The sequence below is a fragment of the Melospiza georgiana genome, chromosome 3 (assembly GCF_028018845.1).
Source record: "Melospiza georgiana isolate bMelGeo1 chromosome 3, bMelGeo1.pri, whole genome shotgun sequence".
In the NCBI taxonomy this organism is placed as follows: domain Eukaryota; kingdom Metazoa; phylum Chordata; class Aves; order Passeriformes; family Passerellidae; genus Melospiza; species Melospiza georgiana.
Window position 1 is genome coordinate 64,983,600 of NC_080432.1, and position 65,852 is coordinate 65,049,451.

The 65,852-nt window shown below is 37.0% G+C and overlaps 1 protein-coding gene across 3 annotated transcripts; it reads left to right on the forward strand.

Moving 5' to 3' along the window:
• The first annotated feature begins 2,716 nt into the window (after positions 1–2,716).
• Positions 2,717–41,067, forward strand: VTA1 (vesicle trafficking 1). 3 transcript variants are annotated; one of them, XM_058021017.1, is made up of 8 exons: positions 2,717–2,845; positions 17,057–17,151; positions 20,138–20,265; positions 20,917–20,992; positions 24,345–24,456; positions 30,993–31,166; positions 32,060–32,140; positions 39,931–41,067. In XM_058021017.1, exons 1-8 carry the CDS (start codon positions 2,737–2,739, stop codon positions 40,074–40,076), a joined length of 921 nt encoding a protein of 306 aa, XP_057877000.1. In that variant the 5' UTR covers positions 2,717–2,736; the 3' UTR covers positions 40,077–41,067. The 3 variants fall into 3 exon arrangements, with proteins under 3 accessions (XP_057877000.1, XP_057877002.1, XP_057877003.1); XM_058021019.1 differs by having other exon boundaries at positions 30,996–31,166; XM_058021020.1 differs by lacking the exon at positions 2,717–2,845 and adding an exon at positions 13,518–13,587.
• Positions 41,068–65,852: the final 24,785 nt, after the last annotated feature.

A 65,852-nucleotide genomic window follows, 5' to 3' on the forward strand; every position in this document is an offset into this window, starting at 1 on the left:
GGAATTAAAATTGTCAAATTCCTCAGTCCTTCATTAAAAAAAAAAAGTGCATTATTGCCTTTTAGTGCAAATGTTTTTCTGTGCCTCATTCTGCCATTAGTTTCTGGAACACACTGATGGAGATATTATATCCATGTAAAGAAATCATTTCCCCATGGATGTCAACACTTCTCTTTCCTATATTTGCCATTTGTTTTCCTGGCACTCATTGTATTCTCAAGTGTCTATAAACTTTTCTTTTGCTTAGTCTTCCAAACTCCCACCACTTTCATTCTCATTTACAATGTTTTCTATCAGCTTCCTTCCACCCTTACTCCCTCTGAGATTGATATGCCTTCATGCATTTCTCAGTGTTGAGCTGATTTTTGCTCAAAGGCTTAGCAAGTATTTGAGACGATCATGAAGCCTTTTTTTCTGTTTTTGCCATTAAGAAAGGAATTTATAATACAGCTGGGGATTCTTTGATTCAATTCCATTTCTTTGCATAGTGCACATGAAGTCCTGTCTCCCAGAACACTGAGGAAGCATTTTTGTTGCTTACATCAGGTTCACACTGTAAGTGCTTCTTTGACTTTTTCATTGTTTTCCACCATACTCTAGCCACCTAATTTTCACAGATAGCATTCAATGCAATCCCCAGCTGATGTGTTTGCAGTCAGTTTTGTCTCTAGTCAGACATCATGACCATTTCAGTTCTCACTTAACAAAGAGCCGTAATTGTGACGTGATTGCATTTACATCAAAGGTATAGCTGCTCTGGGCCAGCCAGGCTCTAGTATAACACCACAGCATCCCAGTCCTGTAACCACTCCTTGTTCTCTGCTTTCATGGATTCCTCTCTTCTGTTCAGACATCATTTCCCTTCTGTTCCCTTTCTGGCACACTCCCATGCCAGCAATGAGACAATGCAACCACCTCTCCTACCCTGTGCCTCCCTCCAGCATGCACCCTTCTTCATGCCCTGGAGCACTGACATTCCCTTCCTTTGCAAACACACACTTTGAGATCAAGGTTTGGCAAAATGGCTACCTAAAAGAAGTGTAAAAATAGTTTTAACTATGCCATCAAAATGAAGTATAGAGACACTAAATTTATATTGCAATAACTTGTGAGATTAATTTAAAACAATTTTGCTTCAACAGTTCACATTTGTCAGGCTGTTCTTATCCCCTCTCTGCAAAACTAGAAATCCCTGGCAGTTCTTCTGAGAAAAAGTTATCTGGGAAGTGGCGATCCTCTGAGATGCATGCTCCAGAGCTGACAGACTTTCTGATAGCCACCAAGAAGCAGCCCAGTCCTATTAGCCAGGCCATGGTAGTATTACAAAATGAAGAATATGTTAAATTTTCTTAAGGAGGGATTTTCTTTGATGTTTAATCTTCCAATACTTTCAAGCTTAATCAACAAGGGAGATTTAATCTGTGAAAACAGACAGCAGCTAACAAGCAAGCTCAACTGATGTCCAAGTGTTAGAAAAACAAATCACTTGGTAGTAGAAATGTCTTGTTTACCAGGTTTACATTGTTTGTCAGGTTTAGAGCTTGACATCCTTCATCCATCTCAGACCCTGGGGGAGGTTAACAAAGCTCGGGAAGAAGGATGCCCACTGGTAGTTGACACAAGGAATGCAGAATTTACAAGCCACAGGGCCATTTGGCAGAACTCACAAAATAAAGAAAAACTAATAAGGCCACTCAGCTACTGTGCTGCAATCAGCTCCAACTGGGTAAAAGGCAATTCTGGCAGGGGGAAAACCTCACCACCAGCTCATGGACAAGTGACCCAAGAAACCCAGTGACTCAAACAAGAAAGAATAAACATGGTCATCAATTAGCAGAAGAAGCAAGAGAATCATGAACTAACAGAATACAGAAAACTAAATAAGAGAACTATTGTTCTCTTATTAAAAAACAAAGCAGCCTTTGCTTGCTAAAATGTATAAATAGCAAAGTGCTGATAGTTGGGGCGCTTGATTTATGGAATAGCCCCAAACACCCAGGCTCGTACAACTCTGAAATGAATAATCAATATCTCTCTCGAATGTGTATTTATTGACTTGTTGCATACCGGGTAACTAATGCGATTTTTGCAGACAACAGTTTTTGGGGGTGAAGGGGAGAGGCCCAGAAGAACAGGCACACCGCAGCCCCCAAGGGCCTCACGGACCTTAGCAAGCCTTGGGGCAGCCCAAGGAGGAGAAGTTTCAGTCTGAGAAGGGATTTTGCTTGCAGGTGCACCTGCACAGGCCAGGTGTGCACAGCTCTCTGGGCTGACCTGCCACAGGGAGGGAGGCAGAAGGGACGGGGAGGGCGTCACTGCTCAGCCCTGGGCAGCCGGAGCCAGGCCGGCTGCGCCGGGGAGCAGCCCCGACCGCCCCCAAGTCCCCAGCCCTTCCTCACGGCTGCTGTGGGACGCGTTTCAAGCACCAAGGAGCCACGCAGGGGGCGTTTTACGCTGTAGGGCCCCACAGGCGGAAGGACGGACGAATGAATGGGTGGAGTGGTGGATGAATGGGTGGAGTGGTGGAGTGGGGGACGGACGGACGGACGGACGGATGGATGGATGGACGGACAGACGGACGGACAGCCCCGCCCGCCCCCTCCTGGCCCGCAGGGGGCGCTCTCCGCGCGCCGCCGCCCGCCCGCCCACGGCGCCCGAGCCGGAAGCGGAAGCGGCGCGCGCCAGCCCCGGGAGCGAGAGCCGAGCGCGGCCGCCGCCTCCGCCGCCCCCCGCGCCATGGCGGCCCCGGCGCTGCCCCCGCTGCCGCCGCAGCTCAAGAGCATCCAGCACCATCTGCGGACCGCGCAGGAGCTGGACAAGCGCGAGCCCGTGGTGGCGTACTACTGTGAGTGAGGAGGCGGCCGCGGCGCCGTCCCGCCGGGCCCGGCCCGGCCCGGCCGCCGCTGCACCGGGCGGAGCGCTCCTCCCCTGCCCGGGCGGGCGGGCGGCCCGCGGGATGCGCGGAGACGCGGGCCGGGGGGAAGCCCCACCTCTGGGCGGTGCGGGGTGGTCGCGGCAGCCGCGCCCGCCTCTCCGCCGCTCCGTGCTGGCGGAGCTCCAGCCCCTCGGCGGTCGGCAGCCCCGCCGCCGGCTTGTGCGGCACCGTGTAAAGCGGTCCTGATGGCACAGTCCTATTAAGCACGGCAAAAAATACAATTCAAGAAGTTTTCAGAGTTTTTGTTCTCCTGAAAAGACCTCCCTTCGGTCCTGTGTAACTCTGAATAAGTATTTTGAGTTTGAGAATCTTTAGTGCTGATAGAAGTTTTCATTTTCTCTTCTGTGAGGCTTTGTCGCTTTCTCGGAGTTCTCAAAGGGAGATTTGCTCTTTTTCTGCTTCTTTCACTGAAATGAGCGCAGCAAAACCTTACTGTAAAATTTGCAAATTAATATGTAGATTTTTCAAGCTGATAAGGCTTCTAAGCTAATGGTTGTCAGCATGGACTGTGAGCCTTCCTAAAAGACTTTGTATAGTGAATTAGGAAATACAAGCGTGCTGTTAGTCTTAAATTCCTCTTACAGTTAAGCCACACTGGTAAAGGGCCTAACACTAACAGATCACCAGAAATGAATGTTTATGTTGTTGACAGCCCACCCTTAAAGGGAAGGAAGATGGGTCATCACAGTGTTGGTATTTTTATTGAGATAGGAGGTCATTCCAGGGATTTACTTGGCTTGTCTTCAAGAAAAATGAAATAAAAAATAGATGTAGAACTGGTAGTTTTTCTTTGTAAGGTGATCTTAATTTAGAAGAAGAGTTAGTGAAATTCAGGTTTCAGATAGCTCGTCTGAGTGACAGAAGAATCATTTTGCCTTTTATGTGTTACACAGGAATAGTGTGCTAACATGGAAAAGTGCAGCCAGGAAAGTGAGGCAGCCACCTACTAGAATACTGGATGTTCTCACTAGTACTCACTCTTTATTTGCTGGAAAAACAGAGAACAAGTGACACTGTGTGGCAGGAGGCAGCAGCTAGGTCAGGTTGCACTGGGGGATTTTTTGTTTGTTTTTCTTTATTTCTTTGGATTTTTCTGCCAGATGTAGCACACTGTCTGGCTGTACAAGAAAAAGACGTGCATTAGTGTAGGTGATAAAATACAAGTCTATTTTAAACCAGAAATACTTTAGTGTACAATCTCTATTTTCTTTGTGTTTTGCATTCTGTGTAGAGGGAAAAAAATAAACTGTGTTGGATAATTACTGTTTTCTGTAAATCATTTGCCTTGTCTGTCCTAAGTAGTCTGAAAATTTTATTTTTTTCATCTGAGTACTTCAACACATCTGGTTCATTACTGAATATAGCAAAGACTGTATTCTAGAGGTATCTGTTTCATTGCAGTATTACTTAAAGTAAAAAGCGCTGAGACCTCTTTTTCAAGTTAGGTCTTGCTCAGATCCTTTGTTTTTTTAAATACACGAAGGAGAAGAATGTATTTTCACCAGTGTTCCACTGATGACACTTCCTCCCATGGTAGATGAGTTTGTCTGGATTGCAGAAAAGGCAGTACTCGTGCCCCATAGTTGGGATTTTTTTCTTCATTTAGTTCTGGCTTTGAAGCAAAAGTAAGATTTATGAAACATTAATTTTTAACATCAGGGGTTTGGCATAATTACATGGAATCCCAAAGTTTTAATTATTAATATTGCTACTGTCAAAAACATGTATTGTTTATACTCCTAGCATGCTATGAATAGTAAAAGCCTTGCTAAAAAGATAGATTTTTAGAAGTGTAGAGCAGGGGATACAGAAAGATTTCAGGATTCCTTTCAGATAATGTTTTGAAAGGCATGTGGATTTATGTAGGGTTAAGTTAATGCTTCTCATTAGATGCTTCACTGAAAAAAGCATCTAAAAAAGTGAGCATCTCTGTGGAGCCTTTGAAATGGGTTTCAGAGGAGCTCTATACATTTTATGTAATGTATTGTGTGCAAGGAATACAGTGAGGAAAACTCTGTGTGTGCTAGATGTATGTGGTGTTCTCTCCCCACCAGCCTCATCTGCAGGCACATGCCTGGCACCCTGTGTGTCCCAAGAGCAGGGGGCTGCTGTGGGCTGTGCCTGGCACCCTGTGTGTCCCTGGAGCTGCTGTGGGCTGTGCCTGGCACCCTGTGTGTCCCAGGAGCTGCTGTGGGCTGTGCCTGGCACTCTGTGTGTCCCAGGAGCTGCTGTGGGCTGTGCCTGGCACCCTGTGTGTCCCAGGAGCTGCTGTGGGCTGTGCCTGGCACCCTGTGTGTCCCAGGAGCTGCTGTGGGCTGTGCCTGGCACCCTGTGTGTCCCAGGAGCTGCCGTGGGCTGTGCCTGGCACCCTGTGTGTCCCTGGAGCTGCTGTGGGCTGTGCGGGGCACCCTGTGTGTCCAAGGAGCTGCTGTGGGCTGTGTCTGGCACCCTGCGTGTCCCAGGAGCTGCTGTGGGCTGTGCGGGGCACCCTGTGTGTCCCTGGAGCTGCTGTGGGCTGTGCGGGGCACCCTGTGTGTCCCAGGAGCTGCTGTGGGCTGTGTCTGGCACCCTGCGTGTCCCAGGAGCTGCTGTGGGCTGTGCGGGGCACCCTGTGTGTCCCAGGAGCAGGGTCTGGTGAGGCCCAGCAGAGCGCACCCTGTGCTGTTGAAAGGCCGCGTTCCATCACAAAGCTGCTTAGGCAGCCACTCTGTGAGCGGGATCGTTGCTTAGCTAGTGGGTGTAACCATCAGTCTGAACTGTGATGTGTTTGTAGCTTTGGAATGTTGCCATAAGTGGGTCATACCCAGAAAAAAGCTTCAGTCCCAATATTATTAATCTTTCCATGGCACAGTAGTTTGTAGTATGGGTATATGTATGCTAGGTTTTAATTTATATTAATTTTAGTTAAATTGCATTTTTATATGTCTAATAATAAGAGCTGTGTAATGTGTTATTAACAATAATAATGCAAATTAATTTGAGGATCGGATGCAAGTTTGGGACTCTAGCAAGATGTGTTTGCAACATAAAATACTGCTTTCTATAGCTTAGCAGTAAAAGTTTCCGGGAAACTACTTACTGCTCTTGTTAATGTTTTTGTCTCTCATCATAGGTGCACTCTTAAAGCTGGAAATTTATGTGACAATTACATAATTTATTTGACTTTTTTTTTTTCTCTTGTGTGGTAATGCATTTTGAGCAGTAAGCTAGCATAAATCAGAATGCCACCTAAAGAAAATGCTGCAGTCTTTCTCTAGCTTCTCATTCTGGACTGCTTTAGAAGCAAATGTTGGTGTAATTGTATGATGAAAGACAATAATAAGCTATTTTTCAGCCAGGCCAATTCACTGCTGCCCAAACAGCTGTGTTCCCACACAGACAAAGAAAAAGAACAAGACACACTGGCTGGGGGCAAAGGCAGAACTCCTGCTTTTTTGGTATTGCTGACATATGTTGATTTACAGAAACTGTAATTTAATTAACATTAATCTGTTTTACGCAATATAAATAGCTACAGCAGGGATTATTTGTCTTTTTCAACTGCCACATAATTTTCCACATGAAAAGTAAAATGTTGAACATGGATGTTCTTGTACACTCTAACACAACACTTCTTGTTGTGGTGCTTCCACATTGCAAAAATTTAAAAAATGGTTTGTTGCTGGTAATCCTGTGTAATCCTTACAAAACCTTCATTCTTAATTTTCTTTTTTTAGGTATTCAGATTCAAAGCAGATTATGATCCGTAGCTTTATATGCTGTGTGTATACCGTTACCTTTTAGCCCTATCTATTATTAGTAGATGGATGTAATTGATTGAAGTAATTAAAATATTTTTTCCTGCCAGTGTGCACCATAAATTCACATGGTTGTAACATTTCTTCTACCTAGAACACAGGCTGTAGAGAAATAAAGAAATCAGGTTTATTTTTTAGAAATTTTTAGTAGGACATGATCTCACGAAATAATTCTCCTTTTAAAGAGATTAGACACTTAATGGTTAACGTAAGTGTCCAGCACTCTGGTAATCTACCACCTTATTTTAAAATGGTTTCCTCCACATATGATACTTTTTTCATTTTTGTGTTATTTGTTGATCATTGTCAATAACTATGTAGCTATTTCAGGTTCAGTAAAGGTCAGTTTATTTAGCAGGTATAGTGGAATACCTGAAAAGTATGCTGCATTGGTTGCCTAGCAAAGGGCACATATGTATTTGGTAGTCAATAAAATAACTTTTTATGTTAAAAAAAACTTACTTGAGTCTAACTGTTTGACTACTTTGAGATGTTATTTTGCAGACACAAGGAGGCAGGCTCTGATAAAAAAAAATCTCTGGCCTGTAATAACTGAAAAAATCTTGTCTCCAACTGTGGCATAAGCAGTTGGACTGATGAGTTGTTTTGTCAGGTTTTTTTTACAAATTGCAAGGTTTTAGAGGTAACTGTATCTTCCAAAAACTTAAAGTTTGGAGTTAAAAGCGAGATTTTCATTAATGGCTGTTGTTTCAGCCTTCCAGTTGAATTGTTAATCACTTTGCAGAAATATGTGGTAGTCTGTATTTACTGAACATTAATGTTCTAATTTTAAAGTCTTGAGAGAATGCCAGTGAGTTGCCAGAAAAGGACTGATGTTTCATGAACAGTGTTTGGATAATCAATGAATTCATGTGAGAAATTATGTTTCTAGTTACTTTCAAAAAGCAAAGTGTGGTGATTTTTGCTTTACAGTCTACTAAACATCAGAAAAAAATAATGTAAGGTCAGTAGATATGATCTATATAAAAGAGGCATGAAAAAAAATCTTCAGTTTTTAATTCTTGAGATGGAAAAGCATCAGAGAAATGCTTCCAGACTCTTGTATTAATAATTGTGATTTTGTGAGATCAAGCAAGAGAGAAAAGCAAGAGACAACTTTTATTCCACAACTAGTTGCCAACCTCTTGAACCAAAAGTTATTCAGCTTTTAACAGAAATGTCCATCTGTTAAATGTGACTGACTTGTCACTTTCAAGTGTAGTCAGACACCTGTGAAACAAGCTTCTCTCTGCATACAAATTATAAGAGATTTTTAGTATTACTATTACAAAAAAAGGACTGTGAAGTTCATGGCCAGACTAAGAATTTGGGAAATATAGTTATTGTGCAATTTTGCAACTGAAATACCATTATTTTTTACCAATTCTTATCCTTTACCTATCCAATTAGTCCTTCTTAATAGGAATTACTAATAATGGTCAAATATTTTAATTGAGCTTTTAAATTATTCAACTTTTTATTGTATCTTGGTGCATTCTGAATGATTAATTTAGAAGATGCATGTAATTAGGAAGTCTCAATAAAATTAAAATAAGTGGTATTTGCTGTCTTTGGAGAGATTCAGCACATGCTTAGTAACCTCATTTCTACTGGGACATTGTGGAATTCAAATGCATAAAAAAATGTGCTTGTAGAATTCTGTATCTAATATGATCAAATCCCTGAGCTTTCCAGTTTAAATATTCAGATTTAGTCCATTTGTAAAAGTACATTTTCCATATTCTCATATTGCTGGTGGCAGAGATCTGTTTTGTGGGCTACTAATACAACAAATGTTTTAAAGTCTTTTATTAGAGCTGGCATACAGAAAAATAGATTTAATCTGTTCTTTACTCAGGGTAAGCTAGTATGTGTAAGTCAGATATTTAAGTAAATACCAGTTTCATAGTGTACTGTGAGTCTTGATTCTGCTAGGAGTAGAAGCTAAAATTTTTTCTCAATTTAAACTTTTCCTCTTTAAACTTTTCCTCTTGCTTTCTATGTTGTTTTTTTTCTGTTTTCAGTCTGTTTGTTTGCTCTGATTATTTCAAAGATTTGTAACTGGGGAAGACTGTGCTTTTAAAACTGCTTTGTCTGCGGAGACAGAAAAACTAAAAAAGTGGTGGGAATAACAAAGATAATTGTATAAACTCCACAATCCTTAAAGCAAACTGTGGGTAGTGGCAAAAATTAGGATGATATTAACTGTTGTGTAGTATTTTGGGCTTTGCTTTGATTATGTAGGTAATATGTTAAAACAATCTGTTCTAACAGAGAATGAGAACGTATAGAACAAGTGTGCTTCAGAGATTGAAACCTTTTCTGAGTTACATGTATTTGTGTTAAACTCCTAAACTTCACTTGTATAGTGTAAATATACTAAGCTGCATTTTTCCTTCATATAATTCAATTTTTTTTCTATGTATCTTTTTTTACTTTGCTTCTCTGGAAGCAGAATTAACAACTGTCTTTTCCTGCCTGAGATATGCTGCTGCCTTTGAAGGAGGGGTGCATCAGCATCAACATCAACATTCTGATTTGCAGAATCACAAGACTGTTGAGGTTGAAGGCCTTAGAACATCACCTTGTGCAATGCCTTTCTCAGAGCATAATCACTGGGGCAGGTTGGTCGGGACTCTCTGCAGGCAGTTTTTGAACATCCCCAGGGATGGTGACTCTACTGTTGGGAGCAACCTGTTCCAGTGTGTGATTACCCAGACAGTAGAAGATTTTTCTTATGTTTAAATGGGCTTTCTTGTATTTCATTTTGAGCCCATTGCCTCTCATCCTGTCTATTAGACACCACTGAGAAGGTTCTGACTTTGTCTTCACTCCCCACTGATCCCCTCCTCTTGTCAGATATTTAGACACAGTGCTAAGATATTTAGCCACAGTGCTAAGACCCTCTTTGCTTTTCAAGAGTTAAACAATGTGAGCTCTGCCTCTCCTGGTGTGACACATCCCTAGCCTTGTGGCCCTTCCCATGTCTGGTACTGGGAGCCCAGGGCTGCAGGTGTGGCACACCAGTGCTGAGTAGAGTGGAAAGATCACTCGTCTCAGCCTGCTGGCAACGCTTCTCCTAATTCAGCTGTGGGTGCTGGTAGCCAATAAGGTCGGGAGTGCGCTTTGGAAGCTTATCTCCTGGTCATCTAGGGTGCTTTGGTTCACCTCACAGAGTAGTTTAAACACATGACATAGGCTTCTTCCAGTTTAAACTAAACAAAATGGTGTTTCACATTTGTGCTCTAATCACTAAAAGCTGTTTTATCCTCGTGACTTGACCGCAACTAATCCAGAGTAGCTGCCTTCTACTCTTTTTGCATTCTAGAGATCTCAATTGCTATAAATCCTATGTTTAATGTAGCTTTTCTGTTTTATTTGGAATTGCTTTATTTTCTTTATTTAACTGTAGAGACCAGCTTTTAAAAATATGCGTAGTTTAAATATTGTAAGAAAGCTAAGAAGTTTATGAATTGTACATATAACTCTTACTCAAATTTTACAAGACCAAAATAAGTCCTTAAACCAGACAGAAGTGTGGTAATGTGAAATACAATTATTTCCCGAGATTCCTAGTAGGTATTTCTATGTTATTTGTTTTGTCACCTAACCTTAATAGTTACCAGTCACGTTTGTCTTTGGAAATTTTGTCTTGCCTATTTAGCTTGTCTATAATATTCTATTATTAAAATGAATTGTAAGGGGACTTACTTGAGTCCTTACTTTCAGGAGTTTTAAGAGGCATGTGAGATCATTTTGGCTTAATAAAATTTGTCTGGCATGTAACATACTATACTGTTACCCACTCATTTTCTTCAGTAAGATTTAGAACACTGTGAAAGAATCTGGGAGGCAAGAGGGTCATGATGCGATCTTCTTTTGAGTTTCTTAATTATATTTTTTTTAATCTTCATTTCCTCCACTTTTGCATTATATATATATTTTTTTACAGGTTTCCCTAAGTTAATTTTACTTGAAAATAAGTATTTGAAAGTAATTTGGTTTCTCTGGAATGTTTTAGATTTTCAGTTGATGTTGCTGGTCTAATGTCTTGTCTTTTGCAAGTTTTCTTTGGCATCATGTAATGAAGAGACAGTGTAAGACCTTCCAAGTTTGTTTGTCAGTATGTTAAATCTATTTGTAAAAGTCCTTGAATTCAGGCAGCTTGGACTTAGCCATGTAAAAATATATTTATTATCTGCATGCAGAAATTACATGATTGAAATATGACACACTAATGTTTTTGAGAACAAGAGCATTTTTATGTGAAAATGTTTCCAGTAGTTTTGGATTTGAGTAGAATCCGATTTAATGTCTTTGTGCCCTTTGCTTCCCACATTTGTATTCCAGCTGTTGGATTCCTGTACCACGCATTTAACAAACGTTTTTCTGTCAGTGGTTTGACAAAGGGATGTAGAATATGAATGGGTGATAAATTACGGCCTGTTAAAGCTTTCATCCCTTAATCAGAATCAAAATATCACTAAAATTTATTGCAATGTTATTTGTTACTATTTTATGTCCGTTTCTTACTATCAAATGTCAAAATCACTTCAGTTGTTAATAATTTATTTTCTATGCTAGAGAATTAAATACACACAGGAAAAAAGAAGTACAATCTTTTGATCCTGTTAGGCCAGGATAAAGAAAGATGGGTTGTAGGACAGAATTCAGAAGATAGAGAATAAACCTATTGTGCTTGCTTGCTGGCTGGAACTTTTGTTCTCCAGTATTTTTTACTTGGCACAAATTTAGTTTAAAATGGGAGTGAGGGGAGTTTCAGTTGTTATCCAAACATAAATCTGGAGTAACTTACTGTGTATGAGGAATGAATGTCTGGCACATACTAGAGACAAAATACTTGCTCTGAAATTGTGCTGTGTATTAGTAAAGGAAAAATAACATGGTATTACGTGACATAAATAAAGGCAGAGAAGTTTCTGTAAAGCTCACTGTATAATTCCTGCCAGCACACCCACACTTAGTATTTACTGAACAAAGATTAAGGGCAGCAAATCAAGATGTATATTTTGTAGTTGTCTTGGCAAAACATTTTTGTGAGAATGATTACTTGCCAAGTCTTTATGAATTTGAAGATAAATGTCCTGTCTGCAGACTCTGAGCAACTCTCTTAGTTAATAATTGGCAAAACAGTTGTGTCTTTGTGTGTGAAATTACAAGTGACTTTAGCTCTACTTCTGATGTTATTTAATATTTAAACATTAGTTCTCTCTAGCCTCCTTTACCTCCTTAGTACTTTAATTTCTGCACATACAGTACTACTTTGTTGGCCACATAAAAGTCTTTTTTGCTACTTAGTTTGAATAGAGAGGGGCAGAAAACAGTTGTATCTATTATAAAACTGAGTGCATAAAACAAAAAGGAGGAATAAGTTCATTCATCTGTTTGATCCCAGATATTCCAGATCTTAATCATAAATAGTGAAGAGAGATAAAACATACAGGTCACTTAATTCCAAGATTGTCTACATTCTTCACATACATTTAGGCTTTGAAACTTTAAAATTTTTGCAGCTACATTGTATGGTTTTAGTTTTCATTTACATCAACATTTTTAGAAGCTTTGCTGTTCACAGAGGATTTTCTTTTATTAGAAGTTCCTAAACAAATGCCTCCTCTAAGTCAAGTTCTTTAGTTTTAAGAGTGTGTCACTGGTCATTAGGGACATGAACTTTAAACATTTTGTTCAATTTTTAGAGAAGTTCTGAAGAGAAAACCAAAATGATTTTGATGTAAAATGGCCTTTCAAGTGTCGTATTCTATAAGGTAAAACAATGCATTTGTAACACATAGCACTGTGAGGATTTCTTTTGTGGCATCTGTACTGTTCTGGAGATTACTTTCCACCTATTAGAAATTGAACCACTTCCACTGAAGCAAAAGTTTTGTGACTTAGCAAACATAGTAATAATACTGTCCATTGCTTTTGCAATATTACAGAAATCAGAACAGCTGTATTTAATGGAATGTAAATAATTTGTTTTCTTTTGGATGTGGGGAAAGGGGCAACTGAACTCATGTCACTGTTGACTTTCTTAGTGGAGATCCTGGAGGTGGTGAACTTTTGACCTCTCACTCATGAGTTACTTGCTATTGAGATTACTTGTCAGTGGAAATGTGGAGGAGAGTTCTTTGACCATTAATTGCTAGTTTAAAATTTGTCTGATTATATTAACAAAGGAAAGGTATGTTTTGCTCTTGCTGCTGAAAATTTAGTATTGAGATGCATTTGTCTGTTTGCTGCAAGTTAGGCAGGAGAAGGACATTAATAGATTTACTTCACTAGGTGAAAACATATTTTTCAGTTGTAAAAACATGTGTTTTTACAATAAGTAATACTTGTGTGATCAAGCACACACAAAAGATACGCAAGAGAACACCTTAACTGGCAAAGGTAGTAGTGTCAAAACCAGCACAGTCTTACAGGTAGCCTTCTTGTAAAATACATGGGACATTTCAAAATTGGAGCAGAGAGGACAACAGAAGACACAGATGTGGAAAAACTTGCATTTGGAAATAAATTAATTTCTTTTCCTTATGAATGTGATATAGTAATACTCAAAAATGGAAAAAATATAACTAGTAGATGCTTTTTCCTATTGTCAGCAGTAAGGCAAAGGATTGCTTACTGCTTTCAGATTCACTCCCATATTGCTTTTCATACAGATAATTTCAAAACTAAAATTTTAAAACATTGAAAGGTTATTATATTTATTTCAGTATTGTCTTTCAAGATAAATACAAATTTATTTCTTCCTCTTCCTGTTTTGTTTTTTTTTTCCTAGAAATCTCTAGTTCATTCAGTTTTTCAACTATTTCACCTTCTGTTTGTTCAGTAAGTTATGGTGGAGGTTTTCAATCCCAAAGTTTTCCTTTTGACTAGAGCAGCACTGAGTAAAGCAGTAAGTACCTAAACACACTTATCAACATTCTGTGTGTCACTGATGAGATTCAAACTGGTAGAGTGTACTTTTCTTCTGTTTCTTCAGTTCATCAACTGAAACTGATGTTTGTGGAGATTTTGAGTGGTTGTGTCTGTTTTGCATTTCCTGATGTGAAGGCTGTGTCGTCTTTCATTGCAATCAGGTTTTATCAGTGTTTTATCAATAGCATCAAGCCAAGACTACCTCTTGGCTCTGCATGTTACTAGGTAGTGATGCTCTGCCAATAGTTGTTTTCACAGACATCCTGCTCTTTCTTGATCACCAGTTGCCTGACAAAAAAGGAATAGCTTTTGCCTTTATCTCAACGATGGCCTCATCAGAGGCCTGTCTGTGGACAGGTTAGTCCTTCTTTCAAACGTATAAATCTATGTGAAGAAGTGAGTATGCAAAAATTCCAGACTTCAAAAAGATCACAGTAAACTCTCGTGTTAGGGTAACTTAAGTGTGATTTGACCTTTTGCTAGTTCATGAGATCTTTCAGGAAATCTTAATTTCTATAGGCAGTGGTACAAATTGGGACTTGATGGCTGCATGTGGTAACTTTGTACTGTGGTCAGTTGTGTGGCACAGAAGTGTAATTGCTGTGACAGGTGAACACATTTAATCTTAGCTCAGGTGACATCAATAGTCTGTCTCTAGGATGTCTCTGTTCCTGTCATCTTAGAGGTGCTTCTGCAAGAGCACCTTCACTCTTTCTTGGCAGTCTGTGCTTTGGATAATAGTACTTTGATTTTTAACAACCTAGGAGCCTTGGGTACTTGGTCCTAGAATCTTGTTAGGAGGAAGGTGTTAGGCAAGATTACTTGGTGTCACCCACAGTGTAAATTTATGTATGGACAAGAAAAACGTTTTTCTTGTTTCTCTAACTGTTGTTCTCTGGCATGTTATTTTTGTGTGTTCAAGAGTTGTTCTGCATTTGTTCATTGGAGTGCCTGAAGGAGTCTTAAAGTCTTTCTCAGCTGTTGAAATCCTAAGAGGGGAGAAGGCTGTTTTTTCAGGACTTTATAGAGAGCATACAGATGTCTCAGTCAAGTAAATACAACCCTTGGGATATTAGTGAATATAGTGAAGGAAAAATTATCTGGCTTTCGCAATTTAAATGGGTGTATTTGGAATGAGAGTGGAAAAACCTACATACAGGTAACACAAGAGTAACAGTTACAATGTAGATGATCTTTTAATTTTTAAACTGATGAAGGCTAAAGACGTTTTTAAGATCCCTTTATATGGAAACAAAGTTCTTTTTATGTTCTATTTATGTTATATAAATGAATTATGGACGAGATCTGAAGATGCATACTTCAGCAAGTAGGGTAAATCTATATCCTGTAATGAACAAATATATTTTGAATTTGTCACTCTAATGCATATCAGTCTAAAATTAATTTATTTGCCTCTGAAAATATCTGATCTTGGCATTCATCAAAAAGAAATAACTGATCTAGATGCTTCATAGGTTTAGCAACCTTACGTTAATTCTTAAGTTTTATATTGTTAAATTATACCATGAAATGGGTTCAGGGGAGCTTACAATCAAGTATGTACTTAAAAATCAATTTAATTGAAGACTGCAAATTAGCTCCTTGTCATGTGATGGTGGTATTTTAATTGATGACTGCTTTTAATATTAATTTTAGTGCCTTAGATGCAATTCTGTCTCTCTGTGTTTGACTGTCTTTGAAATCTAATTTCAGCCTTACATGTGCTAGTTTTGTAATGTTTAACATTAACATGTCAGCATCCTGAAGATAAATAAGGTGGATTTAAGAGTACCCTTATCAGTAATTAGCTTAATAGTAATGTTGCCACTTGATGAAACCCACATAGAAATTCTTCCATTTGTTATATTTAAGTATTGTAGTTGTTCTTAAGTTTTTAGTAATTTCTTTAGTTTTGTTCAAGACTTTCACTTGGTTGTTCTTTACTGAAAACTTGAATACGAAGATGCTAGATCGTTCTATACATTGTAATAGTAAAAACAGAGAGGCACTGGAGAGCACAAGTATTTTATTATTCAGGGATGGTGTCTTTAAATGGATAGGCAACCCCAACAGCTTTATCATTGAAAAATAAGTGAGCTTTGCAGTCCCAAATTAGGAATATATGCTTAGTCTGGTTTGAACACTCAGTTGTATATAAAATAGGAAATACTACTTTAAAAATCCAGGAAAACTTAGTTAAATTATGGCACTCACCAGCAGAATCTAAGTTTTGTAAAAAGAGATTGAATTTTATCAGACAAATTGCTAATAGGTGGAAAAGGCAGACAAGCTTGTGAGTATAAAATGTTTTCTTCTGCGGCAAACATCAGGATAAGTGCAATGTGATAGCAATTGTGTTATATTCATGTTTACTGAGGTAATTTGAAGGGAAAAGATTCTCTCTAGTGTATGAAGAGGTGCTTGGGAGGAGCAAGATGCTAAAGCTGTGAGGCAAGTTGGGATTGCTTGCAAGAGGGACATGGGGTATTCCATAATAACTACCTCATGACAATATTTGGTGGAGTTACAGCTTTTGATTCTTAAACTCTGCATTTGAAAGTGTTTTGTAGGACTCCCTTGAGAGTCAGAAGTGAGAGAGGAATATTTTTTTTTTGTGGGAAATGTTCTGCATTTGATTACTGAATGTTTCTGGCTATTTTCCCTTCTCCGTGTGTGTTAATCGTAGCAAATAATGCTTACTCGTGTTAGCTCACAGTTTTATGAAGCCTATAAAGTTCTGCCATGTGCAAATCTAAAACTCTAAAGGTTTTTGGTAGTAAAAAGATAATTATTAATCAGAAGATATTAATCATTCATGTTCAAGATCTTACTAAAACCTGGCAACTCTACTTGGAGGGGAAGATTGATAAAGTCTGTCTTGCCTGATGTAAGGATCAGGTTTGTGTAAAGATCAGTGTTTGATGCTATGTATGCATATACATGGAGTTAGTAGGTGCTTAGTACCATTTGCTCAAGGCTTTTAAGGATAATTGGCTCCTGCTACATGAAGTTCCATTTATATCCTTACACTCTCTCAAATCACTTCAAAGTTCCTGTTTGGGTGAGTTGCAAGTGAGGTTGTGGTAGTTTGTAAAAGCACTTGATATTGCATAACAGTGGTACAAACATCAGTTTAAAATGAGTAGGAATATTCATTGGGGGAAAATAAAGTGTAAATCTCCCCAAACTATCTCCTAGTATCCCTGCAAGGCCTAACCTTACATTTTGCTGTCACTACTCACTCCTTCTGGAGTCAGTATATGGTTAAATGATGAGTTTGACCTTCATGTATGTTGGGGGGCATTGCATTGTTGGCTTAAGAGTTCTGCTTCAGATGATGACTTGCAGTGTTTTTTGTGTGTTTTTGTATCATTTCAAGGTCGTTTGTATGCAATGCAGACAGGGATGAAGATTGACAGTAAAACGCCAGAATGCCGTAAATTTTTATCCAAACTTATGGATCAGTTGGAAGCTGTAAGTAGAATTTATTGCTTTCCTCAAAAATTATCATAATATTAATTAATTTTTATTCAAATTTCTGGAAATACTGTCTCTGCAGCTATTCTGCATGCAAGCATACTGCATGAACTTCAGTTGTGTGTAATAAATTGCAGAAGGATTGGAAGGAGATAAAGCTCTATGTGCGTATGCATGCACTAACGTAATTGGAATTTTGCCATAAGATTTTGTGTAGACAGCATAAATTAAAATGATTTATTTATACATGTTCTTATGACAAATCTTAATTCATTAGGAAGTTAATGCAGGTGTTCTAGAAGACTTTTTAAAATTCATTTACCTTTGATTCCTTGAAGTCTGTACAGTTATTTTCACTGCTGTAGGAGTTTATAGCCTAGTCCTGGGATGCTTTTGAAATCTCTAACCTGAACTGTTGTATCCAGGGAGTTTTTAAAAATACTATTTAAAAGATAACGATACTTCTGATTGTATCCTATGTTAGACATTGGAGATTTTATTTTTTAAAATCTTGTAAACACAAGTCTATTCTGTGTGGGTAAGGGATAGCTATGCCATGCTCTTCTAAGTGGACCTGATACTAATTGAAAGCCTTAAGTAGAAGAGAGTTTAAGAAAGGTAAAGTTGTGGTACAGATGGTCAGTTTAAGTTCCAGGAGTTGTTTATGTTCATACCCCGTAGTTTTCAGTGTTCTCAAAGGAAGAAGTTTGTTGATTCTCAGTGCTCATTTGGAAGCAAAAAGTGGTGTTGAAAAATGAAGCAGCAGTTCTTTTTTTGTTCAGTACTGGTGATTCCATCCAAAGTCCAGCAGTGCCTGAAGAGATTGTGTGGAACTAGACTGAAGGAACAGCCTTCACTTTTGAAAGATCGCTTGCCCACAGAAGTATTCAAGGCCAGGCTGGATAAGTCCTGAGGAACCTCTTCTATTGAATGGCATCCCTGCTCACAGCAGGGGAGTTGGAACTAGATGACCCTTCAGATCCTTTCCAATCCAAACCATTCTGTGATTTTTCAGAAAAAAATTGAAACATGAGCCATTTGTCTTTTTTTTCATAACTTGTACTTTTTGCTTTTTTATCACTGATTTTTTGCAATGGAAAATTCAGTGTACAGTGATTTCTTGGTGTGTCATTTAATCAGATTTTGGCATCTTTAATAGGACTGGGGTTTGTGTTCAAAGGGAGAAAGAGATAGCAGAAGTGAGATTAGGATTAGACTCAAAAGGATTTTGCTGTTCATTTCGTAAGAAATGTTGGGATTTCCTGAGTTACTTGTGGTACTGCAGCAGTTTATCTGCAGCATTCAGTTACCCCTTCTGTTTCAAAATTGAAAAGAGTAAAAAAGCATTAAAAAATCTATAGTTTCAGCTTTTGGTTACTGGTAAGATTGTCTGGGTGACAACTTATGCAAAGGTATTGAATATTCTTCTGTGTATCCAGGCGGGTGAAGGATGGAGAGAGCACTCCTGGTCAAGTCTAATAGAGTAGTTTTGGGGCTAGGAAATTGGGGTTTGTGGGAAAGCTCCTGCTGTAATTTAGGAACTGCTGTTTTGAGTCTGCCCATAACCACCAGGGGGCGCAGAGGGGTGCGGTTTAATTTTTTTTTAAGATTAAGCCTAAATGCATTGAGTTTTAGGTTGAAATTTTGTATCGATGTTTAAAACACCAGTACTGCTATATTGAATCGTAGATTGTGTGAAGCATAATTTCAGAAGTAAACAGCTTGGTTAACTTTAGTACTTTTAGAAGTGTATGTAAGTGTCCGTTGTGTGTTTGAAGTAATTGAACATCAGATCAAGTATAGTAATCAGTTCTTTTCTGAGGGTGAGGTATACAGATAGGTTAGGGAAATATATGTGTATACAAACAGGTTTTTCCTGAATTAGCTTCAGTGTCTTGAATGTTTCATTTGAACACACGAATTTTGGTACTTTTACAAGAAAATTACACTTTGTAAAACAAATATTGTTTGAAAAGTACATAGAGTAGTTTGATTAAAGCATTTAAATTTAAAATTCTATTTGGAAAGCTTATATTTAACTACTGAAATGAAGTAACATGTCTGGCAACATTCTATGTCTTAGAAAGTTGGCAGCAATCTAAAAAATATGGAAATACTGCCTGCATGATTAAAATTTTCTTCGCACGCACAGTGAAAAATAACTTCCATTCAGAGATTGTTTTTAAATCTTTTGGCAAAATAAAGGCTGCAGGTTAGTATCATGCAGTGTTCCTGTTTTTGTTCTCTAAGGATAACCTGAGATTTCCTTATGTGCAAACAGTAAGCCTATTCAGAAGCTGTAAATCCACCTGTTGTAACTGTTAGAGGGTTGTTTGCTTTACTGATTTTTATTAGGAAACCTGAGGATTCTGGTACTCTAACATCTTTGAAAAGAGTTCTTTCAATTGAAATACGGTGCTTACACTGAAAATTCCAGTAAATCCATAGATCACCAGGCAGGTCAAGGTAGGGCTCAGACACTTTGAAAGATGTAATGAACTGCAGTGAAATAACCTCACAAGAGGAGAGATACGTGACGACTCTGATCTACAGCACCTTTATAAAGCATGCATTACTTTACCAGTTGAACTGTGTTGAATCTTGACACAAGCTTCAGTGCTGGGTTTTTAAGATGCTGAGGGGAAAAATATCTGTTGCTGTTCCTTCACAGCATTGTAGCTGTGTTTATTTTTAACCTTGGTGGAGAAGATGTTGGGGTGTTGATGGTTTTTCTAAGCATTTTGTGGCTGAAGATTCAGAGCTACTTATTCATAATATTTCTCTCTCCCCAAGAGTGTGCGTTCTCTTTCACATGCTGCTTTTAGCATTTGTTATGTTAGAAGCTGCAGATTTGTAAAACAAAGTGTAAGTTGTTTCTTTTTAAATTATACTTGACCTTGTGTAAATCGGCAGGTTCTTTTTGTGTTTGCAGAATTGCTACAGTCTAATCAAGTAATTAATGTATTTTTCCAACATTTTTCAGATGAAAAAGCAATTTGGTGATAATGAAGCAATTACTCAGGAAATTGTTGGCTCTGCTCATGTGGAGAATTATGCCTTGAAAATGTTTTTGTATGCAGACAATGAAGACAGAGCTGGGCAATTTCATAAGTAGGTGAAAATCTTTTTTTTCTTATCTGAAGATACTGGTCAGGGAATGTGAATATCCAGACTCTTTAATTTCAGTGGAAACAAGAATTGAGATTTAGTACATTCTTTTCTCTTCTGGAAAACTCACTTTGTTACTATTTATAGGTCTCTAGCATCACACATTAACTGGTATCCTCCTCCTTCTGCTCCTTAAAGAGTTGCTTACCCACTGGCATGCCTTCTAAATCCACAGGCTAATATTGTGCTTTATTTTATCAAGCATGTTATAGTTTCTATTGACCAGTGATAGTAGAATAGTTGTGATGATCCATTATGTGTTTTGGTTTACAGCAATTACTACGGCATGTTCATGTATTTTTCTAAGCTAATACAGGATTTCTGGTGTCCTACAAATTCCAAGCAAGAAACTAAGTTCAGAACACGTAACCAGTTTTAAAAAATGCTGAATATTTTCTGCATAGTAGTTAGGAGACTAATCAGTATTGGTAGATTTAAATGCTGTGAAGCAGCTTCTGTAACATCAGATTAAAAGAGAAAAAAAAAACAATGTTTGACTTGAAATAAGCCAGTATGGTCTAAGATTACAACGTGTAAAATGTGATTCTGAGAGAGTGACATTGCCAAGTTAGCAAAATGCTTTCTTTTTTGCAGAAACATGATAAAGTCCTTTTATACTGCAAGTCTCCTGATAGATGTTCTAACAGTATTTGGGGAGCTCTCTGAAGAGGTAAGTGTCAGGCGTATGAGTGTATTATCTGATTGCTTTTCCAAGCACAGACATTGCTTTTATATGTCGTGAATATGAATTTCAAAGAACAATGCAGCCAAATACTTGTTAGAAATCCATAAAGAATCATGCAAAGTATTTCAAATAAATTGTAGATTTACATAGAAATACTAGACATCTGTTAGAAGATGCTTCATGACAAGTATCAAAGTCTGCTTTTTACATTGAGCAAGTGGGAATGCTTATGGGGGAAAAATGATGCAAGGCTCCTAGCTTTGTCCACCTTCACTTTTTTCCATGTCCTGTTTGAAATTCACAGGCTTTGCATCCTGTATGTAAATCCCCAATCTGGTAAGTGTGCCTAAAGTATAGTTGTACTTGCTCAGTTTAAAATGCAGTTGTTGTGGCTACTTTCATTTGTAAATATTGGAAAGAAGGTAAGGCATGGTCTTGATAGGGATGCACTTCTGGAATACTATAGGATGTAAGTGTAGATACTAAAGATAGGTCTTACCCAAGAGAAATGCTTGGTGAAGAGTTCTTGCGAGATTCTCCATCTTCCGTAGCCTGAGACTCTATCAAAATACTCATCTTATTGAGAGGCACACATAAGTTTGCTTTTGGATGTGTTCTCTTAAAACTGTCTGCCCTGTGCCCTGACATCCTTTACTAGATCCAGTAATAACATTTCCTAGAGCCAGAGAGTGAATGCATATTTGCACATTGAATTGGACTGAAAAAAAACCATCCTAGTCTGTAGGAGTCCAGTGCACAGGACAGTGCACTGATCAGTTGAGTCCTCAGAGTACCTGACGCAATCCTGCTTTGAAGATGAAAGAAATTGTTACAAATGTCAGTGTAGAATGCTAGCAGTGGTACATTTTCTGTTGTGTCTTGGGGTTTTTTGTTGTTGATGCTGAAAGGACAGAAATGCTTCGTAATTGGAAAGAAGCAGAATTCTCTCATTTTGTTTAATTGGTGAATACCGATGGTAAAAGAGAGTGTACAAGAAATATAGAAAATATTTTCTCCTCTGTATAGTATCATTACATTTCAACAGTTTATTTATCCATTCTCATGTAAAGGGATGATGGGAGAAGTATGACTTGACTGTCTTAGACTTTTGCAGAAGTTTTTTTCAGCCTGAGTTAAATTCAGCCTGACACCTGCTTATAGAGCATAACATCTGTATTCAGACCGCTGGCCTGTCTTTTCAATGGATAGTTGAAATTGCCTTCATATGTGGACTATCAACTATTAAAAGGCTTTTAAAGCAATAGCATAAGGCACAGAAAGCAGATATTCAACACCTAGAATCAGAAAATGGGTGTTGAGCATAATATGTATGTTGTTAAATGGAAAGTGATTGATTATGGGATAATATGAATGGATTCTGTCACAGATGAAGAGTGGTTGTTCTGTATCTCCATGTTAGAACTAGGCAGAAGGATTTTCTGGAAGATTTGGTTTTACAAGACACAGCTTAGATCAGAGCAGTAGGAAGCTCTGCAATAGCAGCGTTCTTTTCATTTACCTCAGGAGTAGCGTTCATTCACTAGGGCAGCTTTCTGAAAGGGGACAGCAGTGCGTGTTAAAAACAGACCAAACCAACAGCATTTCACTTCTCAGTTCTGGAACGATAAGCTTTGCAGTCGGGATGCAGGACAGACATCAAACACTTTGTTCCGTTCTCCTCTCTCCATCCATCATCTTGGTGCCAGGGTTGGGGGTGCTTGGGCTGTCCTTCAATATACTCTCCCAAGGGCACCACCAGATGGCCGAGGGCCTCAGCTGTGCCCCGAGGTGGGGGCACTGGGGCTGTTTTGTCCAGCGTGGGGCAGCCCTGGCCTGTCCTCACAGACACCCCGCCTGCCGTGCTGAGTTGCCAGCACCTGGGATGGACACCTGATACAGCTGCATCTTCACACTTTGTCAATAAATAATCACCATATTAGAATAGGGGAGAGATGTACAGGCTCTTAAATATTGCATAATAATCTGTCCTAAAAGTAGCATACTCTGGGTATGTGTTTTCTGTATTTTGTGGCTTCTAGAGTGTTTGTTAAAAATGAAGGAATTTAATCTGTAACACTGACTGACCAGAAATTATTATTAAAACAAACTTTAACAGAAAGCCATGTTTTCCAATTGCAATTTACCTTTTTGAGGTAGCGTGAATGCATTTTAATAAATATGTCATCAGAATAGGCTTTTTTCTGGAGAACATCTTGTTTTCAAAAATGAAGACCAGATCTTTCTCTTGGATTGTGTAAGCATCCTGGGTGATACAATGTATTAAATATGAGCAAGGGAGCTTGCTGGAGATACCTTTTGTATTGTGTCTCTCTACCCTGTTCTAGATGACAGTGCAATAGGCTTTGTGAAGTACAGTATTGCATTTCAGTTTATTGATTTCTTAGAAACTTTGGATTTAATTTTCAAATTAATTTTTAATTTTTTAAAATAAAAATTTAATTTTTAAATTTTTGGGGTTGGTGTGAACTGTGGTTTCCCAGCCTGCATTGTTCATTTGGGCAAATTATTCCATTCATCCTTCCACATTTCTAATGTTTATATTCAGCCTTGATCCTTGATTTATGTTACCTCATAACTGTCAGAACTGGTTGTTTCCCATGCAACTGTTGGCAAAACAGTTGATTTGCATAATCAGTTTAATATTTCTTGCATCAATTGACAGCTCTTCCTGGATTAAACACTATTGTAACTGCCCAGGAGATACAAAGTGGCCAATCTTCCTTTCATGTTTTGACATGCTTAAAGTTGTACTTAGGAACAGTGAAGTATATTTTAAAAAACAAAATGGAAAATCTTAATGTCAGATAATATTGCAAACAAATCACATTAATCTGCAGTTACATCAGCCTTTTTGTGTTAATGCTTTTACATTAAATTTTAAATTTTTAAATAATATAATTAGAAGAAATTCCATATTTCTGATACTCAGTGGTAGCATTTAAAGTTTCAAGTATTTGAATCTAAAGTAAATAATCATCAAAGTTTATGGAGATAGGAAGCTTTCTTCATTATTTCATGTTAGTAATTACTACCCAGTACTATGTCTTTCATACTAGTTTTTCCTGGTATCATTTATTTCTTTTTCCTGATATGCTGCGCTAATTGAAGATCTCCACATTTTCCTTTCATGCTGAGATCTTGTTAGAGCTGTTATTTTAATTATTTTTTGTAATTCCCCTAATAATTTTACATGTTTGTCTTTAAAAGGGTATCAAATGACAGCAGAGAAAGTGGAAAAGATGTTTGTATTTCTGTTTTGAATGCATTAATTCGCAGAAGTGAGTGGTTAAAATGGCTGGCCTTTTCCCTCCCCCAGAACGCCCAGCACAGGAAGTACGCCAGGTGGAAGGCAGCCTACATTCACAACTGCTTAAAGAATGGAGAGACTCCTCAGCCTGGCCCCATTGGAATGGAGGGAGAGAGTTTTGGTACGTGTTTCCCTTTTCTTTTTAAGAGAGAGGAAGGCTGTGCTAAGGTGAACTGGTGGTATGCACAGTTCTTCAGGGAGCACCCCTCAGGAAGCACAGCTTCCCAGCTTGATGTTCCATTCACAATGAGCTGCCTTCTTTTCAGCTTCTCCTGCTGTTATTTTTATTGGACCTTACTGTGTGATTGACTTATTTAATAAAATATTCTTTTCCTTGTTGTGGAGATTATTATTTTGAATACAGCTACTCTCTAAGAAGGTATTGTCAGCTTTGGGCCAGAACCATACATTTCTTTAACATTAACCACAGTTCCTCTTTTAAATCTGTTCTGTAAAGTTGTGATCCCTTTGCCAGTTTATCCCCTCTCAGAAGTTAAGTAGAAGTTATAAGTGGACTGATGGCAAGTGAATTCAACTTCAAAGCAAAGACCTGTTGTGAGACAGGACTTGTGAGGCAACTCCTTCCTCCCTGTGTAATAATGTCAGTTTCAAAACAGGTTTATGGTCTACTCTTACTGAGTTGGATTTCTGCCTCTTTCTCACTCATCCTCCTTTCCTTGCTTCCTGGCTACCTGAGCTCCCTGTACAGGATTCCTTGAGGTTCCCACTTTATCTAACAGTTAAGGAGATGATTTCCAAGGACATCCACTTAACCAAACTGAATGTGTGTCAGAACAAGTTGTTTTGCTTTAGATGGTGATCGGTTTCTTTGGTTTTGGTAGGGACCAGTTTCTTTACTTTTTTCCTCAATGCAGATTGAATACAAATCTCAAAGGGTGATCTTTTATGAGATAAGATGAATTGGAATGGATATTTTCACTATGCAAATTAAAACAGACTAATTCTGCACAATGACAACCTCTGTATATCATTCTTCACATACCTAGTAGAGCAACTGAGACCATCAAATAGTTTGTAATTTTCTTCTGAGCTGGCACTTGAGACGTTATGGCTTGTCAATTAAGTTGATGCTTATTTATCTCTTAAGCTTAGATTTACAAATTTTTCCACATTAAATGAGTCAATAAACAAATCTACAGTGCAAAAGGGAAAGATCTACCTTGTAGAGTATCTATCTGACCTGTAGAGCCACCTTATAGGGGTGGCTACATAAAGTTTTCTGATTGTGTATATAAATATAGATGACCAGTGTACTTATACTTGTGCACACATATGAAGTATAAATTAATATAAAGTAATATAAATATTGCTTTTAATAAGTTATGAGTAAGCTTGTAATTTTCTACTTAGTACTTTGTTTTAAACATGTCAAAACATTAGAAAACTAGTTTCTTCTCTGGTTCTCAATCTTTTCATCATATAATCTCACATTTTGATGCATCTCCACATTGTCATTTATATGTCCCAGACAGTGTTACATTAAAAAAAAAAAAAGGATAGGATCGTGATTTTTTTTTTTAAGGAGAATGTGTACCAAACATCTATTTCAGTTTGTTATTATCTTTATAGTGTCTAAGAGCCTGGGTGCCAAATATAATTTATTTGCAATTTCCTGGATAAAATACTATTTATATATTAGTGCTCCAGGAACACTGCAACATAAGTAAATTCAAATATTTGTGAACAAATACCAAGTATGATAGTTTTATATCCAAGCTACTTGTTTGTTCTTGTTAGTATGTTTTCCTAACCTAAAGGCACCCTACAGACTTAAACACTGGCATGGGTATCTTACCCACTGAAATGTGCTCCAATGTAGGCACAGCTGTATTTGAAGTGAAGCATTAGCAAACTCATTTCTTCTTCAACATACAATATTTTCCAAGGCAGTTTCCTTAGCCGTCCATGCATCTGTAGCCAGAGATACTTATGATGCAACTCCAACTGCAAACATCACTTCATCTTTGTCAAATTACAGCAGAGTAATGATTTACTGGAGAATGCAACATGTGGGAGAAAAATCTCTTGTTATATTAAATGTAATGAATAGTTCAGTTAAATATTTTCACCTTTAAATAAGTGCTCGTTTAGTGGTCTGGCTCATAGTGTGGTAGAGCTGACCTGAGTATGTGAAGTGAACTATGAATTTTAAATAAGTGCAAAAATAGAATTTCTAAGTAAACATTACAAAACTTTTGCTAAAAATCGTGTGTGCAACTTGTAGAAGCTAATTATTTCTCAATAGAGTAACAAATAGGCTCTTTATTAATTTTTATTAATGCACAGAAGTAACTGACTTGCTCAAGGCTACAAAAGAAACTGTTGTAGGAAGGAAATCAGAATTCAGGCTTTCCTCAAATCCTTGGTATATGTTGCAGTTCATTGCAGATGGTAATGGGAATTGGTGAAGACTTTTGCTTTCATTACTAGGTTGTGTCTACATGCATGTTAAAAGGGACACAAATGCTGAGCAAATCAAAATTTTGACATCCTTTTTGACAGGGAGCCTGCAAGATCTGTAACTTGACAATACGGTTTTTGTTTGTTTATTTTGTTGTTGAATTATATTTCATGTAGAGAGATTATTTCTCCCATTCCTAATTTTCTAAGAAATTATATGAAAAATACATATTAGTGTTTATTTTTTATATTTAGCTCCATGATGTAGGTGTCCATAATGTCTCACATAAGACAAAAATTTTATGCAAATTAATTTTTATGAAAAGAATCAGTACAAAAGAGTTTCAGTTCCTCTTTTTGCATCATAAGAAGAAAAGCAGTATTGTTTGAGTGTATGACTGGACCTTCCCCATTCCTTTCTGCTTGCTCATTTTCTTCCTCCCCTCACATGTGGAAAAAGTCTGTTTAAACAGAGTGAAACTAGGTCTCTGTAGTTTGACAAATTACCATTTTTTTCCAAAGTGGGTTTTTTTTTTTGTGATTCTTGAAAACCATACTGTAACTCTTGGAGATGTTTTTACAGTACATAGGCATGCTTTATGCAGTTCTGCTGTTGGATTTATGGATGCTTTTGTCAGGATGCCACCATGGAAACCTTAAAAGACATGCTTAATTTATTAATGCAGTTGGAATACAAGTCCTAGAATACACATAAAGGTTACTTAGCATTACCCCTAGGTCATCCAGCAAGGTTTTACACTAATGGAAAAAAAAAATGGAAATAGAAAAAAGTTCCTAAATAGCCATACTATAGCCATAGTAAATACATTCAATTTAATCACCTTTATTGCAATATAATATGTAGGCTACATTTCCATTTCAGAATTTCAGAAAAGTGTAATAAGAGCAGTGTGGGAAAAGTTGATGGATTTTTGAGTTCTTTTCTCAATGTTGTGGAAAAAAATACATGATTGGTTTGTTTTTTAAAAGCAGTTCAAATAGAACCTTACATTGTGAATCTTTTGGCAACATCTCAAGCAAAAGAGAAACAATTCAACAGAATGAGACAAAGAAAAAAATTTATATTTATTATAATTCTCTGAACTCATGAAAAACAGGAGTCCAGAGAACTGGAGGAATTTGGACTCCTTAAAAAAAAATTTGCTAATTTTATATTTTAGTGCACTGAGCTGCTGAAATTAAGTCATGCTTGATGCTTGCTTACACTAGAAAAAGGAATGCCATTAAACCTTGAGAATTCTCTGTTTATGTAAAAGTATCTTTGGACGGCTCTTGTGGGGCTGCACTGATGATTTCAGAAAATCTTGCCTTCAGTAAATAAATAATTTTAAAAAACACAGACAGGTGGTCTGGGTATACTGTAGCTCTGCAGAAAATTTAAAGAGCTCGTGAATTCTTTATGCTGGGATTCAAGCACAAAAGCTGATGAGGTTCCAAGACAAAAAACTCACCTGGAGCTGAAATGAAATGTAAAACAATTGTGTCACTGTTTCACAGCCTAGTTTCAGCATTTTTAAGGAATTTTTTTAATTGTAAGGAACTTTGAATTCTAGGTTATTACTGCTGCATGAGGAAATAATTTTCTAATTTTGTAGCATTCTTTTTCATTCCCTGGAAAAGATACTTTTTTTCAATTATGTTTTGGACATTCTAACCATAGAATTTAAAACCTCTGTTGACTTAAATGTTCTTTTATAGCAACCTGAAATACTTCTATCTGGCACTACTGTTAAAAACTATTCACAAATACGGAGAGTGGGTATCTTAAAATGTTTCTAATACTTTAGTTTTGATGAAGAATATTTTAAATATTTACTTTGCTGAAAGAATAGTTACAATGCTTTTATGATATTTGGGCACTTTAAAGACTTAGGAGAGTTAACTTAAACAAAACTACTTTTATGTTTAATACAGTTTTAACAGTATCTAGTTGCACAATGAGTAAATCAAACAGTTGAGCTTAATCTTTTGATACATAAACCTGATGAAAAAGTGGATTGCTCATTTGTGAATTTGCCTCTTGAAGGCACTGTTATTACTAGTGGTTAGTACTTCTAACACTTTTTCTGGTTGTTTTTAACATTGCCGGACTTTAACCCTTTGAGTTCATGTGCTCTGTGGCCAGTGTTGGCCACAGCATTGCCCTGTTTCAGGAGTGAGTAGTGACCCTGAACTGTGCAGTGAGGAAGTTGGAAGCTGGAACTGGGAATGGCTTGGAGAGAAAACTGGGGCACTGCAAAAGGGACACAAGTATGTGGCCACGGGCTGCAGATATGGGATATGTAATCCTAGTACAGAGAAGGAAATCAGAATGTGCCTCGAGAACCAGATTAGGGCAACAGGAAGCTGCAAGGGGCAGAATAAAGGAATAAATGCATTTACAGTTTAAATAAGGGCATGAATTTACAGGTAATTTCTCATAGCTGAGATAGTAAGCACAGTGGAAACATGTTTTCTCTCACTGCCTCATGCTCAGCAGTTGCTTAGTAGTTTTTACTACAGCTTTCCCAAAATCCTAGCTTCCAGCAGACACTCAGCTTGGAAACTCCAACTTTATTTACAGCTTGGGCAAATTGTAGCCATAATTGGTAACACTGTTGCAAGTAATGTTTGGCAGCCTCACCTTCAGAAGGCCTGGTGAGTGTTGTGTGTAACTATTTCATTCATTTTATGTAAAGTGAGCCTCTGGTTTTGTTCATTATTTTTTCTGAAACGTTTTGTATTTCTTTAGTTGACACCAAAACCAGTGAAAAATACAGCATTCAAACAATAGTTTCCTATCATTACATTGTTATATAAAAGATAGCATATGCAACGTTTACTCTTGAATCTCATCTTCTTTTCGCCAGTTTCAGACATTTAATTTTATTTCCACACGTTAGGCACAAAATATTGCAGTATGAGTTACTAACAAAAAATATAGCAAAAAAAAAATCTGACACCTTAAGATATTTTTTGTCTTTCAGAAACTTGTCAGGTGTTCATTTACATGTGTTAAAAATTGTGCCATAAACCAGAGTGTATTTATTAAAGTCCACTAAAAATGCTCTAATAACAATACTTTATTTTACTCCGCTCTATAACCTTTTTATTAGTAAATTTTATTGTAAATTAGAAGGTATTTAAACATTTTTCCTAAAGATAGCATGTGAATTTTTTTCTGGGAGGTAGAAGGACTTACATAGGAAACAATTCAGATATGTATAATAGTAATATTTTTAATAGCAGACCATTTAATTATTAAGCAGCAGAAGTGTTTGCATAACTCATAGTCTTGTGTAGCTGAAGATCAATGTGGATCTCTTTTGCTAGCTCTACAGACACACAAGTTTTTCCCTCCCTTATTTCTTTGTTCCCTTTCAAGCACTGGCTGTTAAATAAGCAATTCCCAAAACTGCTTGTTCCATCTGACATAATTGATACAGGTGAATGCATACACAGTAAAATGAAAATCAGGGTTTTTTTAAATTGAACTTAATTCAAATGAAGGAGCAGGAATCAACCATTTATTCTGAATTGACTGGATCCTTACCCTTTAAATCAGTATTAAATAAAGTAGATCAGAACCTTAAGAACATGACTAGATTGAAAAATATGTATGTTCTTTGTACATGCTTTGGGATATATTGAACCTTATTCTTGCAGATCATTATGTACTCTAACTGTTCTAGATGCAATTATGACTTGGCTAAGCTGCATTTAGTTTCTTGTTTGGTATTACTTTCCCAAAGTTCCTTTTGGTTCTTATTTATTTGTGGTTTGATTTGGGTAAAAGAATTGGCACTGTCTAGTCTTTTATGAAGAGTTTGTAAGGCAAATACGTTTTTCCATATTCTGGTTCATGTATATGTTAAAATGTAGATTAATGCCTATTTGTAATAACTTGTTCCACTTCTATGGATGCAGAATACAAAGATATAACAAATTGTTCTAATGAGACAGATAGCTTATATTCAGACAAGTAAGGAAACGATTCTTCGAGTTGAACAGAAGAGATCTTTGAAAGTATGTGAGTGTCTAGATCTTTGTTGTATGGCATGTTGCATTTTACCTCTTCAAATCAACCCAGTGTGGTTTGGGTTGATGTTTTATGTCCCACTCTGTGGTGGCAATTTTTTTAGTAATAAAAATTTGAAAGGAGGTGTTAAGGAAAGCCAAAGATTTAAAGTATTTATACATAGTAGTTGCAGTAATTCCTATTTTGTATCGTTTTAGCAGATGCTGAAAGGGAAGAAGCGGGGTCATCTTCTGTCCATAGTGGAACAGCTCCATCATCATCATCTACATATGAAGCTAACAACATACCAACTAGTAATTACACTGGCATACATATACCACCAGGTGCCCATGCACCTGCCAACACTCCAGCTGAAGTACCTCATAACACAGGTATCTCCAAATCACACCTGAGAAATCCATGCCTTCAGTGGGAGATGAATTTTTCCCCAAATTCTAGTCTATCACATAGAAAGTACAATAATACATTATTATGGGGCAAAAGCATCTTCATAGGCTAAAATCGTAAAAATACTACTGGAAATATTTTTTAATGTTTTCTTGAAATATGTAAATCATAGTTTGGAGCACTTTTACAGAATACATATATGTTCCTAGACAGCAGATGTTGCAGAAATAACTTTATGCTAGTCTGGTATGTTCTGGACATATTGCAAAAATACAGTTTTCGATCAAAACAAATGAGTGTACCTAAAATGGGAACGCAGGTACAAGAACGCTTCACAGCATAAAGTACTGTTTCTTCTTCTAGCACCATTATTTCCCTTTTAAATGTAGCTAGCTTTTTTTATCCTCATTAATTGTTTTCAAAGGAATTAGGAAGGAGATACTGGCAAATGAGAGGTGACTGGCACAGGTCTTTAAAAGTATAATAATATAGACTGCCTCTGGTATTAGAATGTAGAATTTAAGTTTCAAATATAAAAGTTTACTCACACTTTTATTTAGCAGGTTTTCCTCAATACTTCAAGGTAACCACTGTCTCTTGGACTAGTATTTTCTTACTTTTTTAATGCCTGAAATTAAATTTCTGTGAAATCCTGTACTGGCGAAATGGATTACAGTCTGTACATTTTTCTGTTTTATTTTGTAAAACATTAATATTCAAAGTGAAAGCATTTAAATTATTTCTTACAGTTTCAGAATTCGTATGCTATCAGCTGCTTAATTTGAAAATCGTAAGGTATAACCGTTCTGATTTTTTGCTTAGTTTTAAAGTCAATAAGTAAAAATAATCAAAGTCCTTTTTTTGCATTGATTTGCAGGAGTGACAAGTAACACCATTCAGCCTGCTCCACAGAATATTCCTCTGGTTGATCCTTCCCTTTACAGTGCTCAGTCTGCAGGTAAGCTTGTGGCATTTGTATTGTTGTATGTGTCCTCTCTGTCTCCCCTGCACTGAAGAAAGAAGTTTGAGAAATATTGTTACTATTATCTGAACGCTATTCCAGAATTTTAAAAAGAGTGGACAAAGTCTAAGCATTGTGTGCTAAGATTTTAGTAGTTTCTGGAAGCTGTTACAATATAGTGTTGTCTGTCTGACTGCTTTGAATTAAGGAGCTAGCATTGCATAAGGATTTTTATTATTTATGTTGCTTCTCAGGTGAGGTTCTAATGTGCTTTACAAAGCCTATATTTCCAATAGCCTTGCCAAATTGTATTTTTTATAATATACATTCCCTTTACTTAAAAATTATTCTACAGGGTCTACAGCATGTAAGTTACTTATTAATTTCAGAAAATAATTCATAAACATTAAAGTTGCAATTTTGTGCAGAAAAATAGTGTGTGCGTCCTGACTGGAAGTAGCACTTGTGCTAAATGAAACAATCAATTTGTAAGGTACTGCTAATGATGTTATTTTGATGTACCGTTTAATCAAGGCTTTTATCTTCCAGGATGTCATTTGTCTTTGATGTTGAAATCACTGATAACCTATATCATATGTATTTTATGTCTGCTTGCATATCCCATGCTTTGAAGTGTACACATAAGGGCTAACCCTGGGGAAATCATGGCTTGTGGAAGAGTAGTAACTGACAATAAAGCTGGAATCATCCTAGATTTTCAGTTGAACACTCATGTACATATGGTACATGAGTACATATGGACACAGAGTTAACTGTTAAATTCTTTTCTAAGAATTTTTCTGTCCATGGAAAAGAGAAAAGAGTGTAAAAGACCTCCATAAATTGCATCTGTTTGTAATAATCAGATTTTTTTTGGCAATATAATGTGGATGTTGAATGAGGAGGAGGTCTAGGAGGCCTGCAGTTTATCCTCATCAGGATATACTCTCATTAGTATACAATATTATATGTAATTGCTATGTTAAGTTCTAGTACTAACCACAGTAAAACATTGCCTGTTATGACTACAAAGTTTAGATAAGTATATTCTTGTATTTTATAACTTAAGAGATATTTAGTTACTTTATTATGCTATTGAACACTGTGTTAAAATAGCTGTTCAGAAAAAGCATTTTTGCTTCAATCAAATGCTATAGTAGGAATTCATTGTTCAACTTGTTTTTAATCTGCTGGCATAAAAGAGTGCTTAAGGATATTTCCATTCTAATATATTAGAAAGCCATTTTTACAGAAGAAATAAAAATAGCAAAATTTGATAGAGACATACTAATCTTTAGTATTCTCCTGAAGAGCAAAAGGTACTGTAGGTGCTACAGTTTTTCTGACATATTGCTGTAATCACAGAATCACAGGTTAGTCTGAGCTGGAAGGGGCCCAGAAGGATTGAGTCCAACTCTGAAGTGAATGGCCTATACAAGGCTCAAACCCACAACCTTGGCATTATTAGCAGCATGCCCTGGCCAGCTGAGCTGGCACTGATGTCTCATGTGGCAGTAACTCATTTCATTGAAAACAACACCTCAGACCTGTAGCTGTAACATTTAAACTTGGTGATAGTTTTTGAGTTTTGGGGACTGCTGTGGGGATTTTGGTAGCTCCTCAACTGAAATGGTTCAAAGCTTTACTTTAAGCTTGCTATACTGACTGCTAGCTAGAAGGAAAATTTTGTGATGTTTAGAAGCAAAGCTTTCATGTTTAACTAACTTATCATGATCTTCTAGACAGTCATTGTACCAGGTTTTTTGGTAACTACTCTAAAAATTTTAGTCATCATTGTTTCTTGGTTTGAATGTTTGTTTCTGGTTGTCAAAAATGTCATAATTTTGATTGAAACATAATTTTTTAATTAAGTTGAAGACATTCCATGATTCATGTCTGAATGGTATGATTGCATTGCTCCCTTTTACCACCTACCTGAGATAACCTGGTTTAATAAGTACATAAATAAGAAGGAATTAAGTGTGTTTATGAGAATGCGTAATAAGTAATGTTGTGTAATTCAAAGATTAAGACCCCTGCTAAGCACCATGATAAATCTCTTAACTTGATCTAACCTGTGTATTTGCATGCCTGTGTTCCTCCTCTGCACATCTCTGTGGTGCCACTACAAGTTTGGGTCTTGTAACAGCTCAAAGTCTCACATTCTTTTGAGGGAGTGCTACAAAAGTACAGGCAAGAAATGAAAGAAATGATAAAGGTCATAAAGGTTCTTGGTTTGAAAGCTTAGAAAACACACTGTCAGTTATGCAGGAGTCTCAGAGAGCATAGGGGATGTGTCAGCAGGGGTACACTGATAGTTTTCTTTGCATACGTGGAGTTAAGAAGCTTGAGAGGAATGGAAAGTGTTTGTCCTTGCCTGTCATGGTCTTGTGCATTCTTCTCATGCTGCTGAGGCGTCCTTTCTATGCCAACAGTGGCCTTGTTCTCTAACCCATCAGTAGATTGAGAAATGCCTGTATGTGTTAATGGATGTACAAAACTGTGGGACCCATGAGCTCTCTCCAGTTCCTGAGGTGCAATATACATATCTGGGCTAGATCCTTGCTGCATATTGAGGTGTGTACCATTCCTGTGGAACTGAGGCTTCCTTTGCATGAGAAGGAGGGATCAGTGTTGCCCTCCATCCAACAGACCCACAGAGCTAGCACAGTGCAAGGTACATTTGTTCCATGACTTAGACACGATGTCCATGTCCATGCTAACAAATTACACAGGCTTGCAGATATTTGGCATGGAGAGCAGCTGGCACAGAACCTCTCACATGCATATTATTAAACTTCTACTCCTAAACAAGGTAGCTTGTTAAGACTGCTCATATTGAATGATCTGTAGCTTGCTCTGACCACAAGTCATGCCCAGGAATTGTTTGGGAACGTGCTAGTTTTCATGGGCCAAAACCATACTGGAATCAGTTCCAGCAGTTTGATGCTGCAGACAGTCGAGTTTGGGCGCTGAGACGCCTTCCTTGGCAGTGTTGAATGTGGTAGTATAGGCATAGCCAAACAGGATATTCCACATATTCCTGCAAGACTCTTTCTTGTAGTAAGATCAAATGTATATTTTAAAGATAAATTATATATTTTCTTTGCTTTCTGTAACATGGGAGAAGTCATTTGATTAAAGCTGTTACGGGAGAAAAACTTTTGGTGGAGAGGAGTAGAATATTTTATCAAAGAAAGATTAAGTTAAAGGCATAGTGTTCTTTGATTTTTAGTTAGCATAAATCTTTCAGTTGTTGTCCTGTCCTGTGGGAAGAGGTTTCAGAGTTTAACCCTGACTTTTGAAAGTGTCAAAGCTTTTTCATTTAAGCATAGGTTAATGTGTCTGACAACAGAATGTAGAATTATGCAGCAACTTCGTGTATGTGTGTGTGCACTTCTTTGGTGTAGTTGTCTTGAAAAATTTATTACCCCTAGATTTTACTAACACTAAAGGCATTCATAGTTGTGCTACATAGATTTTGTAAGATCTTCTTATGTTGCCATATGGTCCCTTCCACAGGTGACATAGTATAAAGAAGACATTTGTCCATTGTAGTTGTGTGTATAATGTTTGATATTCTACACACAAAGTAGAAATAATAATTTGACATTGAGTGTGTTTTCACGATCTTAAAAAGAAATCCTTGAGTACTTATATTTCAAATATTTCAAGTGATTTAATGGGAAAAAAGAGTATCTTGTTTCAAAAACCACTTGTTACCTTTTCCATCACTGTTTTTATGTACCGATTTGTATGATTGAAATGTTCTTAAATCATCTGCCTTATATTTGGGCGTCGTAAAAAGGAAAAACATCTGAAGGATAGAAAAGGATACCAGAGAGAAACAGATGTATTTATGTAAAATGCACATTACTTTCATTCTAAAACTTTTTTTTTTCCCCAAAATGATTTCAGCAGCTCTAGTCAAATCAGTTTCACTTTGTATTTCTCTTAAACTAAGAGAACCATGCTTGTTGTTACAGATTCCGTATTCCTGTCATGTTTCAGTAATATAACTACAGTCCTAATAATTTCAGATTAACACAGGAAGCAAGTTTGTTTCAGAATAAATACAGTATACCTTTTGTATCTCGGTGTTGTTGGGCTTTTTTAGAGCCAAAAATCACTGGATACGTGAAGTTGGAAAGGACTTCAGGAGGTGGTCTGGTCCAGCCCTTCTGCTCAAGGAAGGGTCATTGTCGGGGTACCTGTTGCTGATTCCCCAATTTCTGGGACTCTGGCTGGGCCCTCCCAGGGGGTTCCCCTGTCAGGGGAGACCCTCCTGGAGTGATCTTGTGTCAGGAAGGAGAGATGCACTGGATCTTTTTGGTGTTCAGGTTCTTGTTTATTGTTATCTTATCTAGAGTTTTGCACACTGTCCACACAAGGCTCAGTGCACTGGACAAGCACTGCAAAAATGGCTACAATCTATCATTACAAGGTCTTTTAAAACTAAACTATCCAATTAAGAACTGACAGCTAGATTATTTCTCTTTTAACCCAATAACTGATCCCCAAAAGCTCGCAATGCAAACTTTTCCACCCAGTTACAAAATGCCACCCAAACCCATGAAGAAGGAGGAAGAAGCATGAAGAAGAAGCCCAGGATGACGCTCTGTGCCCTCCATCTTGCTTCCATCCACTACATACTAAAAATCCCAAAGCCTGAATTTCCCACCGAAATGATACATCTATACTGCTCTCTACAATCTACTTCACACTCTAGTGGATTCTAGTCTATTCTGGAGTTAGGAACTTTCTCCATGAATGAGGGTCAAAGTCAGTGTTCTCCTGGGGGTCAGGGCACCCCAGAGCAGACAGGGAAATATTCCCGGTGCCCTGGGTTTCCACAGGTCATGTAACACCAGTCACTCAGGACTATGTCCTTTTTGTCTCCCCCTGCTCATGCACCCTCCCTCTGGTTTAATTTCCTGCACTGAAGAAGTTTGAGAAAAAATGTCACTGCTAGTTCTAAAAATAGGTTTTGAATCTTTCCAGAGACAGACAGCAGAACCTCACTGGGCAGCCTGTCCCAGACCTTGGTCACCCTCAGAGTAAAAGCTGTTTCCTGATGTTCAGATAGGACCCTCGTGTGTTTCAGCCTCTGGTCTTGTCACTGGGCATCACTAAAAAAGCCTGTCTCTGTGCTTTTAATACTCTCCCTTCAGGTGTTTATGTACTTGATATAAGATCCCCCTGAGCTCTCTTCTCTAGGCTGAACAATCCCAGCTTTCTTGGGCGGTTCTCATGCTCCATTCCCTTAGTCATCTTTGTTGCCCTTTGCTGGACTGTCTCCAAGATGTCAGTCTATCTCTCTAGTGCTGAGGAACCCAGAACTGGACATGGCGCTCAGGATGTGACTGAAAGGGGCAGGATCACTTCCATTCACCTGCTTGCAGTGCTCTTCCTAATGCAGGACAGGATGCCATTGTCACTGTCCAGCACAAGGGTGGATCATTGGCTCATGGGCAGATCTGTGTCCACCAGGACCCCCAGGGCATTTCCTCCAAAACTGCTTGAATATGTAAATTGAAGTAGGTTACTAACTTTTGTGGTTATACCTTTGATGTAAGTACAGTCATTGCAGTTAAGTTTTACATTATTTGTAAAACTTCAGAACACAGAGCTGGTTTGTTTCTATTTTTCTTTTCCATTGTGAGGTGTCGACTTCAGTAGGAACTCAAGCTACTGAGCACATCAAAAGACCAACCCTCTTACTCTATAAACTTTGGTTTATAAATTTAAAACTATTAATTTTTTTCCCTCAAGTTGTGTCATAATAGCATCTGAGGTAGATTTCATAATAAATAAGGCTTTATGCCAGCAAAACATTAATAGAGCTCATACTGTAAAAATAAGATTAGACGGGTGAATTTAGGCTTACTTCCAATAAATTATTTGAATACTGGACTGATGCCCTGGCCAGTTTTTAAAGAATGATTTTGTAGTTTCTTTTGGCATCATAGCATAAAGCTACTTTGAGGGAAACTTGGTCTTTTTAATTTCTTAAAGATCTTCAGAAATATGGTTGCGGATTGACCCCAGCTGCTTTTTAGTCTGTGACTTTCCTGAGGTTACAGAATATCTTAAATCTGTGCCTGTGTTTATGTACTCCCTCGCAAAGATTTACTCCCATGTGTATGTATTTTAAGAGATTTAATGTGACTTCCCTTACTAAGCATGAAATTAATATACATTGCAATCATAATGAGCCCACCAAGTCTTTATGTCCCTTAATAGTTATATTTATTTATTGAAAGGGAAATAAGTGGAGTTCTAGAGTGTATTTTAAAAATTGATAAAATTAATCTTCAGTGTGCTTACCTTTCAGATTTTATTTGGGTAGGGTTGTTTAAAAATCAGCAGACCAGTCTAATTTTTAATGTTCCCAGGTTTTCTGTTTTATTTGTTCAAAAGCTGTACTTAAATAGTAAGACTGGGGGAAGGAAAAGCAAATATAATAGACATTTTTTGATAAGAATAGAGATTCTTTAGTAAACATTCTCACAGTATTGCTAACAGTTCTATTTTGAAGGAAAGGATTCAGCTAATGGAAATTGTGCCATAAAAATGGCTTTAAGTATGTTCATGTAGTTGCTTAAGAGTAAAATGTACTTGGAGAGCTAAATCTTTGTTTAAATAAACTTTATGTAAAATGTATGATGCATTTAAAAGCACATTCTCTCTTAATCTGTGAAATCTATACCATACTGTGTGGAAAGGTTTTAAATATATGCGTAATATTTAGTGGTTTATATAATTATTTATCTGTGCCCATAAAATCATAGATAGATAAAAATCTATCATTTACAAGTTGTTTTGAAAGAACCTGAGTAAAGATTTTATAATTTGTCCGTATTTGGATATATATACATTTGTCCATTATTGGAGTGGCATGGGATTAGCCTTAAAACTCACAGTGAATTTGTGGGTGGAAGGAGGTACAGTAACACAGTTATGCTTTGTTTTACACCCACATCAGGGATCTATTCACATATAAAATCTTCTGCCATTTAGGGCTTAAGTCCCTACTATGTCTTCTCCAAGACTGAATGCATGTAAGCACAACAGAATTCCTAAAGTTTTAACTTACTTCAAGAGAACTCTGATTAAGAAGTAACATACTATGGTTTTATACTATATTATGGGAATATTTTTTGCTAGTGTTCTCCAGTGTTACAAAAATGGGCACATTTAATGGCATCAATCTTGTTTTCAGTCATCTTACATAAAATTGGAAACAAAAATTATTTGGAAAAACAGAAACATAGAATATGTGAAAACATGCCAGTGAGAAATTCTTCTACATTCTGAGAACTTATTCCAGTTGAGAAGGAACAGTTTCTAACTATGTATGATTTCTGAAGAAAGCAGAGTAATTATGCTGTAAACACAAAAAGCACTGTCCTTGTTTCTTGCAGGTTGTAACATGATTACAGCTAACTTAATGTCATATAAAAGCTCTCCTTTGCTGTCTTAAATGAAGAGCAGATCTTTCTCAAAGGTATTGGCTTACTTTTGAAAGGCACTGGGTCATGCAAATACCAGTGTTTAGAAAGGTCCTCACATTTTTCAATAGCAAAGAAGTTAAGCTTTATATGAATGGAAAGAAAAGAGAACAGAACAGAAGAAATGCTGTAGCTTGGTCTTTATAATACTACCACAAATATTAGCCTGGTTTTCATAATATTACCACAAACACCAGTAAAACATAAAAAATATAAGAAAGGAAGCTTAAGTCACATTTCCTTTGTAGTAACTTTGTAATACTTATGTTTTTGCAGGAGAAGTCCGCTTGACTCCAGAGGACTTTGCCAGAGCTCAAAAATATTGCAAATATGCCGGCAGTGCGTTGCAGTATGAAGATGTGAGCACTGCTGTGCAAAATCTACAGAAGGCCCTCAAGTTACTCATTACAGGCAGAGAATGAAGCTTTAATCCAACAGATTCATGTCTTTCGCCTAAAGAACTAACAGTTTATTGCTGTACCTATTAGGGAAGTGGAGTTACACAGAAATTCTCAATCCCATCACTCATGACTATGAAACCACTGTTTCAGTGTCAGATTAGCAATTAATGGTACAGTAGGAATCTCTGTTTTCATTTTAAAGACAGTGGAGCTTGAAACATGAATGCAGTGGCTTGATGTATGCAAAATATTAACGAAAGTACTGTGAACAGCACTCGAGTTAGAATTCATTTTGCAATATTCGGATTATCAGAATTGGAAAATGCTCACTGTAAAAAACTTGAGAATTTGGATGTTTTGTTAAAATTCTTACACCTGTTTTATTATTGCAAACAATTATTTAATAGGTATAATAGCTTTAAAATGATAACTAAGATTAGTGCTTTCCTCCTGAAATGCGAGGCTGAATGTGAGAAGGCTGACAGGTCCACACTGGGAAGGACTTTTTGATACGTAAATTATTTCACTATTTGTATTATCTGAGACTTTAGTCTAAGTTGAGGGAGTTTTGAGGACATTTGTATTTCATTTGAAAATGTTCTGGAAAAAACATCTCTTGATACTTCAGAGGGAGTAATTTTGATGGTGTTCCAATTTAATCCCCCACAGGTGTATGGACTACTACGTGTATTCTTGATTATTGGTTCTTGCTCCTTCTGTGTAAACACTTAAAATTTTATATATCTGTATGGGTAATTAAGAAAAAATACTAATGTTTATCAACAATGATCCCAAAACTGGAGGCAGAGATTCTAAATAATTTGAACTTTCAGGAAGACTTACTGAAAGAACAAAACTGTTCCATCTTTTTAAGAGGCTGGGAATAAGCTCATAGGTTTGTCTCTGGTATTAGTGTCATAGAGCTTTGTATTTCCAACTAATATTTTTCCTGTCTGCTTTGTTGTGAAGACTTTTGGACTTGGGATTTAATTAAAATATCTTGGAAACTGAATTTTGAGTCTTTATGAGGTCTGCCACTGCAATTTTAGAGCTCTTGATTGTTAAAAATCCCCCATGCTGTTTAAAGGAAAGAATACACCGTATTTTAACTGGCTTGACATAATAATTGAGTACACCGTAAAGCATGTCTGATATATGTAATAATTTTAATGACATTTTATCTGATCTCTCTGTGTTTCCAAGCTGCTGGATCAAATCCATGTTATTTATAGCTGCACTGCTTTGGAGTGACTAAAATGAGTCTTATATTCAAAGCAAAAAGAAAGGAAAAGAAAATTAAACATAAGCATGCATTAAAGTTTAGCTGGTGGAATCCCTTAAAGCGTGTAGTGTCTTTGACAGCAGATTTCACATGGGTGATATGAAACTTAAAAATGTATGCTTAAGCACTTTAGTTGATTGAGACTTAAAAGATAAAGTGTGGTGTATTTTGTGTTGTTTTCTGATATGGTATAGCATGCTAATGTGGACAGTGACTTGGGTTAGATTTTAATCATTCGGGGAAATTTAGAATAAAACTATCTGAAACTTTTTTGACAATAATGCTGTACAGATCTGAGCAGTAAGACTATTTTGTACAGTGTCATGCAAGATAGATCTCTCATTTCAGTGTCAAACTGAATTACTGCCAAGTCTTCTGCTTATATAGTTATTGGTTTACACTGTAGCATTGCTATAAAGTATATGTAGCATTGCTATAAAATAGTCAGAAGTTTCTTTCATTTCAGGATCATACTGCTATTTTTTAAAACTGGCTTCAGTCCCCAGAAGTTGTAGGAAAAAAATCAGTTTTCCTATTTCTATTTATAAAATAATAAAAAGAACTTTGAGGCTTTTGAATTAAAGTTATTGGAGTTTTTTTGTAATTGAAATGGAATACATAACTATGCTTGAAAATGAAAAATTTAAGTATTTCCTAAAGTGTATAAAATATTTTCTGTTGGCCATGATTATATTGTACATTTTGGTTCCTCTATGAAACCAGGGAATCATCAGTAAAAAAGTGATAAGCAATGTAAAAGCAATTTGTTTGAATAATCAAACAATTAGTTTGAATCAAACAATTTGTTTGAATAATCCTTTGCACATTTGCTATCTTTCTTCCACCTAGAAAGAAATTAAAGTAAATGTTTCTGAGGGGAATGGAGATGAAAATGGTAGTACAAAGTTTAAGAATTTCTTAGAGAAGCTAGCAAGACATTCTTTCTGAAAATAAATTAGTGTTAAAAGATTTACTATATAAAATTTCATGTAAAATGGAACATATCCTAATACCAACCTTCAGACCACAGTACCTGACATAACCTATTGAATTTATTTTCCATAAAATGATTTTGCTGTAATAATTTATTCTTAATTGAGAAGTTTTGTAACAGCTCATAAAGCCATGTTTTAAACCCCATCTTTAAGCTGCTAATTTTTGGTGTAACAGACTGAATATTTATCATCTAAACTGATGCCTAAAGTAAATTATAGCAAAGCATTTCCATTCCATTAAGTATAGCCTCTGGGACCGCTTTAAATACAGGAGATAGCCCAAAAATACAAACCACTGTTGCAGAACAGTTCAAACAGTGTACATATTTGAAAATGTCAGGAGAATGTAAGTACATAGGCTATAACTATTCCAAATTGGAATTTGTGACAGACACTGAAATTTATGGCCCCATTGTTAAACGTTGTGTGAGTTTTTAAGTGTTGACCGATTCATTTTACAGGCATTCTGAGTGATAAAGTATCAACACAGCTTCTCTCGACTGCTTCCCCACACCAGTTCAGTATTGAATAGAGTACTGATTTTGTTCCATGCTGCAGTTAGCAACTCTCCTTTTCAGTCTGACTGCCACCTACATACTTGTTGGCCATTCTTTGGATTGTGAGTTCTCAGTCTCCTAAGTCTTGCTTAAGAAGGGAGGAGGAGACCTCTGTCAGATTTTTATCAGGTATACCACGTTCAGTTTTGCTACTTATGTAAGCTAGAATTTTAGTCAACCTCTTTTCAGTGTTTGTTACTTAAAAGGCTTTATGTTTTTGCAGTTCTTTGTATTTTCATTTCTCTCCAGGGAAAGTTCCATATTATACTTCAGGATTCCTACAGAAGTATTTAAAAAGTGCATTGCAGAGGAGGTCATCCTTTATGAAACAGTGAAGATTCTTTCAAATTAGTGGGATTTACTAATACTGGAAGCAGTGTTCTCAAATTTTTGAAGTAATTTCAGGTGGAATATTTAAGAGTGTCCTTTGTAAGTGAAGTTTAGGAAGCATAAGCTTAAGTATGATCACATTCCAGAATGTGATTGTAACAGTAATATTTGAGACTGTATAATACTGACCTATGCGAAACTAAGAGCAGAGAAACTTCTTGCCTGAAGCAGAATTGGGGGTTGGAGGTGGTTCGTGTGGAGACATATCAGTGCATGTACAATATAATGCATGTAAATTCAATGGTGAGCTATAGGAATGCCTTTCACAAAAACAATCATTACCTTGTTTACAAGTATTGGGAAAATGTCAGATACAAATATGTAGATACTGCTGACAAATTTTGTTCTTAATGTGAGGTTTTAGATGTATACTAGCATAGGACCAAAAGTTAGCATTTAATTATGTGGTATTCCCAATGAATGATCTTTGGTTTTCTTCTTTTTCGTGTCAACTGTAAAATACGAGCCCAATACAAAAAGAATGAGAACACAAATTCAGAGGAAGTTAAATTTACAAAAGATCAAATGTCGTTTCTGTTATTGTAAAGTCTTTGTGCTAATGTTTTGGTTGAGATTGGAAAGTGCCCATGCTTATATAAAGTGTAATTCTTGCGTACTTTTACAGTATCCTTTGTCGTGCAGTTTATGGAATTAGAGCCTGAGCCAGGATATCTGGGCTAGGAAAACCTAGATTTTTATGCCAAGTTTCTAAACCACCAGAGCATCCTGGTACTGACAGCAACCGTTTTTCACAAACACCTCAGTATCTATTTTTAAACATTAGAATTTTAACCAAGTTTGTTGGGAAAAGGAGCAATATTTTTTTCTTACTGCATCATCACCTTTCAGTGCACAGCTCTAGTAACAAGAGAACTGGACAAAACATGAATTTCCATTAGATATTTCATTATCAATCAAGAAAAGAGTATTTAGTGCTGCCAGCAGAGCTCTCCATGGCTTACAAGAGTATTGGAACAGTCTGATTATAGACACTGTTGTAATGCCCTAAATGATCTCAGAATAGGAAACTTATTTATAAGAGCATTGAAAACAAACTTGAAACAGGGAAGGCATATGCCAGTGGAGAAAAAGGAATTGCATTCTGCAGAATGAGAGTGGGCACAGAAGTGATTGCAGATGAGATACGTAAAATCACATACGGAATGGGAACAGGACAATGACTGAAATGAAGTTGTCTAATTTCTTTAGAACCTTGAAAGTGATGAGAAAAAATGTTGGCTCTCAAGGCAGAAGATTACAGGGGGATAGAGGAGGTGGAAAGGAGCACTAGAATGACAGGCAAAAAAAAACATAACTTTTTTTTAATTCAGTCTGGAGCAAATGTGAGTTACAGCACAGGAGGAAGTTAACCTAGTTGACAAAATAGCAGAATGTTAAGCTAAACTATAAAAGGGAAGCCACAAAAATGCAAGTTGACAGCATTCTGAAAATGAAGACTAGATCCTCTCATCCTAAGAATCTATGCTTATTAAATATGGCATATCTATTAAGTAATTAAAATTGACTTTTTTTGCCCTTTTGGAGAACTTGGGAGATTGCATAAGTTATTGCTTAGTATCTGCAAAAAACTACCGAGGTCTGTTTGCCTTAAAATGCTATCTACTGATTTTGTGCTTTCCTTCCTGTTTTGATTTGCCTCCCCATTTTCAGTGTCTGTGTTCAATCTGTGCTGTTCCCATAACTGGGAGGAGGTTGCTGTAGTTTAATACAATGCTGAGTTTGCTGTAGTTTAATACAATGCTAAGTCTGAGTGATAGCCTGCATGTTTAGGCATTCTTGGGTAATTTGCAAAGATTATCTGGTCTGGGTTTTAGCTGGTATGTGCTGTAAAGAAAGAGGTAGTCATTGTACTTCCATTCTTTGTAGAGCTTCAGAGTCTCTTTGGCAGCAGTATGACTACAGTATCTAAAGAAAGATATATGGAAATTAACTACTCAGAGCTATTTCACAAGTCAAAGCCCAACAAAGTAATCTGTAGAAGTTTGGAGATCTCCAGCTAAGTAGTTGATGCAATTGTAAACTTTCCTTTGCCTCAATTAGCCTATCTATAAAATGGGATTATTTAGTTTTAACACTTATTAATATAGTCAGGATTTTTGTAATTCTGACAAGTAATGAGAAGACAAGGGCTGATCATTGTAAGTTCCCCAAATAAATAGAATTTGTAGGTGAGGCAGAGAAGGTGTTTTTTTGGTTGGTTTTTTGTTTTTTGAGGTTTTTTGTTTTGTTTTGTTTGTTGGGTTGTTTGTTTTTTTTTTTTTTTTGTTGCTGTTGTTTTGTTCTGGGTTGGGTTTTTTGGGGTTTTTTGCCTTATCTTGACCCACTAGTTGTTTTCCATCTTGTTTTCTCTCCCTTGTCCCACTGGGAAGGGGAGTGATAGAGTAGCTTGGTGGGCACCTGATGTCCTGCCAAGGTCAACCCACTACATGAAGAAACAGAAAAATACTTGTTAGGATAATTTAGGGAACAATGGGCAGAAATTAGAAGATTTGAGATATAGAAACATTGTAGTTGTAAATGACAGGAATAGATAAAGTAGTAGCATCTAATGCAAATCTTTAAATACTGAATTTATCAGAGGTCCAAATTAACCTCCTTCTACAATACTGAAATAAGTATAAATGCAGTAATAAGAATCTTGAATAGAATTAGGCAATTGTATTAAAAAATAAAAAAACTGTGATCCACTTTAGACCTGCTATTCTAACCACAAGACTAAGCAAGATATTACTTCAGATGGTGAACAAAAGCCTTGGAAGTACAAATATGGGTATGGTAGCATATAGCATATTTCCTCCTTGCCCTTTCATTCTTCCCCTCATCCCAAGTGGTTTGGGACTTGGAGTTTTTAGAAAATGAATGCAATTAATTTAATTTACTTAAAATGAAATAATGCTTGACATAAGACTCTAAAAATACTTGAATAGAAATAGATTAAGATGAGAATTGAAAACCAGATTAAAGCTGGTGGAAAAAGAGATTGGATAAATTCTGTATTATTTTCAGAATGGAAATGGAGAGAGATCAGCCCAGGGACACATCCTGTTTCACCCTGTGTCAGTGACTTAGGTTGAGGTCACCATCTAAGTCAGATGTAATTTGTGGATGAGATGAAGTTGGGAAGGCTTACAAGACCTGCAGAGAACTGGGAAAATCCTGTGATTTTAACTGAGGGATTAGAATGGAGTGAAACTGAAAACACAACATTCACTGAAACTGCGAACACAATTCACTTAGATTCTAACAAGATGGTGTTTTTTTAATAAAAATTGGGATACTGGAAACAGAAACAATGTTGTTCATAATGTGCATTGGATGAGGTTGTATCAGTACCAAAAGTACATTGTCACTTCCTAGTTTGATTCTGATCACTACCAGTACGAGATGCAAAGAAGGACTACTGAGATGATGCAAATCTTATTTATTGAAAAAATACTAACCATGGGTACAGAATGGCTTTCTTAAGGTATTAATGATGAAACATTTAAGACATCTTGATAAATTTGTGGATTGGATTGCAAGACTGAAATGATTCTAGAGTTAAAATTTCGATTTGTCAAGGACTTCTGGGAAGGTTTTTCTGGCTTTTGTTAAACCCTGAGTAATGCTCCATCTTCCAAATTACCTGGAGGTGTTACTTTTGAAAAAGATATTGCAGAACTTGAAACATCATGATGACCTGATTTCTATCAATGTTTTCCAGTGGGAAAATGTTTTCCACATAATTTTATCTGTATTAGGCCTAATGTTTGCTACAATACATTATAAGCATTTTTGTGAATAACAGTGTGGGGTAGAATGAAGAGATATTTAGTGATTGTATTAATTCAATACCTCATGTGCGTTTGCTTGTGACTGTGAAAGAATACCCACAGTTAGTATCCTTCTCAATGCAAACACCCTTTCAATTTCAGTATGAAAGGCATTTAAAGCTTTTCAAAGATTGATATGTATAGCATATTGTTAAGAAATTGCACTGCTCAAGATAGAATCCATATTTCGTGGTGTGAATTCAGCTTTGCAGGAATGAGCCCATACTGAAATCTCTGTAAGCTGTTGTAAAAAACAGTAGTATTTCTTTTGTGCTGAAGTTAATCAAGTGTATCTGCACAGTCTTGGGAAAAATACTTTATTCAGTGTCAATACTAAATCTGTGTTTGTGGAACAGGCATGCAGGTACTCATAACTGCTGCACTTCAGCTCAACAGCTTTTGGTAACAGAAACCACACACAACTGTCCTTCATCCTACACTTACTTGCCTGAGTAACTCCATCCATTTGAATGGTCTTAGTGAGGCAGTAAGAGTGCTCATGTTTATAAGTGTTTGCTGTGTTCAGAAAGCTTTGCTTGCTGTTGAGTAAAATACAAGAACAATAGCAATGGCATTAATGGATCCAAGTGTGGTATGCTGATAGCTCTCCAGAGTGGAGATTCTAATCTCATAATTTTTATACTGACTTTTTTTTTCAGCCATTTTTCTAAAACTCTCTATTAAGACTTAGATTTAAAGTAGTTTCTCAAAAATTTGGCATCAAGTGGCAAAAGTACTTTGCAAGGGTAGTATGCTTTATCAGCCTGTGTCTTGGTAGGTTCCTTCATCATCACTCCAAAGCAAAGGTCCTGCTGACCGGGTCTCACTGGGTGACTAGGTTCAAAATACTCAGAAAACCAGGAACTTTGACAAAAAGTACAGAAGAGTGCAGAAGAGGCTTATTTTGTTCATATGACCAAACACAGTGTATACCATGTCTACTGCTGAACTGAGGGGCTTTGTTTATAGTAGGACCTGTCAACCACTTGGTAACATTTGAAGACTCACTAAGTAATTTCTTCTGGGATTTGGCATAAAGCAAATTTCATGTGATTCCTTGGCTTCCCAGGAAATTACCAGAGCACATGCATTAATGTCTACTCTGTGTGCATCCTGATTCCCGAAGAAAATTTATCATGCCATGAGGAATCTTTAGCATTTGTATAATGAAGTGGTCATTTTGATAAGGAGAGCTGCTTGACACTTTTTGTCACTAGGGGACTTCACTCTAAAAAATACTAAATCTGATGGTTTTGTTGAGTGTAATTCAAATTGTTTATTTTCTGTGTGTTGTGACTTTAATGTAATATCATTTTGGATGCCATTTATCTCCAGTGTTTGACACCTGGTAACCTCAGATATGTTTGAAAATATGAAACAGTTTTTTCTTTGTCTACTAGAACTCCTCCCACGAGACTCCCATTCCCCTGTTAGACTTGTTAACAGAAGCACAGGCTCATCATATGTCATTACTAAAACAACCATAGCAGCTTTTCACATATTCATGTTCATGAAGATGCAATGTAAATTGCAAACTTAAAGTACATGCAAAATATGAAATGATAGAAAATTTAGGGGGACTACTCATAGTCATCCTTTTTTCCAGCTATGCTCTGGCTGTGCCCAGTAAAAGGGCTTTATATGGAAAGCACATCTCACACAAGAATTTCCACACAGAAGTGGACGGAAGAAAGGAAAAATTAGCTTGCATTCTAAAATAAAACAAATGTAAAAAAAGTACCTGCCTACATCTTTATTGCTGTAAGTGTTTGCGGAGACACGTGTGTTTATTTCAATACTGTGAGCTTCTGGTTTTATTCTGTGTGGGAATATATGCTTCATTCTTGTAAGTGTAAAAGAAATTAGAATTTTCAATGTAATTAATATTTCTCTCTGTCAAGGGGTAACTGAAACTTAAATTTTATGTATTTGAAGCCTCACAGTAGTAGACTAAAAGAGAGGCTGGAAGTGGGAGGGGAAACTATCAACACAATTCACTCATTCTTCAAATAATTTTCATAGTGGATTACACCGTTGATTTATTTGATTGTCCACAATGAGAGATTTGCACATACCTTTTTTATTCAGTTTTTACTAAGTTAATGTGCTCAACTAATTACTGTTGTACTTAAAATTGTATTTTTAGATAGGGGGAAAGTAAAAAATTTAGAAAGTGTTGATGCACATTTGTTATTTGCTTCATAAACATTCAAACATAGTGCATCCATTTCTATCTGGCTTTTCATTAAATGCTACACTTGCCATCAAATGCAGGTTCATAACCTGTGTTATGGCATTCACAAACAAGTCAATGATCACACGGGAATTTGTTGCAAGCATTCAGCTGTTAAAGGCAAATAAGTATTTCTTCAGAGATTCCCTTCCCCGGCACCACAGATTTTGATTAGTGTCATCAAAATAGGCAGGGAGACAAGAAAATTATTTAGTCCAATCTACATGAAAAGAAAACTAATAAAGTTCAGTGTATGAACATCGGTCCCTCTTTTAGTAATATCTGATTCTATCATATCTAATTTAGGGTCTAGGTGTCAAATTTTCTGCATATGGGAGGAGAAAGCTAGAGCCATAGGGATCTTTGACTTAAATTATGAAATTAGCACTTCCATAGGGACAAAATTAGGACTTTCCATAATTATGTGGACTTCTCCGCAGAGAAGATTATGCAATATGAGTATTTATGTGGAATAAAATTTATTCTTCCTTATTCTTCCTTATTCTGTTTACCACTATCTGACTGCTTTCAATTACTGTTCCATGCATGTAGCCAGGGTGTTTGTTGCCATGTGTCATGAACAAGTCATAAACAATTCAAAAGCAACCAAATCCTACCCCTACAATGTGGCAACAGGAATGGCAGGTACTTTAGAGTTGTCAGTAGGGGATTTTTAATAACAGTGAGTTGTAGCAATTGTGTGAGTTGGCTGGTGAATAACTGGCTTTGTTCTCTCTAGGTGGAGCACAGTCAAATGTGTGCTGGTTTATGAGTTGCTGCAAGCGTGATTTCTTTGAACCCCTGTAACTGCTACAGGAATGGTGGGTTCATGGAGGAGAGATGTTCTTTTGTGACATGATTGCAGAGCATGTAAAAGAGAAGAAAAGAAAAGGATGGGGATGGGGCAGGGAAGATATAATTTAGGGATGCTGGAGGACTTCTGCCTGGATTGGCTTAAGTGGAAGCAAAAATGATAAAAACATACTCTTAAATATCAGTTCAGAGTTTCAAGACAATTTGTTGTGAAGACTATAGATATAAAACTGTGCTTCCAAATCTTTTAAGACAGGTTCAAAGTCTAGAAAGACCAAATATCAATGATTGTCATGATTTTATCCATTTCCTTTACAATATCAAGATTTGGTATCTGTGGAGCACATAGTATCAAAATAACTGTATATATTAAAAAGGTTTTTCTCTGTCATGTTTGTACCTGTACCCATATTTGCCATTTCTGAGGTTTGCTTGGAAGTTGCAATTGATAGGGGCTGACATAAACTTATTTGGGCACTTGTGGAGAGTGCAGTGTTCTGCTTGTGCCATGACATTGGCATGCTCCAGAATTGCCATTTTTATTCTCATCGGATACACGTTTCCACAACTTCTCACTTTTTGTTTCCGGTTGGCATTCTTACTCAAAGCAGCCTAGCTCTTGCTGGAGTGCTTAAAAGTCAGCAGACTAACCAAAGGTGATTTTTCTTTTTTTCCTTTTACTGTATTTTTCTTGGGCATCTTATACAAAACAGGCAATTCATAAACTGCAAAGAGAAAATTGGGGCACTGCATATGATTTTTTTAATATAACCTTATTCCATGTTGGCCAATACTTTTTTTTCAGTTGTTCCTTCCACTACAATTTTGAGAATATTATTTCTTAACAGGACATGTCATTGTTTATTTTCTCTAATTACAGTTTGGGATGTGAAACTTGACTAGATTTGCCAAAATGACACTCCAGTGAACCAAGACTAGTTTAGGGGGAAAGGGCAAGAACTGGTATTTTGCAGTGCAGATGCCATTTTGATTGGGTTCTGCTTTCTTTTAGAAGATTCTTGGACAGCAAAACCTGAGGTTACAAACCCCCATTAACCAAGGAGGAAGTTGAAAGCAGGCCATTGTGTCAAGCAGCATCACTGAGCTTTGCATTGCTCTGGCTGTTATTACCCTACATAACTGCAGCCTGCTTTCTAGAGGATTTATCTATCCAACAGATGTGCTGCTTTTATGTTTTGGGGTTTTTGGTTTGGTTTTTGTTGGTCTTTTTTTGTCTTTAGTTTGGACTACTTTCTTTCAAACTAGAGTGCTGTTTGAAAAGAAAATAAGATTTGAGTACGTATTAGTTTAATCTTGGAAGTTGCTCTGATGGATATACAATAGCAGCACTTCTGGCCACAGTATGATGCATTGCAAAAGAAACAGGATGTAAGCATGCCAGAATTTTACAAAGCTCCCTTTTTTAAAAATGGGAGTGTACAAATGTGTTGAAATGTATCCAGTGTCAAACTACAAAGGAATGGCCATCCCTTTGCAGACTAATTAGACTTCCTACCCTTGCCGATTTGGAGTCAACAGTTATTCTGTACTGCTTCCTTGGCAAAACTAGGAGGCATGCAGAGAAGAGGATCAGACAGAGCTGTGACTTTCCTGCCTTCATAAAGGATCTGAACTTCTAAAGGGAGAGCTGTGCATTTTTATGTGATTACTTTACAAATGGTCACTAACATGGAACTAGCGCCAAAGGGGAGAAAAGAAAAAATCTACCCTTTATTTTGTTTCTATGATAGATCCATATTATAATACTTAAAATGTTTATTTTATTTTGCTGGCAAATTCTCATTCATTTTCTGACCCTTCATCTATCAAGCATGTTTTCTATTTTCTGCAGCACAAGCTTAATGAAACTGGTAAGTTTCAATAAAAGTTTTTGTTGAGGGGAACCAAATTCATAAAAGGTTCAACAATCAAGTGCTTCTTGCTTCACCTGATACAATTGATTAATCATAAAATTTATTAATGGTGAAGTTCTAGTATATTTTACTGTATTGCCATAGGAACATGGCTTTGGTGTACAAAAGATTATGTTAATGTGTCTCCAAAAAAGAGGAATCACCAAGCATGAACAAATATTATGTTCTAATATGTTTTATATAAATGCAGGACCTTTGATTCTGCAGTATACTAATGCAGTAATTTAGGCACAAATTATGTCAGTGGTGAAGAAGGGAAATAAACTGGGAACAATATATTCACTCCAAGTTATTTGAGGGCAGGATATCTGGGTAAATTCTACTTTCCATAACCTGTCATGGGTACTAAACCTTACAGAAACATATCTAAAACCTCATAATTTCTCAGGGACTGTACAGAACACACATAGCTTGTTTCACATGGCATTTGATTCTCTTTGAGGAAGAGAATAATAGACCATAGAATCATTAACCCAGCACTGTCCATCACTAAACTATGTCCTTACCATTAGAGCAACAACCATAGCATGAGATTTGTGTCCAGTTAAAAGGTTGCTTTATAAATCTCTCTTTTTTTTTTTATTAAACCTGACACAACTGCATTAGAGACAAAGCAATCAATGCCTGGAATGACATGAATATGGTTATTTCTCAAAGCCTAAACCAACTCTTCATTAGTGTTTGTTCTTCTAATTTCATACTGTGGCTATGCTTGTGTTTTGAATTTTAGATGTGCTTTGGGCCTGGCTGAACACAATGATACAAAATAATGCTGTGTGCTACCATACACAGTGGAAATTATCACAGTGAAAAATAAAGAGTATGTAAACAAGTAAATGAGTGTAATAGGAACATTTTGATGTATCTGGACAGATACAACAAAACATAATCTGGGAATGACAACAGGTAGTTTAGTAGTTACTTTAAAGCACACCAAAGAAGTGGGAGTTTTAATTGTCCTGCATTTCTCTCTTCCATGACTAGAGAATTTAATGACTAATTGCACTGGAGAGAATTAGCTTTAGTGACATGTTATAAGGTCAGACTGTATTAAACTTACTACATGTGTAAGAAAAGGATAAATTGTAAGGCCATAATGTGATGGAACATAGTATGGAATTTATGGCACGTTTTCACCAAGAATTAAAGACTCATTTTTGTCAGTGTTCATATCTCCACCTCTTCCTATATCCAAGTAGTAAGAGTTAATTTTTGCATATATGAAAGTGTAATACAATATAGAATAAAACTTTAGAATCATCATAATCCATTCTAAAATGTCCACAGAGAAGCAAAACATTTGGATTTCCGTGGTATGTACTATTTAAGCTTCTCTGTTTGCAAAATACCAGGCAGATTCCAGTTCAGTTTAAATTACCTGTCTGCCCAGGTTGTTCTGTGGACCAAATCTCATGTACCCCTGCAGTTCTTAGGAAAAAATGAGGAAGCCTCATCTATGGTGGTCTATGAGAACTGGAATTAAAAGTGTGTAGAAAGAAAGAAGGGAAAGAAATGTATTTCTAAACTCTGGCATCTTTATAGTTACTGATCAAACATTGACCATTCCAAAAGTACCCTCTAGGTTTGATATTAACCTTCCTTATCTCAGTGATAGTTTTGGTGGCACTGGTAGCTTTTTGTAGATAAATTCCTTGCATAGTGGTATTCTCTGATATCCCTCTTTGGTTGTTTCACCAGAACTGTTGATGTCATCTTACACCATAATCTTGCACAAGCATGTAGACAATAAAAATCAATTAAGTAAATGAGAACCTGATCCTTACAGTATTTCTCTACAGATGACTTGAAGTAGATTAATGGCTCTGTTTGTACACATATTTTCCCTGTTTAGTATCAAATATAATAGGACTATCATTTATGAAAAATTATTAAGTGAGTACTTGTCATGTGAATTTACATCCTGTTTCCTTGCCACTTATCACAAAGCTAGAGGCGATACGCCGTTTCTGGTGTTCTGTTCCCAGAGGAGACAGAGGTGCTATAGCTGCGGCAAATGTAAACCTGCCAGACACTGGAGACAAGGAGGGGGAAGGAAGTACATTAAGTACTTAAAGGTGGGTAGTGTAAATATCATTTTCCCACTCCCCATGCTGTTGAAATCCCAAATATTTAGACCAACTGATAAAGGCAGAAGAGAGCTCTTTGTTTCCATGCGCAAAGCAAGGGCGTGTTTTGAAGGCTGTTTAGCTTCAAGTAAGGGGCGTTATTGCAGCAAAAGTAGCCATGGTCTGAGTTACTTGAATCCTTCTAACATACAGCTTTGGCAGCTTGGGTTCCAGCATGGCTGGTTATCCCTCCTGGCCTGGGGTTATGTGTGTTAGTAGAGCAGCAGCAGCCAGTGTTGGGGTGCCGCGCTGCCAGCAGTACTGCAAGTGGTCACAGCAAGTCATTTGTGGGGCTTCCTTGACCAGGGTTTATGAAAATACTGGTGTCTGTGTGTTTCTCTTTAAGTAGTCAGATTAGCTTAAATCATTAAATTGAATGGGTTTCTCTGAACTGTGAAGGAACAGTGTTCTCAATTACTCCTTTAAGCATTTTGGTGATGCTCTTTACTGAAGAAAAGCTTATTTTAGGAATATTATTTCGGTTACACTAAATCTGCATTTTCTACTAGCAAAGGAATTTAGTCACTGATCATGCTCTGTTTTTTCCCCTCAGATCAAAATGGCATTTTTACTGCTCTACAATAATTGTTCAATTTTGAAACTAATGCGCACTGAAGCACCTTTGGAGCCATACCAAATCCAATTTAGCCGCCCAAATGTTTCCTGTTTTTCAAAGAGTGTGTGCAAAAACATTTTTAACAAATCATATGTAGAGAAGTATTCTGTATCAGATATTCTTCTGTGGTAGATCTCTCTAGCAGAAATGTAACAAGTGGGGTTTTTTATATTAAGGCATTTTAAAAGTAAAATTTTCCTGTGAATTTTCCTGAACTTCAGATAAGGTACTTTTAAAAGAGCTGTGTCTTGAAGGAAGAAGAGAATTTATGAGATTTTGTGTATTGTGCTAAACCAATAATTATACTAAATGTAATTTCTTTATCATATAGATACACTATAGCTAAATCCAAACACAATTTTCAAACACAGTGCAGTCAAAATTCCACACAGAATCACTGAAGCCAAGTGAGCCAATGTAGCAAATTTCACACAATGTATTCCCATCTCAAGCTGCACCATATTTTCCTCACTGCCGTCTCATTTGCATCTCTATATAGAGGTAGGAACATATATCTGTCACAGCTAGCTTTATCTGAGAAAAGTGAAACTTCTGAAAGTACATTTCTATTCTTCAGTTCCAGGTAATATGCCTGGAATGAAGTTTGAATCTGGAAATTTTGCTGAAGCTGTATCCAGTCTGAAAGAGGTGCCTGAAATACCTGTTAGGCATAGAACGTAATTAATTCTATTGAGAAAGATTTTTATTTTCTTTTTTTTAAGTGAGAAAAGGTGGATTTTAATTAATAATAATTTGAATAATAATTTGACTGTTGCCTGAAGAAATGGGGAAGATAGAAGATTTTACCAAAATAAAAACCCCAACAGAACAAACCAACCAAACAAATCAGCCTGCCCATATTTCTGCTAGGTGTTACACTTCTCAGCAATACTGTTAAGACATGCTTTACTTTTCAGTATAACCTGATTTTCTCAGTTGCACTGTTAGCCTTTATTTGCTGTCCTTGGAACTAAAATTGAGTTTAAACTGACTTTGTCTAGAGTGCAGCCATCTCTTTAAAATCAGGGCATTAGTGCTATAGTTATTAGTTCTAAAGAAGATTAATAACATGTTAGTTTCCGAGGAAACTGTAAAAAGCAGTAAACACAAATACTTTCATTAATGGCCGTGCTCTGACATGAAAGATTTGTAAACAATAACTGGAAATAGTAAATTAGGCAAGAAAAATAAGTCCTTCCTTAAAACTGCCTCTATGCTGCTCCTTAAACCTCTTCCTATTGTGGGAGTGCCTGTTTGTATTCATTTAATTAAATCTTGGTGCTGAGGACTCTAACAATCATAGCCTTGTTAACCACAGACAATAGCACAGCCTTCTTTTCAAGTATCCTCGCTTTACATACACTGTTCCTCCCAATATTAAACTGTATCTATTGTCCTGGCTCTGGGTTTTATTGACTAATTGCTACATCAAATCCAGTAATCCAGTAGCTGATGTGTGTAGTTGAGAGAGTATTAGATAATAGCATTCAGTGACACCTTAGTGTTGTATCCATATGATTACTGGTTTTGGCAAAACTATGGAAGCAGTTACACCAATAACCTTTTAGGAGCATCAATAGGCTTTTTTACTAGCATCTGGAGGGAGCCTTCCCTCCAGGTGGACGTACACTATTTCAGCATTTGCAGGTGTATGATACACCTGTTGTCTCAGTTGACAACATGGAACAACCTTTTTTTCTTTTTTTTTTCTTCCTTTGAGTATTCTTTATCTCTGGAATCATCCTTATATTTAATTTCCCTCTTTTTTTTTGCCATCAAATCTTAATGAATAATACTGTGTGGTATTTTAAATTTGCAGCTGCCAAATAAATGAACTGGTATAGATTGATAGTTGCATCTAGCCAAAATAAATGTCTTTTACAATGAAACAAAGAACTAAATGAAAACCAAGATGTGCACATGGATCCTATGTGTCCTGTGGAGTGCAATGAAATCAATAACATGATTAAATATTGTTCTCTCCTCCATAAATTATATTTCTAATGGAAGCCAAGCAGTACATGCATCTATGAAATAGACTGCACCAGGAATTCCAAATAGTGGAAAAATTCTCATGTGCAATAGGGAAAACACCAAATCCAGAAGGATTGACTTGGAGCAATAGGGAGAAAGTAAGTCAGGGAAGGGCCCAAACATGGACAGAAAATGATAGCTACTTACTTGAAAAAGTTGTATTTGACAAATATATTTGAATCTATTGCAACGTTAGATACTGTCACCTTTAGGAGCTTGATGCTTAACTAATGAAGTGCAGTTTATTAATTATTCCACATGACTCTGTAATGTCACTAAATAAAAAATGTCCCATCACATTTTGGGCATTTTAGGGGAGAATTAAAAACTTAAATTCTAATTCTGAACAGTGATGTATTGGCAATTTTTGATTGCATTTTATGTACAGAGGGGTAGTTGAAGACTTCAACTTACCAGAAGTCTGCTGGAAATACAACACAGCAGAGAGGAAACAGTCTGGAAGTATCTATCAAAAACAATTAGGTTTATTCTAGCATATTCTCACCTTGTCTTTCAGTAGTATTTACATTTATTCCTGAGAAAACTATTTGTGTTATGAGTTTATAGTCCTCAAAGAGGCCTCAAAGACAAACCTTGTCATCTCATCCTTGCTGTATTTCACACATTTTATTAGATGTATGTCTGCTCAGCAGGAAAATGTGGTCTCTAAGTGTTTGCATGTTAGTTCCACCATCCTTCAGCAGGAAACCTGATTATTAACAGGCTCTTATTTTGCATGATGGAAACCTGAGATATTTCTCTGCTATATCATTGATTTATTTCCAGTTAAAGTTGGAGGGAGAGTTCTTGCTGATGTGGCTGGTAAAAGACGAGATGGAAATGCACATCCATACCACGCACAAATGCATTCTGTTGCTCATACTAAGAAGAGGGTTGTGTTGTAAACTTTGGGTCCTGCTGACAAATACATCCAGATAGAAGGCAGAATCTTGGCACACAACAGAGAAAACACAAACATAATTTCTTACACTGACAGGATAAAGTCAAGTACATTTTCTGTTCCCATGTGCTAATTTGTCATCTGACAAAGTAAAAAATTTTGAAAGGAAGCCCAAAAGTTCTAGAAGCTCTTCTGCAAGTCACCTAGACTGGAGCAACAGTCAAGAAAATTAATCTCAAGAGAAAGACAATACCAATAGTTTAGCCTAGAAGGAAGGGCAATACAGACTTTCATTGAAAAGAAATAGCTCTAATTTCTTAAACCACAGAGTGGAAGATTGTGTGCACATGCCTGCCATCCCATTCCCCTGGAAAGACCTGTGGAGAGTAAAGACAGTGTCCCATTAATGCTTTCAAATACTGAAAATAAAAAAAAAAAAAAATAAAAAAATCTGAATTTCTGATCATAGAGATGCATATATAAAAGAAAGATGCTCTGATTTCCCAAGAGTGCTTTGTGCTGTGGGGTTTCTTGAGGAGGCTGTGGCTGGAAGGCAGAAAAGGGAGCATCTTAGCTTCTTGTCTTGTCCAGGCTATCTCAGGCCTGAAAACCCGGAGGAAGAAATTGAAGACTGCACCATTGCTCAAAGCAAGCAACCTTAGCAAGGGCAAAGGATTTTCAAATGCTTTATTCTTTTTCTAATTTATCTACAAGATCCAACAACCTGTCTTCAGAGTCATCAGGTTGTAGATTGTGTTTGCGAATGCCACTATGGGTAGAAGGTATTATTGGGACATTCAATACACTCATTCCCAGATCCACCATGAAAGTTTGGACTGTCCTGAGATCCCATCATGGAATCCAACAGCTATGTCCCATGCAGCTTTCAGTAAATGTGGTGGGACTGCTGCATGCAGTGAAGAACCTACAACCAACAGGTTTCAAAGGTATTTGGTAGAGAGAAAGATTAAGCAATATGCATTCCAACTGAAGGATTTGAGATGCAGTATCAGAAAGAGAGGTAAGATGAAGAGTTAAGCCCAGTTGCAACCCCTGCCTCATGTCATTGCAGCAGCAGACTCTAGTCAGAAAGGTGGATATAATTCCATGAAGGATAGGACGAAAACACACTTGGCATCAAAGTGAGCTGGTGCTGTGCTAACATGAAAACAAGTGTGTTTGGTCATGACAAAGCAGCTCAGAAAACCATTCAGATTCCTAGGAGCAGTGAGGGGAAAGAAGCCAGGAGTGCTCAGTCTGAACAATGCATAACTTCTTTTAGGGAATAGAATTCTTGAAGCTGAGACTTCATTCACTGTTTAGATGGGGAGAGGGGAAGGGACATTGAAAGAGGGAGAGAGAGCATTTGTACCTTGAATTTTGAAACTGTGTAATAGGAAATTGAGACCAAAGGATGACTGCCAAAGCCATTGTGGAGATGGATATGTTATTGTCTCTGTAGACGTACTATTATACTTTCCAAAAATGAATGCCAGATTCCTTCTCCTCCTCAAATTTTCTTTGTTTAGATGCCAGTATCATTCTTAAGAGAGAAAGGAACTACAGCTATTGTGTGGGGTCTGTTTCCATCCTTTGCTTGCTGTGGTTGAATTAAGTTGTGGTCTAGTCTCTTTTTTGGTAATTCTTTAAAGGAAAGAGTAGAAGTGGATGAGAAACTGAAAAAAAAAATATTATAAATGGTCATGACAACCATTACAAGTAGGTTTTCCTTCAATCATTTGCTGGCCATTTGAGGGAAATCTAGTCACTTTATTTCTGTGCAGACAACATAAACTGCCCTTGGCTACTGAACGGATCTTCTGAAAAAATACTGGCAAACCATGGACTATCAACCACTTTAGAATAGTTTCTCCTGGAATAAAAGGAACTATGTGACTCTAAGAAAAATAAACTCTGTGACTAAGAACAATATCATAATAAGGGTGTACACACAGAACTTGTGAATCACTGGTTTACGATCATTCTGATTAGATTAGGCTTAAAATAAGTGTTTGCACCAGGAAATTGCATTTTCCTATCTTAAAGCTCATAACAGGGTATGACAAGAGTTATGTGTCGAATTCTTTAGTACTGAATTTAATTATTCACTTCACATTTCACCATCCTATATTAAAGTGCCATACTGGATAAAAATGCTTCTCATTATTTTGAAAAATGGCCAATAAACATGATCATTCCAGTTGCATAATAGGAATTTGGGTTTAGATGCTTTTATTTGTATGTACATATAAATGTAACTGGCTTTTCATGAAAATAAGCCTCAGCTTGCATGGAATAAGATTTTGTCTGTGTTTTGAAATTCAACGTTTATCAGTGGCATGCACACAATTAACAAAATCAGCAGTGATTTAGTCACTGCTGGAATTTCTATTTAGTAGATTTAGTTAAGGTCACAATTGTACCTGAAACTTTTTTTAAAATGCTTGGGCTTATTTTGAAATAGGGAGGAGCATTCTTGCATATGATAAGTAGAAGGGTAAGATGGAAGAAAATGCTTACAGTGGCGTATAAATAAAACAAGGGGACTCCAAAGCTGTCTCAGACAAAACAGTGCCAGATTGAAAGCTGCTCTGAGAGTGTCTTTGTTGGTGGATGGGAAGCTCAGTGTGACCTGGCAATGCGCACTTGCAGTCCAGAAAACCAATTGTCTCCTGGGCTGCATCCAAAGCAGCGTGGGCAGCAGGGTGAGGGAGGGGATTCTGCTCCTCTGCTCTGCTCTGGTGAGACCCCACCTGCAGGGCTGCATCAGCTCTGGGGCCCTCAGCACAAGCAGGACATGGACCTGTTGACACAAGTCCAAGGAGGATAATGAAGATAGTCAAGGAGTTGGAGCACCTCTCCTATGAAGACACTCTGAGAGAGTTGATACAGTTGATTGTTGATTGCTGATTGCCTGGAGAAGGCTCTATGGAGACCTTACAGAAACCTTCAAATACTTAAAGGGAGCTACAAGACAGCTGGAGAGTTTTACAAGAGCATAGGATAAGGGGTGATGGCTTTAAAGTGAAAGCAGGTAGATTTAGGTTAGATATTTGGAAGAAATTTTTTACTGTAAGAGTGGTGAGGCACTGGGCCGGGTTGCCCAGAGAAGATGCGGATGTCCCATCCCTATAAGCATTCAAGGCCAAGCTGGATGGGGTTCTGAGCAACTTGATCTAGTGAAAGGTGTTCCTACCCATGGCAATGGGGCTGGAACTACACACTCTTTAAGGTCTCTTCTGACTCAAACCATTCAATCATTCAATTTTTTTTTTTTTTATTGCTTGTTAACATAAGCGTCTAATAATTGATTTAACAATTGATTTTTCTTCCCCTTTCCTATGTTCACCTTTGGTCAAATACCATTTCTCTACTCTTCCTGTTTCAATTTTCCTTATTTTCACCACCTGATACTGTCCCAGACTCCACAAGGAGGTACTGCATGAAACTGGCATTGGTGAATAATGATTACTTTCTGACACTCCTTGTTTACTCTTTTTTCTCTACTCCACTTGCTGTCCTCTGCCCCACTGTGAGTCCCTCTGGGATGTCCCTGCTCTGACATGGGCTTTCCATAGCTAAAATCCTTCAAAGCCATAACTCCTTCATTGTTGGAGCCCCTCCTCCCAAGAGTGCATCTCCAGCCATGTCCCAGGTAACATCCCCTTCTATTTTTTCCTCTGTTCCTTCTTCCTCTAGCAGCTACTGCTCTTAAATGTCTGAGTATGGATGCTGAGTGCTCCCTTGCATTGCTGTGAAATAAGTTACCCCACAGATTTCAGAGCCAGAATGAAGGGTTGTCAATGTGGGTTTAATAAACCAGATTAATATAGCTCTCTCTAAGAACAGCCCACAGATATGTTAAGTTCTGCCAGCTACCTTTCTTTCTGCCAGCTTGCCTTCTGCATTTAACAGATCTACCTGTGGAGTCTGAGGAGGCAGTGAGGCAGGCTGGGACAGAAAGTGTGTGAAGGAAAAGAGATGCTGGGGTCTGGGGGAAAAAAAGAGAAACAACAGTATGGGAAATCATTTGCTCCCACAAAGAGGAGAGCAGAATGGGGAAAAAAAAGAGGATATAAGATTTCGTTGCCCTAGGCACTGCAGGGAAGAGTGCTGTAAATTGGGGCGTAAGGAGGCTGCAGGACTGGAGTCTCCACAGCGCAGTGAGGGTCACGGGAGGAAGAGGTTTTGTCAAGAGTAGGGTTGGAGATAAGACCGTACTGTAGGTATCAAAATTTTTCCAGACCATTTCTTTCATTGTTGGGTATCAACACGGTGGGGAGCAAGTCCTGCATCCATCAACCAGAAGACAGTTTTGAAATTTTAGTGCTTCATGGCTGTGAGAAGAATGATTGAAAGGCTACATTTTCCATGGTTCAAGCATCTTGAAATACAAGGAGAGATACATAGATAAAGCATTAACTGAGGGAACATAGATTATTGGTTAGACAGTATTACTCTCACTCGGATTCTGTACCTTAACAGTTGTCTTGGTGATTTTATTGACTGGGCTGCGCAAGACTCGTTTTTATTACATCTGTAATTTAAATTAGTAATTCCATCATAAGATAGAACTAAAATAATAAATTAGAATGCATTTATATCTTTACAGACACAAGTGGATTCTTAACTCCTTTATTAAGGTAATATTTTACTTGAGCAACACACATTAACAAGATGATTGTTTTTCCTCATTGTTATCAGAATACAGCACTACTTTTAGAATGTGCATCTGAGTTCTCAGTTTCTTTCAGTCCCTATGCAGACAAAGGATTAAGTAGTTATTATTAGTTATTAATCAATACACACATACATATATATTTGTGTGAGTAGTTAGTACAAAGGAGTTTCTCTTCAGAGAAAATGTGTTTTATGACCAAAATATATTCACATATATCCTATACACACACACATACAATACTCATACGGTCTTGCTGTTTCTTGTGCAAAGCAAGTAGAAAAGGCTTGGTGAGTTGCCAAGGAGTTATTGCCTCAAGAGAAAATAAACCCAAAAGCTCAGGCATTCAAATCAACTATGCATTTAAAGTAAAAACCTAATCCGTGCTAAAAGAAACCCAAATCAGAGAACCTTCAGTGTCACCAGGGCTCATTTCATCAAGTAGAATACAAAACTTGCATCCAACTTACCTGCAACAACTTTTGCATTATTAACTAAAATTGAACTGAATTTGGCCCCATTCTTTAATAATCTAATTGTAGAGACTGATTTTAGGCATGCCATGATAAGGCAACCCTACTGTATTACCAAGTTATTTTCCTGCTAAGTCTGGGCTTGGGATGTGGCAAATGGATTACAGTCAAGGGATTTTCTAATTGTACTTGCTATCTGCTTTTAAGTTATTCCCACCAAATTAAAAAAAAAAAGAAAAAGAAAAAGTTAGTGGGAAGCTTTACTGTATTTTCTGAAGAAGAAAGCCTCAAGGGCCACATTTTTTTCAGAAGCTTAGACAGTAATGTGTAAATTGCACATATTTGCTGACACTGGGAAAGATGGATGTGCTTTCTGGCTCAGAAAAGGACAAATGCCTTCCTCTGCACCAAAAATTCACAGTCTGTAAGAACTTGCTTCCCTGTACCAATTTTTGTTGAAACCTGTTTTTCTGGCAAAAATTATCTAATTTTTATTTCTTAAAAACACCAGTATGTCACATTTATATAATAAATTTAAATTTAACACAGTGCCCACATTTGCTGGTTTTTACTGCAAATTGGCTTGAGCAGAAAATGGTTGAAGACAAACATTCATTGATGGTCTAAAGAATACAACATTTAAGAGCTTGGAGTGCCTAATATGATGGTTTCAATACATAGCCAGCCTATAGAATCATAAAAGTCATTTTGGTTGGAAAAGATCTCTAAGATCAAGTCTGGCTGTTAAACCAGCACTGCCATGCCCATGACTAGACCATGTCCCTAAGTGCCACATCTCCATGTTTTTGAAAATAAATCAGTGTGTTTCATTCTGGTCTGGTATAGAAGTTCCTTTCAAGGTGCTGGCCCCCTCTTTGTAACAATTTTTAAGTCTAGTATGATTCAGAAAACATTAACACTTAGATTATTCAAAAATATGAGAACCAGTGGAAAATTAGGAGAAACATTAGTCAATATAAATTGGAAATTTTTTTTCTATGTCCCCACACAATATCAGCTTTTAGAAGGGTGTCTTACTATAATCTCATTTAAATGGAACATTCAGTAAAGGGATATTCCTTGGCCCTTAATATTCCCAAGCTGAATAAAAGGGAGGGGTAACATTGCATATTGTATTGAAGAGGTTGTCCCAGTACTTATTGTCAGAATATTTCCAAACTAGTACAGACTAGATGCTGATGGGGAATGGAATTCTCCTGTGTACACTCTGACATTTAACCCAAACCTTATTTATCAGAATTGTCCATGGGTTCTAACACCACTGACTAGATCATACCTTCCTATATTTTGATTGTTGTCACTGTTAGTGAAGAGTTTAAAACAAAACATTTCTCACAAGTGTACTCACATTCTGTTGAACATTTGAGAGCAAAAAAAAAATTCATTCTTTCCTTCTGTTTCTTTTCTCCTGACCTTTTTTTGGATGGGGGATAATTAGAGCTAAAAAACAAAGGGTAGAAAGTCTCGTCTCTTCCAGGAACAAAGCATTCTGAAATTCCCCATCTCTTTCTGTGTTTATCTGGCAGAGCCCCAGATTCTGTCACCAGTATTTACCCTGCTCAGATCCTTATTCACAGCTTAATCCAAAGCCTGTTGAAGTCAGTGGGAACCTTTCCCTTAACCTCAGGGGGAATCATTCTGCTTGTGTAGGCAGAGCAGTTTCAAATTATTTCCATTGCTGATTGCAATATAAGTACTGTTTGAGATCACTAACCTGTCCTGAGATCCAACATTACAGCTAAGCTGATGACATCTTAAGGTTCTATTATGCTCTTTTAGCTGTGCTTTCAGAAGCTTAAGTAGTAACAGCTGCCAGAAAAAAATCCCCAATAGATAAATTACTTTATGAGAGTAAAGAAATTAAGAACAATGTTACAGCTTCAAGAGCCTGTCATCAATAACCATCAATGGAGACATCATAATGATTCTTCTTGTCTTTTGAAATGTCTATGTCAATAATACAAAGTTATTTAGTTATTACAACTCAGGAAAAAAATCCCAACCTCAGTTTTTTGTCTGGAGATTGTTTTTAATGACAGAGGGAGTTCTTCAGATACAAGATAAAGAGGGAAAATATGGAGAGCAACTTAAATAGATGCTCTTCTTACTGACTTCATATGAATTTGGGGTGTTCAGACCTTTCTGAATCTGAGCTGGCTATCTATGGAAACTCTACAAAAAGCCCCATTTAAGGTCTTGCTGACTATTGAACTGAGTGGTGTTGGCAGGTGTTGGGAGCCAGTCCAGGCAGACTGCTGCAAATTCAGCTTCATTTTTCTCATAAGCTTAATGGATGTCTGTATTCAAGTTCATAAAAAAAGAAAGGAATGAGAAATTAAGGAAGGATGTAATGATTGTAAATTCATGGCTTTTAATGATTTGGATAGTTCATCTTTACAATGGTTACTATACTGGACATTATCTCTACACACACATTCTCACATAACGTGTCATACTGAAGAACAGTGGTCTGAAAAATGCATTTACAGTTACATTGTTAAAATATTTCCAAAAATACTTGCTTGCAGTGTATGAACTTCAAGACCAAGTTTTTGCATATCTTTTTCGCACCCATTTTATTTTGATCTCATAATTTTAATTTTAGTAAAATTAATGCTTTTTTGATATTTTTCAAGTTTTTATGGTTTTCCAGTTTAATTTATCATTCTCCTTCTGTGCCTCCTTCAATCATCTTCCATCCTCTTCTCAGTGCCATGTCCCTTGCCTTTTATTACCCTGTAGCTGTATTTCCACTTATCGTCTCTCCATTACGTGGCCCTGCCTGTGCTTCTTCTGTACCTATTTGTTTTACCCATCCAGTCTTCTTCCACCAATTCACTTGCGGCGCTTCTACCATTTTCTCTGCACCTTGTCTCTGAAATTCCTACCTCCTGAGATTTTCTGTGTCTTG

Coding starts and splice junctions, on each gene's coding strand:
- VTA1 (XM_058021017.1), top strand. CDS start 2,737: ATGGCGGCCCCGGCGCTGCCCCCGCTGCCGCCGCAGCTCAAGAGCATC. Junction 17,152..20,137: donor TTATGGATCAGTTGGAAGCT/GTAAGTAGAATT, acceptor AACATTTTTCAG/ATGAAAAAGCAATTTGGTGA. Junction 31,167..32,059: donor TGAAGTACCTCATAACACAG/GTATCTCCAAAT, acceptor ATTGATTTGCAG/GAGTGACAAGTAACACCATT.